The sequence below is a fragment of the Haemaphysalis longicornis genome, unplaced genomic scaffold (genome assembly GCF_048455015.1).
Source record: "Haemaphysalis longicornis isolate Haplotype H1 unplaced genomic scaffold, Haemaphysalis longicornis Haplotype H1 scaffold_5, whole genome shotgun sequence".
Taxonomy (NCBI): Eukaryota; Metazoa; Arthropoda; class Arachnida; order Ixodida; family Ixodidae; genus Haemaphysalis; species Haemaphysalis longicornis.
Genome location: NW_027526385.1, coordinates 95,509,742 through 95,581,830, shown reverse-complemented (window position 1 = coordinate 95,581,830; position 72,089 = coordinate 95,509,742). Strand labels below are relative to the sequence as shown.

At 46.5% G+C, this 72,089-nt stretch overlaps 1 protein-coding gene across 1 annotated transcript; it reads right to left on the bottom strand.

Annotated features, from left to right (window-relative positions):
- Positions 1 to 12,562: 12,562 nt before the first annotated feature.
- Positions 12,563 to 38,432, bottom strand: LOC144139825 (uncharacterized). The gene is made up of 3 exons (XM_077672075.1): positions 37,003 to 38,432; positions 23,105 to 23,402; positions 12,563 to 12,566 (listed from the first exon to the last, which is right to left on the bottom strand). The coding sequence occupies exons 1-3, from the start codon at positions 38,183 to 38,185 to the stop codon at positions 12,563 to 12,565; spliced, it is 1,485 nt and encodes a 494-aa protein (XP_077528201.1). The 5' UTR covers positions 38,186 to 38,432.
- Between the last annotated feature and the right edge of the window lie 33,657 nt (positions 38,433 to 72,089).

Below are 72,089 nucleotides of genomic sequence, written 5' to 3'. Positions count from 1 at the left end.
ATGTTGTTTGTTTCGCCCCAGGCCACAGCACACCATCGAGTCTGGACCGCCTCTGTCATGAACACGAACATTGATCATACATCAAATGTGCGGTATCGATAATATATGTACAATTGCTCCAGGTAGCGCTCATCATCATGGCCAACAGGTGTAGCTGTATTAACTCTGCCAATAAAAATACTTCAGACCTCACAGGGCTTGCGTTATCGTGTCGTACCGAATGCTAGAGTTTGAGCTCCAGAATTTGCCCCAGCAGTAATTTTACCACGTGTGGATTTTAAAACTCTGAATGCTAATAAAATCAGTCAATCGGAGCCCGATGAACTTCCCAGCGCGAGAGAGTTGTGACTTAAGTTAACTTCTGAAATTATTTCGAGTTTTCAGTCTATCTTGAGTTCTGAGTTCATTTTGAGTTTTGAGAACATTTTTAATTTTGAATTCATTTTTAGTTTGACTACAGTTTGACTTTGGAGTACATGTTGAGTTGGGGTACATTATAAGTACTGAGTGCATTTTGAGTCGGAGTGCATTTTGAATACAGACTACACTTTGAATTTGAGTGCATTATAAGTACTTAGTACATTTTGAATTTGATTACATTTTGAGTTTGCGTACGTTTGGAGTACTGAGTAAAATCTGGATTTCAGTACATTTTCAGTACTGAGTACATTAAGAGTTTGAGTGCATGTTGAGTTCTGAGTACAATTTCAGTTTGAGTACATTTTGAGTTTGAGTACATTTTCAATACTGCGCACAATTTGAGTTTTGAGTCCGAGGTAGTTCTGAGTTTGGCACTTAGTGTGAGTGTGAGTTTGAGTGAGTGCAGATGTGCTGCTCAGCAATGAGTCACAGTTTGAGTTACTGCGATTCGGAAATAAATTTGTGAGTGAGCTTGAGTGAGCAGCTCCAGATTTGCCGAGGTATGCGGCAAAGCAGTCGGCAAGCAGTGCTCCGACTGGCGCGCACACCTCTTTTCTCGTGCTGGGTAAAAATTAAGGACAATCTTTTTCCCAACACTGTCATGTATTGGTGACGCGAAAAAACTATCCGGTGGTTCGTTTGTGAGATTTATTTTACAACCGACACCAACGATGAGTCAGTGGCGGTACTTTCTTTATTTGCTTATAAAAAGAACGCCATCCCGCTAACCGCTCTACAAAACAGGGAATCCACCATTATCAGCCGAAGACCGACGTGGAGTAGCTGGGTTGCGTGTTTCTTATGTATATCTGCAGAGTCTCCAGTCCAAAGAACGTCATCGGACTGCCCACTGTCTCCCCAGGAGTAGTTATTTGAAGATGCGCACTGTAAAGCGCCCTTCTTACAAAGAATTCAATCTTAATTTTAGTTTGTCTTTTGGTTGCCGCTGTGTACGCTGCAAGCATTTGCTTTGACCAAGGTCACTTGTCGCGTTTAAACATGCAAATAGCTACTCCCGCAGCAACTCCGGCAAGACAATAACGAAAGGAAGCACTGTCCTTAATGAACAAGATACTTACCAAACAGAATACGAGACACCAAACTCCTCATTAGGGTAAGTTTTGGGCCAATTCAAAAAATATTGCCAGTTGTTGGAGATGGTATGTCCAATACTTTGCTTAACAGATTTGTGGAGGGAGTCGAAGAAGGTGACGTCGCATAGGTTCACTGGGAACTTCAAGGCATTTAGGGAAGGCCCTTCGCCGTTCACTGTGCACAACATGGAGTCACGTGGTGCAGGCTTCGCCCCTGCGATTAAGAAAGCACAGTCAGTCTTTTTTCTCGCATCGCTTTGATCCTACTACTTTTCTGGAGTAGGGGTTGCCAATTGTGCACTTTATTGACCGCGTTGCCACATCCGATATCCAGCCTACAGTTTTCTTATAATTGAGGCTTCTTTCGCAGGTTCGATAAAAAATCAAAGCCCCTTCGTTTCACGAAAAAGATGTCTGAAACACAAAACTTTCTTTTGCCGCAAGATGATCAAACTCTATTCCTGTCAAGGAGTTGCTCATTGTAGTCTTAGTTTGAACTCCTTTGACTATAAAATACTTCTAGTACTGCCACGCACCCACTCGAGAGGATTAGCCGTGCATACAACTTTGACCGTGCGCGTGCATTTTATGTACCTTTGTGGAAACCCATTTTGCAAGTTGGCTTTCCTGCAAAGTGTTTTGGTCATGACGATACGGATGTTCGACTTTGAATTTGTTCTAAAAAAATTGGCTTTCGACGAGAGAATGGTTCTGATTTCAACCATGTTTTACTTCATGCACGATCATCATCGTAGGCAGAAAAAGTTTGCATCGCTGCGGAGTAGCCATCAGTAAGACAAAATGCTTAACTTTGAAATCTCAATATATTCATCCGTGTAGTATTGGAGCAATCGACCGGCGTAGGCTTACGAACGCGAGGAACCCAGGTGTATTTTAAACTACAGAAAGCGCTTGTTTTTTGAGGTAGTGTAAAGTTCGCTTTTTTGGTGCGTTTGCCTTGCGGCGGACGCTATTAGTGAGGAGTAGAGAGCTTCGTGCTAAAGTTACTCGTTTCTGATGTGACCATTGCAATAGAAATTCTGGGATGCCGTGACAAGGAAGGCGTTCCGGGAAGCGATGGCGCTGCGTTCTTTCATGACTCAGCAAGTCAAACCTCGTTCAATCGAACTGTGAGGGGATATTTATTCTGTTCGAATTGGACGGAGTTCGAAATAGTCGGGGTCCATTTGATTGACGGTACAGCGCACATTACCAGTATTACATACGCGTGCTAGATAAAGTAGACAGTAATGGGCATCCTTCTGAGCAAAATTTCAATGATTTCGTGCTGCGATAGAAAAAAGGTGCAAAAAAAATGCAGCGCCCGCGGGAGAGAGGGAGAGAGGGCCAGTCGATTTCATAAGAAAATATGGAGACAGGAATGAAGAAATAGTTATCAGAGGAGCCATATTTCCAGAACTAGGGTGGCAAAGGCTCCGAGCTTGGCTCTCTATATCACCTCATGGTCTGTTTGAAAGGTCCTAGCAGGACAGTGCGTAATTCCAGGACTCTCTAGAGGTTTGGAAGGTGTTCTGTGCCATTCTGTGCCAAATAATAGGGCAGTTTTAGAGTATGTGGATTAAGTCTGGGGTTAATTTGCATGTGTGGTCATTTTCGTTTTAAATCTCTTGGAATATGAGAGACAGCCTGGATTTGTGCAGTAAAATATTGGTTAGTAGTTTTCTTGGGATGCTTGCTTCTTCGGATTCTAAGGTATGATGCGGTGTGGGCATATTGTTTCCCGCTTGCATTTAGGCAAACAGCCTTTATTAAGGGACATGAACCAAGTGTATAAAAGTGTTTACTTCCCTGTGGTTGCTGATGTGCATCACTAGGGAGTCGGCTCTCGAGTTTTCTTCAACGCCTTCGGATACAAACTGTTCTGCTTGCGTTTTGGCACGGCTCGCAGGGTATTTCTGGCTTCTGTCAGAATAATGCCGCACATTACATTTTTAAGCGTTCTTGTGGAGTCCGTGAAAATGAAGGTAATGATAATGATAATGATGATGATGATGATGATGATGATTTGGGTTTTCATTCTCCTCATCTGAGAGCGACTAGTATTCTTGTGGTCTCAGCTTCCTGAGGTGTTTGTTTTCTGCTCGTGAGAAATCGAGAAGTTTGTCCATGCATCCACAACAACGGCTGATGATATTCTGCGGTGGTTGGTGATGGCATCCGTCGAAGCTATATCTGGAATTTTCCCGTATGTACTTCTTATATAGTTATTTCTTGTTGCCTTTGCTGTAGAGATTGCTTATTTTCTCAGGAATGAATGGGAAAATTTAGTGGGCTTTGGGTTGTTCCAGTTTCAGTTCCGGCACCTGTTTCAGGTTCAAATTAGCGGGTGTCTCCCCATTAAAATACACGTCATTTTCCCGGGACCCATACACCAGGTCGTATTATTCGTTGGTTCGAAGTATGCGACTTTGAATAAACGCCGTTCCACCGTACGTGCTCCTTGTGGGATTGGCGTCACGCGAGATGTGCCATATTGACGTGCTCCTATTGACGTCAGACGAGACAGGGCGGTTTGGATGTCGTACTCATTGTCATGTTTTCCCGGGGGCGATCCTAAACTCTTCCCCATCACGAACTGCAGATAATGTCTGAGCCACGTTAGAACGCCTAATCGTTTTGCTAGTAACCGCTTATGATCATCATTGCTGCGAAGCGCAGGAGGAATAAATATTTTCATCAAGTAGTCGACCCTGGGGAAGAGTCCTCATTCTAGGACCGCTTGCGCTCGTCCGGCTTGTTGTGCTGTCTTCGAAAACGAAAGCTACGGCAGCTCGACAAAAAAGAGGACCGCCACTGCAATGAGCGGCTGTGCCAACGCTCATCGTCCTCTTATGGGTTGAGTACAATTCTTTCACAAGGCTCCAAGCCGGGCAAGGACACTACGCTCAAGTGGAGAGCTCTTGTCTCAGCACTAAACAATATTGAAGAGGGTGCCCGCAGCCTGACAGAAGCCGCAATGGAGGAGTAGAGGTTAAGGGACGAATATATGATCTAATCAAGAGGGGAAATGTGTCATTACACCGTGAGCTACGCTGGCCGAAGTTGAAAAGTTTCGCGTGGATCCTGAAGAGCCATGCTACACATGCGCGAGGAACCGAGACCTCTCACGGTGCACAGCTGGCGCGCCGGAGCCACCGCCACCGCATCTGGGTTGGATAGGATTGGATTGGAATGGATTGGATTAGATTGAAATGAATTGAATTTTATTCGATTCAACTCGATTCAATTGAATTCAAATAAATTGGGTTGGAGTGAATTGGAAATAGTGTTAGCCACAGTAAGCACGATTATCAGCTGTTCCTAGACAACCAGGAAACCCAAGAATAACCAGCCGAACCTTAGCTAACGCTACGTATATCCTGGCATAGCCGAGCTAAGCCACTGATGATAATTTCTGATGACTTGGAGATGACGTTCTTGTAGCTTAGTGAGGTGGTTTGCCTGGGGAGAGGAATTCTTTGTTGTGGACTGTAATGCTATGTGATTTTATGGACAGACAAAAGAGGACCGACCTGCACTGTTGCAATGAGTGAGCAGATAGTTTCGCCTTCGCGCTAGTGCATGAAGGGATGAACGAAAAATTTTCACGTTTTTGCAAATCACAGCGGAGACGGCCGTACCGCAAGCTGCATAACATAAGGTGATCAACGTTATTACGAAAAGAACTACTTGAATGAAGCTGAATGGCTTTACGGCTGAAGAAGGAAGTACGGGCGACCTAAGCATCCCTTGAGCGTTTTACGGCCTCTAGGTTCAGGCTCTAAATGCCATACCTAAAATATCGTTGGTGCGACAGGAAACTCTTTCCATAAGGTGAAACTATGAGATGCCCTATATGTGCACAATACGTCCATAATAAGCCCTCGCAACGTGCAATCGTTATGGCAGCCTACACGTTCAAGATGGGGCCATATGAAAAGAAATGAAATGAAATAAAATACATAAAAATACTCTCCGCCATACTAAGCCCTCCACCCGAATACTTGGGGCCTAATAGGGTCCACCCTTAAGTGATTTTCGCTATAGAAATGCATTATTCTCAGGTAATCAGGACTAATTTAAAGAGGCTAGGTGCGTACCCCATGATAGGTGCCCATGGAATATTTTCGAGGTATTTAATTAGGGACATCGTACATTTGTATTTTCACAGAAGAGTGCTAACATTGCCAATCGAAGATCTGTTCGCAGCAGTGCACTTGTCTTTGTCTTGATTTAAGGCGACTGTGAATGCACTAAGTGTATAGTATCAATTTTTATTTATTTATTTATTTGTTTATTTATTTATTTATTTTATTTGTTTTTCTTATTTCAATATAAATGCTCACCAAGAGCGCTGGGCCTTCCTAAGTGCACGGCTGTGTGCAGGACGAATATAAGACATACAGACCGCGTGCAAGTATTGGTAACAAGTGAAAAAAGAGGTAAAGATATGTGAGTAGTAACATACAGAACAGGGCCAATAACAAAAACAATACCAGTATTATGAATAACACAAGCTCTGATTTGGCGTAAAGAGTATCCTTGAGCCAACACATACAAGAAGAAGAGGGTGCGGCGTTTTGAGTAAGGGACGCAAGCGCTCCGAAAAAGTGCAGAAGTGACCACTGCACAACAGCCGTATTCAGGTTAGCGTAGGTTTCAATGAGTCCCTCAAACACAACCATGTGATAAGAAAAATGTCGTTATAGTGTAAAAGAGGCCGTAAACACGTTTGCAAAGGTTTCGGAGTGCCAGACTGAGTATTGTGTCTACATAAAGCAGCCATGTTTGCGCAGTGGTCTGCTTGGAAGTCACACATGAACTGAGCCCACAGGACAAGGGCAGTAAATCTTTGAATACAAAGTTGCAAATAAAATCAGGTAACGCCAAGAGCTCCTCACTGATGGCTAAACCAAATTCAGAAGCTTGAGAAACTCGCCACGCGTGTCATGGCTCAGTATTAAGTAACGACAAAATATTATTCAAAAAATGCTCTTCTGAATCCTTCCTTATGACAAAAGGCTTAAACAATTCCATATTTCTCCGATAAATGTCGAGTTCAGGTAGATAGGTGCGCGGCAGAATATGACGAAATATTATCGCTCGGTGAATTCACTTGCTGCCGGAGAATAACCTGCAAGTGTACGCACACTAGAATGGTCAGGTGGTTCGCACGCGAGTTGAAAAACAGTTTCCCGTTCGGAATTCCAATCAAATTACGAACTACGGTAGCGCTTTTCACAGGTTTGTAGGGCACAAAGCATGTAAAAATGATCAGCGAGAACTTGCGAGTATATAAACTAACGATTGTTTTGGAGAGATTTAGCATTCAATAGCTGCTGCCGCACCGAACCACAATTCTGTTCATGTCATTTTTCAGTAGGAGGGAATAAGCCGGTGAAAAAACCATGCGAAGAGCTTCTTGTTATTGGCATACTGCCAGCTGGACCTCATTACAAAAATGCTAAAAAGAGGTTGTCGAGTGTGGAGAATCGAGATGTCCCTGAAATCATCAAGGAAGGGAGGGAGTTAAAGTGTTCATAACAAACACAGTTATAACTGCCTTTAAATATTTACAAAAAAGCACAGGCGAAGCTTATGGGATAGCCCGCACGCGCACAATTTTCAAAGCACTAATTAGTGATTACCAGCATCACAGGCCTTGGGACGTTCGAAATATGCTGAGTCAACTTCTTTGCGGGACTGCAAAGAAGGTTCAATGTCGTTTTTATAACAGGCAAGGTGTCATTCTGCTGACCTTTCTTGGATAATCCCGTTTTGTTAAATGAAGAACTGCACTGATTGTTCGCAAAATGCATCCATGCATTATTTTTCTTAAAGAGTTGAGAAAAGGAAAGGAAAAGGGATATTGACCTGCAGATTCCCAGGATTGTGGCCCTTCTGGAATTGTGAAATGATGGGATGCACGGGGTCTGCTGTATTCTGAGAATGTATTCCAACTGATGCACTTGAATACAGTAGTAAAACGAATATAAATGAGCTAGGATTATACCTGAGTTGATCAAAGCAATATTATCTTAGTAGACAATGCCCGGCATTTCCGTACTAATATTTTTGCTATACTATTTTGGGTATTTCTAATTTTTCCGTTTCAGACTCTTTTTTTAATGTGATGAGTGCGTAGGAAAGACAGAAGACAGCGACATGGGATAATCACATCACCAATGCCTCCCTCAGCGATAATTTCTGCTCCGTCTACTGCAATTCCGTAAGAGTTTGGGTTGTGCGAGGAACACTATCCACAAAAAGCAAGCGCTTGGGACTGAAACCTTTGAATGGCCAGCCATCGAAGTCAGGATTAAGATGCCAGGGAATTCTCGTAAGCAATCACTCTGTGTACTGCCTTTATCAGTACTCTGGAAACGGCATTAGTAAAAAAACTCCCCGGAAACATGCGCATTCTTTTCTAGTTGTACAACGAAAAAGCGTAGATGTTCAGTTATACACCGCCGAGCCCACGCCCACCGAGCGGATAGCGGTCAGTACTTTATTTACCTTAATAAATACACATTTTATATACCGCCTTCATGTCACTTTACCCCGCCGTAATTTTCATTCTGCTAGAACTGCAAGAACACACACATGACCTCATGTGCTGTCGCATTAAAAACAAATAGAAAAATTTTGAATACGCTCGACAATTTGCAACAAAACCAGTTCTCTGGAAGAATTGGCTACCTTCGGTCGCTACAGTGGAAACACGCAATGTAAACGTAACAAGTCTCGGTCACCATGTCCAATGTGTATTCGCGGGCGAGAAGCACCACATGTCTTCGTGATTAGTGAAAACTTCAAGTATACTGGATGGCAGCAGCATTCACGTCTTTTTCCTCGACAGAGAGAGAGAGAGAGAGAGAGATAGAGAAAGGTAATATGTTCGCACCCTTGCCTAGTGTGCAGCTGACAAGGGTTCAGAAATTGACAGCAACTGCGCTTGGCTAAGTATACCAGCGCCATATTCTATCGCAGCTTCCTGTTAGCACAAACATTTGTGGTTTGCAAACGATGTCCACGGGGAAGCCATGCAGAAACATCCCCCTCGCGAACGGCCCGATCAAATGCAGAGCATTTCCGGGGGCGCACGACGTTAAGTAGTTTGCGTTACGTTAATGTTGTTGCACTTGTGGCAACTGCTGACGAGAGAGCGCGGCGATGAGTGCGTTCCAGCCTCGCCGACACCCGCCTTTATCACGCCACGATCGCGCCACGCGCGCGCGATGCTGACGTCACGATCACGCCACGGATGTTGTTGATCCCGCGACGAGCGCGCCCCAACCTGTTGGGCGCGAACCGACCGCGGAGAGAGCGCGCGATGCGAGCGGAGAGTAGGCGAGGAAGAGCGGGGCTGACGAGAGAGCCAGGCGACGAATGCGTTCTAGCCTGGACGACACCCGCCTTTATGACGCCATGATCGCGCCGAGAGGGCGCACCTGCGAGCGATGCGGACAACTACGGACGCGAAGAACGGGTGGCATCGTGAGTTAAAGAAATGCTCTGCATTTAAAAAAGAAAAGGCCCGGGCCATTTATTATCGCTACTTATCGTTCAATAGTTACAGAATCCCAATTTCCCTAACAGCTATCTTCCGCTGATAATCAGCTTGAATCATTTTTTTGTTCTTCTGTACGTCACTTCTGTACCTGTGCTACGAGGCCGTTTCAAAGGCCTTCCGAAGGCCGTTAAACCAATCATCTATCGAGAGTCCAATTGCAAATACAGAGTGTGCACTTCCAGGGGTGTGTTCAATTGTCAATTGAGAGTCGCCGTGTAGCACAGGAAATATTTGTCTCTGAGGTGAGGTGCACCGAGGACCCACGTTTAGTCTCATCGTTGGGGCTTTTCGTTGTTGCTTTCCCCGCCGTCACATCGCTCCCCCACGTTTTCGTACATGTGAGCACTACCACGGTTACTGGTGAGGTTTTCCTGCCGTCGTCGCTAGCTCCCCCGACTCTGGAGGAGATTGAAAGCAAGATATATACAAAGGCAAGTCAAACAGATATCCTGTCACAGGCTGAGCTACGCGAAATGCGATAGCAATATGTTTTGGACTTACCATTTTGCACTTTCCATGTCAGGGAAAGTGGACGGATTCCGATTGTTACTCGAAAACAAATGGTGTGTTGTCTAATGACACCAGGGATATGGACACTCTCTATTATCCTTTCATATATGTGTCCATGGAGTCAGTAATAACCATAGAAGTACAGCCCACATTCGAAGCCAAGTTGTCACAGAAAACTGAGGAACTTATTGATCAGCGCCGGAAAACGTTAATCCGCACTCCGGGAGACCAAATGGAAACGGTAGACCTCTCCAAAAGGCCTCAGTAACCCGTGTAATGGTTATAGGAGTGTAGGTGAATGATGGCTACCTTCGGAATCGAGAAGAGATGAATGACAACACAACAAGTAAGTCGCGCCACACTCAGCACTCGAATATATGGGGTCCTATCAGGTATTTAACACAATGCCCTTTGTCATTTTTATTGTGAGGGCTGATTGAGACGGGCGCCTGTTTCACTCAGAGGGAGGAAATAGTTTGAGGACTGATTGAGACAGACGGCTGCCTCGCCTGGAGGGAAAATCGCCTCACAAGGGCGTATTTCTATGCATCACCTGTAAATCCCCATCTTTACGCAGTGGCCTCTGCCACTTCCTCATGCTGCAGATTATTATCATCATCGTGTGATTTTGGTGTTCTGCGGCCCCGATCGCCTGACTAAAAGGCTTCCTCGAATCTTCGCCTTTCATCAATTTAAATGAGACTGCCCATAATGCACTCAAAAGATGTCTTTCTAGAAGAAATATGTATATGGATGAGACTCCACGCCAGTATAGACGCCACTATAGAGGAGGGCATGTGTCTATTTGAGATGAGTAGGCTGTAGATCATGGTGATGGTGGTGATGTTAGTTGTGCATATAGTATTGTAGAGGTCTTTATTGAAGATCCTTTCTGGTTGATATTTTCACAGAAGAAATTATTTCATTGCCGGCAAAAATTTCTTCCCAACAATGCACCTGTGAAAGCCTCTAAACACGCGGATACGCTTGGTCCTAAAAGAGTATTGCACAAATTTTCCTCTTACGTTTGGTTCCCTGCTTTGAGTGCCTACGAGCAGACTCCGCACAGAATGGCAGATTATACGGTCGATCGACGCGTAAACCTATATTACAGCTTCACTAATTCGTGTCAGTATTGGGTTCTGCAAAAGGAACACTTACCAGACGGCTCTCGTGACGTCACCGTTCTTGCGAGGGCGCGCGCACCCAGATTAACAGTGGTATTCGTCTTGACGTGCGGGGTAGCGTAATGTCATTTCCAAAACCATGACCTAATACCACGGCGGTACAGCGCTATCCTACCGCGCCAGGCCGTTCGCCTCGTCATGTGAGCAAGGAGATCAGCAATTTGAAACCAGGAGAAGATGTCGTTGTGCTATTGCCAACATTAAACGGTGTAAGTACTGAACTTTCTTGTGAGCGCAAAGAATAAGGTAGATTTCAATCACGTTATACAAAACGGTCGTTGTTGAAACAACCCGAGAATTATCTCTGTATTTAAAGGCATTCTTTCACTGTAATCTCAGTTTTCCTTGCAGTGTCTGTATAATGTCTTCAGACCGATGCATTTCTGTATAGTTGTAAGCAGACATTGAGGGCCTGAGAGGCTCGAACTCCAACAAACGTGTCTCGCTTTGTCAGCTTGCTTATTTCGCCCTACCGTACGTTTTGCTCTAATGACCAGTCTTTACTAGTCCCCAAGCGATTTCTCAAGTTACCGGCTACCTGTACATACCAGTTTCGACCACCATGGATTAGAGACTGAACAATGTTAATGGTTTTTGTGGATCGCCGCCGCTAAGCCATCGTGCATGGGCGCGGCCTCAGTGCTCGAGTTACCTTCTCCGCCGTGCTCGCGGGTGATTTCGCTCATGGCGTTCCTTTCGCAGCAGGGCTCATGTCACACACCGGCTATATTCTCCGAAGTCTATTTCTTCCATTCGGCACCAAACAACCCTCGATGAATGAGCCATAAGTGGGAACCCAGAGCACAAATGAATACATCCAAGAAGACGGCTTTTCCAACCAAATGGACCATGAAGAAGCTGATAACTATCCAGCCGGCGGCTGAAAAACCTGTACACGTGCCAAGCCAAACAAGAACACGCCAATCATGTGACTGTATCCGGTACGTAGGCCCCGCTCTATTGGTCTTGGCAAGACCGCTCTCGAAAATACGCGTTAAAGATATTCCCAAAAAACGCACTACCAATACTTATCGGCACATCAGCCCCCTCATGGGAACTAGCTGAGCTTGCAGCTCATCGATACGATGTAGCAGGTAACACCATCTGACTGTTTCGATCCTCCACATGCCTCCAAGCTAACGGCTACCACTCATGTCGGCTTTTTGCATTACTCACAAAGAGATCATCGTCCCAGTTGAAATCAACGCGTCTCCAAATCAGCTCAATACATTCCGAGGGTTTATAACAGTTGAAGCAGGTGACTCAAATGAAACAATCCTTCAAGGGCTTCGCTGCGAGCAGGCGGACATCTTGGCTGCCCAGCGCATTGGAAAGAGCAATCTAGAAGTCCTCATCTTCGATTCACCTACGCTCCTTCGAGTTGTCAAATATTACATCGCCATCGTACGGGTTAGTCTATCTGCCTCTAGGCGAATGGTCTGCTTCAACTGCCATAACACACTACCCCAACCAACCAGTCTGTAGAAACTGCAGCCGCACTCACAACCAGGACGAGCCTTGTGAAAGTACGCTCTTCCGTGTGGCTTGTAGAAAAGATGACCACCTGGCCCTGGACCCGCAGTGTACCAGAAGGAAGGAAACCCCACCACAGCGCGTTCAGGACGGAGTTCTTGGGCGGACCGTGTACGTGGCCAATCGAAATCCGTTCCAGAAAGCGGGATGCATTTCGAAACTCTGAAGTCACATGGGACCTCATGGGCGACCTCTATCAATAAGGCTATTTTAGCACAGCTGGAGAGCTTGCGTTCTGAAATCCGTCAGCTGCGAGAGGAGAACACGTAACTCAAGAAGGAGATTGCCAGGCTCCGTCAATGCCCTCCTCCCCAGTGGCAGCTACAACGAAAGACTGGTTCAGCCAATCTGCCTATGAAATCAGCCCAACTTATGCGCCCGAACACTAGGATGACCCGTCGCAGCTGTCGCAGTGCTAGCAACGAACGCACAGCGACATCTCAACAGCATCCAAACGACAGTTCGGATTTTATATAAATGCTAAAGGTCATTCCGTGGAGCTTCAACAGGACAGCCGTAAACGCCAAAGAGATATAGAAAGGCTGCGTACTCTTTCCGACAGTTACGCCTCGGAAACAAAGGCCATGCTCTAACTAATAAACAGTGAACTCCCGGGGCTGCCAAACGAGGTTGGATCGCCCCCTAGAAAGATTTTACCAAAAAACGCGCTGACTGAATGAAGCAGTCCCTGAAAATCTACGTTAATAGATACATTTCAGTTTCGGCACTGCCCATTCCAAAGCAGCCGCGACTCGTACACTAGGCGCTGAGAGGGCGCTCCGGTCGTGAGTTGCGCTGTGTCGGCGGTTGAAGCGGTGGCTCCGGCTAACTGTACTAGAATAATTCTAGTAATGTTTGCTCCGGCGCCAGCGTTAACAGCTTTCGCGGGCTCTCCACTGGGCTCAAAGTTACTGTTGCGGTGTAGTTGCGTGTCTGCCCTACAAGTTTCTTCTTTTCGCTGCGTTTGTCTTCGCCCTTGTGTGAGAAACTTGCCTTTTTCGTGTAGTCGGTTTGGGGTGCTAATGAACAGTGCGGCCGCGGGTGAAAGAATTTCATGACTCCGTCAACATGCTGTGTTTTAATTCTTGCATGTTCCGGGCTTGGTGCAATGCTGACTAGCTTAACTCAAAGTCGGCTGTACGGGATTTTCTAGCCCACTTTAGCAGTGATGCTTGTGTGGAGGCTGGGCAGATTCATCGTGCATGAGGCACATGCTTATGCCATTTACAAAATGTACAACTGTGAAGAGAAGGACGGAGTGTAGCATCATGCTAAAAGAATTATTAAAACAAAACAGACAAATGAACAAATACGAAAAATTTCTAATGGTAACACAATATATCTAGAAAACATGCAATGTAAATATCAAAGCAAATCTTCCTAATTTTTCCGGGATTTCTGGTTAGCTTTACCCACGGACCAATTGTTTTCTTTGAAACTACGAAGGATACGCGGATATCTTTCATAAAGAAGAATGCCATTGCTGCGCATGGTTATCAGGAAGTATCATTCGTGCTTCAGCCAACTTGCGCGGTTGGCATCTTAAACGAAATCGCGTGCGCACTTGGCAGCTACTGCTACGCGAAAATTGATTTAAAATGCTGTCGTTCTTAGTATTTGAGCCCCCGCTAAAAATTGCTGGGCGTATGTACATCTGCTTGCATATTCGAACCGTTTTAAATAAATCGCGAACAGGAATAGCGCGGCAACAAAATGATGAGCAACTTCCGAGAACCGTTGTTTCTTATCGAGTACGCCGCCAGATCACAACCCGACATGCCGGGATAGAAAGCTACGGGAGGGCTGGCATTTGCGTGACGGCGAAGGAGTCCAAGAGCGCAAAATAATCACGTGACCAACGTAACCTATTATGCCACGTGGTTTTTTTTTTCTGCGGGTTGTGTTATATTTCGTGCCAATATTTATTTTTCTCACGCGCGCGCTACGCTTGCACCGCGTTGCACGCACTCTCCGGCTAATCGACGTTCTCATGTGATGCCGATTATTCTTCTCTGTGCCTGTTCGAAGTTCAAGCGCACAGAGCTTTTCTTGCGTGCGGACATTTCAGTGCTCACACGCTGTTTACGGTATGCTTTCCTTCCGACTGCAGCAGGAATGCGAAAAACACACAGTTAAGCGTTCCGCATGTTTGCTTTTCGTGCGTTGGTGGGCGCATAAATCGGGTAATTTTGTATATTATTTAAAGTTAACCGCTACAATAAACAGAAGACAACGAAAATTTTTGCCAATTGTGTGGTTCTTCCGAGTTCACTCTTGCAGAAGAGCATGCCTACACGCGTGCTACAAACGGCTGAGCTCAAAGTTTCGGCGTAGTTGCGTGTCTCTACAAGTTTCTTCCTCTCGCTTGCGTTTTTTTATCCCTGTGCGCGAACCTTGCCCTTTCAGTGCGTTCAGTTTGTGATGCTATTGAACAGTGCCGATTTCATCGAGGATTTTGTGACTCCGTCAAGACGCTGTGTTTTCTTTGATGAGCCTGGCTTACCGGCATGCCAACGTGCTCCGCCACCTGGCTGTACGGACAGATACCGAATGCAACACTCAGAAGTGTCACTTAGGCGAAAAGCAAAAACGCCCGTGTGTACGAGATTTCGGCGCACCTGAAAGATCTTCAGGTGGTCAAAATTAGTCCGGAGCTCTCCACTACGGCGAGCCTCATCGCCTGCGTTGCATCAGCCCGTTAAATATTACAATCAATCAGAAGTATCACTTTTTAGCGCCGTCATCGGATCTATAGCTTGTCACCTAATAGAAAAAAGCGATTCCCCGCGAGGACAACAGAAAAGCAGCACGCGCAAGGTATGTGGACTTCATTTTCTCTAAGAGGATATTACGATCATTAACGTAAAAACGTCGAGATCGCCTGGGCTTACTGGGCACTGAAGGAAGGTGCAGTTTTTGTTAACTTTCCCAACCTTCTCAGCAACTTGTTGAGGAAGCAGACTCGGCGGCGGTCTCCGAAAAAGAGAAAGGTAGCGTCTGCGCACGAGCTAGGTGATTGCAAAGGGAGATCACTTTCCCAATTGGAACTCTCCAAGGCGCCTGTTCCCCAGCAAGGCACCGATTTCGCACAGATAGTCGAGAATAGTGCGGCAATACGGCCCCAGCCAAGTGGAGAACAGCAGCACTCGAAGAAGAACCGTAGCCGCGTCAGCAAATTGATTTTTACTAGGACGGAAAGAAACGGGCGCCTATACAATCCTGAAAAGTGTTGTTGCCCGACACGATATCACCTATGTTGTATACGAAACGGGAAGCTGCTCCAACAGTCATGTGAGTAAACATAATTTGTTATGCAATACATTTGCTCAATTGGCATGGCACAAAAATTTGTGTGCATGCTTGACAGCCACTGCTACGCAAACGTTAATTGAAAACGCTGCCCTTCTTGGTATTTTAGCCACGGCGTTAAATCCGTGGGCGTACGTACACGGCTCCTTGTATAACACCGTCCATTTCAAATAGATCTCGAACTGTAACGGCCGCAGCAAAATGATGAGCGATGTCCGAGAACAGTTATTTCTTCTGCAGTACGCAGCCAGAAGCGGCGAGGACCGGAGATTCCGAGCGGAACGCTCCTCGCTAGCAGACGACGCTCGTTCCCCTGGCGCAACTCGCAACTGCAGCGCCGCGGTGGCGAGAGTGGCGGCCGGCCGCCTTCTTTCCATGGCCGCGGCGGGGAGATACCGAACTGGAAAAGTATCTATAAACGTTGCTGAAGATACTACAATGAAACTCCCATAGTTTTACCCAAACCAGCCTCATACGTTCCAACCACATTCTTCATCTTTCACCATTCCTAATTCTACTCCAGGATACCCGGGTCACTCCTCAAGTCTATGGCTTTAAGACTTTTACAGAACCTTCTATTGCGAGATTAGCCCCAGCCTATAGCACCTTGCTTGCCTCCGGCGGTCCTCATCAGATCAGACCTGGGTTACGAAATTTCCGTCCCTGGTCAAAAGTCCGAACATCACGGCGCTGTCATTGTTGACATTCGCCTCCCGGATGGCAAGCCACTGATTGCCGCCTTTGTTTATTAGAAACCATCCACTAGCTCTCAAAAATCAATTTCATACAACTTGCTTCGGCACCTGGTACCCAAATATTCAGGAAAAGCTATCATTATTGGCGGGGATTTTAATGCCAAAACTAACCCCTGGGTTTACGCTTGCCTTGGTGCCCGCTTTGAGAAAACCTCAGAACTGTAACCCCATTATCATGAAAGATGAAATGCAACTCACGCGCATTGGCCTACATCCCAAGCAACAAAAGTCCTCCCCAGACCTTACCTCAGCTTCACCTGGGATTTTCCCGGAATGGAGCCCCTTTACGACAACGTGTGGCAGCGAACATTATCCGATTCTCATCACTCTTAATGGAAAGCGCTTCCCAACACACCAGAGCCTACCCAGAATTGATTGGACAATCTACCGGCCCATGTCCTCTTTGTCAACGCCTCGATCCCTCGAACAGATCATGACTACTCTCCATAAAGCCAGAGATCTCTGTGGTGAATATATTGACTGTGACAACACCCCGGTTGTACACGCCCACATGGCAAACCTATGAAAGAAAGCTCAAACTCTAACCACCCGGTACCTTGCTAGCCGTAAACGTCACCGTGATATCCTCAAGATGAGAGAACACTACAAGCTAATAAAGAAATATCAACACTCGCTCGCCAACGAACACTGGCATAGCCTCTGCAGAGGACTCGGCAAGGAATGCGGCCTCTCCAAGTTATGGCTGGTGTATCGAAGGATATCTGGCAAGCGCAAGCATAAGTCGACGCTGTTCTCCACACTCAGTCTAAAGGACACCCCTGAAGCTGTGGAACAGCAGCTCATAACTACTTTTTGCCCACGCTTCTCTCACTTCTCATCCCCCGCTACAGAACATACCAATATCGGAGGATGTTGAGGAGCTAGATCTTCCCTTCATCTTAGCGGAGCTCCAGGCTGCCCTCCACCAAGGCAAATACGTTCGGTTCCGGGTCATGATGGGCTCACGTGGCAGCACCTTGGAAACCTGGACGAAGCTACCCACCTAGCGCTTCTAGAAACATCAATGACCTTTGAGCTACAGGTACTATTCTGGACAACCTCAAGCTCACTCTCATCTGTCCCTTCCCAAAACTTAACAAAGACCCTTCCAACCTGTCTAATGTTCGGCCCATTTCCTTGACACCAACAATCTGCAAACTCATCGATCGTCCCATAAATATTCGCATGACACACGGTATGGAATACGTCCGGTGATGGCTCCACCCATCATAAACTGGTTTCCGGCCACACCTAGGTACGCACGACTGTTTATGGCTGCTGCGACGGGTAATAAATCGGACTCCCGCAGTAGGCACACCCGACTTTATCGTTGCCATCGAAATGAATAAACGTTTGATAACTTGAGCCAAACTGCGATCTTTGCAGGAAAGAAACAGCATTCTCAAGCCAGCGAGCCCAAAACTGAATGCGGTTGTTACTAGACAACCGCAACACACATCTAAGCGCCACGCACGCGTGAGAGAGCGTGGCGCTTAGACCTACTATGTGGACAGAGGCGCAGACCTAAAGAGGCGCAGACTATGAAGACCTACTATATAGACAGAGGCATGCCTCAAGGCTCTATTCCTGGACCTGTGCTTTCAATTTGGCAATGGCCCGTGTTGCACAGTAACTAGAAAAGAATTCTGCTGCACGTTTCGCCATCTACGCAAATGACCATACTGTATGGACCGAAGCTGTACACTACATGTCAACTGAAACCATAACTGAGTTGCAGGCCACAGCCCACAGCCTTACGTCGAGCCTTCCGACGTTAGCGCTAGACCTGGCTCCGAAAAAAAAACAGAGTTCTTGGTGGTTCACGAACGGCAAAAGATAGCTCCTGATATGCACAATACCACCTATCTATCTCACACACCAATTAGGTCTATGTGAGAAAAAATAAATTTCTGGGTCTCCTACTGGCCAGTCCCAATACCGTACAGTGGTGGATAAAGCAACTTCGAAATACGTGGAAGCCAATGCTTCGTATAATTTCTAAAATGTCAAATAAGTAGGGAGGTGCCCAATAAGGGGCTTGCATTACCCTAGCACGAGCAATGGCTCCAATCCAATGGCTCCAATCCATACAATGGCTCCAATGGAGCAATGGCTCCAATGGCTCCAATGTATGGTGCCCCGGTATATACTTTCTCAAAAAGTTACAAGAAGCAATTATCAGTACTGCACAGGGCCAAACTCTGAACAATAACAGGATTGCCGCGACATACACGCACCGACGCCCTCGAAAAGACGGCTAGACGGCTCCTCTGCCTCCTATGGCAGCCCTGCTTTCTGAACCTGTCCTTCAACATGAACAATGATGATCTCTTACGTCTGAGTGAGCGGCTCTTACTGCGCGGGATGCTCGAACCATGTTGCCACCACCGGTGCCAGTCAGGCACCGCCTGCCCCCTTGGAAAGGCCAATCCTGACATCGCCACATCAGCGACCTGGAATTTCCAGAGCAAGGTAGTGTCCCCGCCTAAAAGCCCTTTGTCGCATCCTGGAACAGAAGCTCTCAGATGAAATTGTCATCTTTACTGATGCCAGCCTGGACCAACACCGAATGGGCCTCGCGTGGCATTCCCCAGAACGTCCCGAATTTACATTACAAAACATATACTTTATCCACCTCCCACTGAAGCCGAACTGCATGGAATTCCCTACTCACTGGATGATTTTGCGTAGAACATCTATGCTCCACTACCTTCCCCGCATTCGCAACCTTGCCGACTCCAAAACTGCTATTGAGGAGTTAAACAAGGCTTTTTCTTATCATCCTACTGTTCACCATTGTCAAGCTGTGGTAAACATGCTCGCTAAGAACGGCACGAAAACTAACCTGGCATATATACTAGGATACATGATGCAGGAAGATGCCAACCAGAGGGCGCACTCCTCAAGGTAGGGTAAGCATCCTCATGCCCCTCTCCCAAATGACCAATCCCCTACTGCTGTCTCGCCCACCTCCTTTCGACTGCGACTGGGCCACGCTCGCCACGCGCACCGATACCGCCTAGCATCAACCACTCCGCTTGGCTACCTACACGGTCTCCCATCTCTTGCGCGCCCAGCAAAAATTTTCATCATAAGACTCTTTCCAATGCTGCTATCGCTCCCCACATCATAGCCAAATGGATTCACCCTGGGAGTCGTTGTCCGCACGGTTCAGCGACCTATATCAAGGACCTAAACCATTTACCCAGCATTCTGCTGCATTCTCCGACCACCGATATATTCTCGAACCCGCACTCCCAAATAGTTCTTTACAAGCTAATCGCCCATACCATGACCTCCAATTCCTCGCCGTACTGGCTCTGTTTTCCTTGAGAGCGCTCTGGCTCGAGTTGTGTCAGCCGGGCCTACAACTCACTCGAGTGTTCAAACTGGACAATTAGTACCTCACTTGAAATCTACCTGCACCACCCATGAAGATTCAAGAAATCCTACTCCCCCCTCCCTCATATTTTCATTTACCCCTCTGGCCAACTGGCCTTCCCTTCCCAATAAAGGACTTTACTACTACTACTACTACTACTGCTACTACTGCTACTACTACTACTACTGCTACTACTACTACTACTACTACTACTACTACTACTACTACTACTACTGCTACTACTACTACTACTACTACTACTACTACTACTATGAAGGACTGAGTGCGGGCGTACATCTGGGAAACATGATTTATTTATTGATTGATTGTGATTGATAACCCACCGAAAATACCCCTCGGGGGACACGTGGAGGCGCCGATAATGCCTCGTATAAATTTTGACCAACCGGGGATCGTTAATGTGCGCCGAAATCTCGAAAACACGGGTATTTTTGCTTTTCCTCCCCACCATAAAAGCGGCCGCCATGGTCGGCTATCAAACCCGCAATCTTGATCACAGCAGCACAGATCCATAGGCACTGAGCTAGCGCGGTGGGCCTCACAATTACTGTTTTTTTATTTGTTTGCTAATGTGCTTAGGAAATTTCAAATGTCTTTGCTTGAGTCTCTGCTTTTAAATGTAGGAGTTTGCAGGGGACAGAAGAAATTTCTTTTCAGTCATGTGCTGGTATTCCGCAAGTGTAGCAGGGGTGCAACAAAGAGTATTCACAAAGCAACATGAGTCGGCATCTGCAACGCTTCATGTCTCGAATGTTGGATTAGGATAAGCAACAAAATGCCGAGGAAGCCTACGTACAGCTTCTCAGTTGTGAGACCAAATAATCTAAGCACGTTTGTTGAGAGAAAAACGATTTACACCCGACGCTTTCTCCCTCGTAACCCGAGTCAAAGTCGAAGTGAATAATCAAGTTTGTTTCGTCCATGCCAGAAGGTAGCAAACGCGACGATGCTGGCTGCATATCGGCAGGAACCGATGCTCTATTCCAACCACGGGAAGCGTTTTTTAGGCACCCGATGTACCTCTGGTTATAATCACCAGCTTTTTCGGAACTCTATATGTAAAGTTGGCTTTTATGGAGTGTGTGTTACTAGAACGAACGACGCCATCAGCACGCAGAAATGCTTTGTTTTAAAATCCTTGAGGGTCAATTTTACACTGACGAGTGAGCTCCCGCCCAACGGGCGGTGGTTGGAACTTTAAAACACTGTGATCAATACAAGCTCTTTTATATCACATCGATGTTTACTGACCTCCCTGGGATTCTCATTTAGCTATATCTGCGTGCAGTTCGTCATACCCGAAAATCCTATCGCATTTTTTTCTCCACCAAATTTTATAGGTGCTTCTGTCAAATGATGAAGTAATATTTCGACCAATAAGCAATGGCTATTACAATGTACAAACTTGAAATACATAATTAGTGTCGATCAAGGAAAAAGAAGAAATCATAAATAAGATGCGCATCACCACAAAAAACTACTCCTGCATATTAAACAAGCAAAAGCTTTTTATACGCCAGTGGAAAATTGTTCGCATATTTACTTTGACTTGTTAAAACATTCATTACTTTTGCACCACACAGCTATATCAAACTCTCACCGTACACATTTTTCCAAACCGGAATGTTCAACTTTGGGTGTGAAAAAAACGCGCTTGGGAGTTTTATGAGAGTTCGGCATTTTTATTACAGATGATGTCCTGCATTTTGATCTACTCCTTTCAGATGCTGTAAGTGACTAAAGCCATGAAAACGGGGGCTGGGCCTGGGTACAACTTTAATTAGCATAATGGATTCATTTATTCGGTTAATTTAATGAAAATTAGGTTGCCTTGGTTTAAAAATTTCCAAATTTAGTATTTTAGGAATATTTGTGATGTTACAGTGGATGATGATTATGAAGGTAATAATAGGAATATTGATTCAGTAGGTGTCTTCTCAGATATTGCAGATGACGTTAGCATGCCACATCATCCTGATAACTACGGCCTGATCACTACGGCGCGGGCTACTCTGCCGTTATCTCACTACGTGTCGCCGTTGCCGGCGAGCGTGTTGTTAAAAATCGTGTCTGAAACTCCCGCGTAATTGTAACGTGGTTCAAATGACCCCCGCACAGTTGGAGTAGCCTTCGAAGGGGGAGGCAGTGGCGAGGCGACGCACTAGAAGCGCGTCCCGTCGTCTTCCTCCTCCCACCTTCACCACACGCTACGACGAGCATTTCGTTTGGGCTCAACATACTACCCTAACTTCACCCTTTCGCCACACTTTCCTCCGCTGTTTTCTTTCTGCCTTCGCTCGTTAAGTTACTGCGCTGTCACCATCGCTACCAAAGTGAATAAAAAATTGCAGGACATCTAAGCTGTTCCTATGGGCTACGAATGTGAAGGCCCAGTTGAACACGTTACTTCCGCCCGCGTTGTCGAAGGGCTTTGTATTTTGTCGCGCTGATCACTTTTCTTTACATGCTATGCAATGCTTTCCCGTGAGGCATTTGTCTGTTACGAACGAAAGATGCGCGAATCTTAGCTCAGTACTGCTTTCACAATAAAAATGCACTGCGTAGATCAACAAAATGCGGCACATGAGAGCGCAGTGCGGAGTACCTGTTCTTCCACGCTTCGTGCTCAACGCACGTGTCAAAGCGAGAGCGCGAGTGGCCCTGCAGCGCGCATCATGCCACTAATGCAGGCGATACTCTTGTCACCGCATTCGCCTATCACACTTATAAATAATAAGGAACATTGGTACTCGCGTTTTTTAAGGATGTGTCAGCTAATTCTTGTTCGCTCACGAGAGAGTTAATTCATACAACGACCAAATGGTGCGAGTGCCCATTCGCTGATTTTCGCACCGTGTAAATTTGTATTTAGTGTTGCCCCTTTCTTTTCTGTTTCGGCAACAAGCATTCTGTTTTATTCTCTATCACATCTCAGCATACTTGCATCATTTCTCTTGTGATGTGTCGCGGTTTAGTCAAGCACAATTACGATCCTTGACACGCTTGCGCACAATATTAACAACGCGGCTTTGTTTCAGTTTGCTGAAATGACTTCAACCGATTAACTGGTTAAAAACGTATTGCGCCTGAATCATTATTCGATTGATTGGGAGGATATTCGGTCAACTCCTTACCCCGGGGCGGATACATAAACAAACAAAACGCTTTGGGTTCAATAGTGATTCTCCTTGTTCAATACTTACAGAATCACAACTTCATCAATGTCTTTCGCTGAAAACCCGCTAGATTCATCGGGTTTTTTCTGTTGTTTACTCCTCTCATGTTACTTGTCACTCAAATGGTGTCGCAAAAGAACTTACGTTTTGTCCACTGTGCGGTCGTTGTCGTTTTCACCTGTGTGAACGTTGCCGTTGTAAGCTGTGCGGGCGTGGATGTTGTCACCTGTGTGGACGTGGTTGTTGTTGTCTGTGCGGGCGTAGCAGTAGTCACCTGGGCGGGCGTTGTTGTTGTCACCTGTGTGGACGTGGCTGTTGTTGTCTGTGCGGGCGTAGCCGTGATCACCTGGGCGGGTGTTGTCGTTGTTTTTTGTGCGGGCGTTGTTGTTGACATTTGTGCGGGCGTTGTCGTTGTCACTTGTGCGGGCGCTTTTGTTGTCACCTGTGCGGGCGTCCCCGTTGTGATTACCAGCGTTGTTACATTCCACACCTGAGGTGTGTTGTTTGGTAGCACCTCGATTATTCGAGGAACGGCTACGAAGGTTTGCCGTCCATCGCCCTTAGGGGTAGCTTCTGTCGTGGATGTGTCTCCCGAGTCTGGAGGGGAATTAGAATAACAATTATATTCGTTCTTAGACGTTACAAGGCCAATATTAAGGTAAACTATCACTGGCTCCAATAAAGTAAAATGTAACCCGAACGTATTTTGCAATTTGTAAAGACAAAGAACCGGATAATGGGCCAAACTACCCATTATTTTTCTTCATTCATTCGGAAAACCTGAGTCTACTGAACAGCCACCCATTGTCATCGCTCCTACAAGTGAATCTGAACATTTTGAGTGGGCACACACCAATCATTATTTAAACGACATTACTTTTACCCGTCACATCACAAAGAATGAAGGTACTTCTTTACTTGCGGCAATAATCTCGCGCCGCGCCGCAACCTTAGAAACGCCGCTGCTTTTAAAGGCGCACTACTTTGAGCGCGTGCGAGAAAAAGCGGCGACGGCAGCCGAGACAACCAGTGCTATGCCCTCTTCGACGAAGGAGGAGGTAAGGAACGGGTCTGCGCAACACCACATCGCAGCACACGTTAACCCGGCTCTCATTGGCTCATTGATTTTGGCGCAAAGAGCTTCGCCGCAAAACAAGGTCGCAGAGCTATCCTTGCACAGCAGAGGAATCCTGCCCTGTAATAGAGTTTTGCAGCGTGCATTTTCGCGCGCGGCGTCGCGAGTGAGGACGAAACTTTACGCCATAATTGCTGTGATAGTGAAATAAATAAAATGAAACAACACATTTCCTGTTTCGTTCTTGCAACCAATTAAGCCTAACATTCGCACTTTTTCATTTCGCCTTAGTCTCGTGGATTAGTATAATCACCAAAATGGGATACCATTGTTCGAACTTTTACATTTTGGCAAAAATTATATCCCTAACACGTCCTCAGCTATGGTTCTTTACGCATATGCACGAAAAGGCTGTTTTGAACCAATTGTATGGAGTGAGAAACCCCCACATTGCCAATACCCATACAAATAGGCGAACAAAAAGAATTAAATGCTCTCCTACTAGGTGAAGGTGAATTCGGTGAAATGGTTCGTGGTGTAGGCTCAGAGGGCAGAATAGATGAAACCTGGGCTGACGAATTCGGAGATGTGCAGTGAATAAAGGTTAAGACAGGGTGTCAGGGCGGAACTTCCATGTTTTACCTAAGCAATTGATAATGTGCCTCACTGATCTTACCCCCGAATCTTCCAGGCCACCGAGAAGGTAGGCTTCTGTTTTATCGCGTAAACATTGCGCCAGAAAGATCCTCCACAAGAGAACTGCGTACCTTTTTCTCAAATTTCGGGACTTAATTCATTAGGTTTAAATCATTTTGAGACACGTTTTGATGCCATGTGTTGCCCTTCAAACATACTTGATTCATCTCTTCATAACCAAATGCATGCTGCTTTGTTTTCCCCTCTGGAAGCTCATCACTTGATTCTGTTGTAACTAGCATTCATTTTTTTGTATTATTCTTAGTTACTGAAATGTGTTTATTAATATTTTAAATGAAAATGCCTTGTATCATTGCAGATAATGCTGTTTTACTTTTTTGCAGTTTATTTACCCTGTTTATCACTTTGTTTCACTTTATCGATGTAACAATCTATTTTTGATTTCTGTTACATGCACCACAGCTTGCTGTATACTCACCACACTGCACTTTTGGGGCCAGAGCTTGTGAAGCTGCGTATCAGCATCGTTCAAGATGTAGGTTTTCCAGTGCTTATCAGCTTTTTCTCCATGCCTCCTGCTTCTTGTGGATGAAATAATCTATATTGATATCTGACGAATGATTTACACAGCTTAAGTGGGGTGGGGGGCGACGTTTTTGTTGAGATCGCCAACGGGGCTATGACTGAGGAGGTCCGTGGCTCGTTGTTCGTTAAGAGTTCTTGCGTTGTCAGCTTTTTAGATGTGTAGGCTTTACAGGTGATGGCTTCGAGAAATGTACAAACTGCGAACCAACGAGTTTTTTGTTTCAACAAAATCAATTACCAAGAAAACAGAATAGCTATGAGGCTTAGGAAACGTCATGGTAGGCATTGGAGGAAACTATACCTCTAAGCAGCCCCTTTTGAGGAACCGATCTTGTTTAGAACGGGGGATTGTTTTTTCGATAAGAGATAAAATCAAATTGCTTAGCGTGTATGAGGTCCACTGAGGTCACGCTGATGCTATGCGTGGTCGCAGAAATACAAATCTGGGAGCCAACCAAAGGAGCCTGTCGGCATTACATTGGCTAAGGATCCAACAGCCACAATTCTTTTACTGATCCTTCACATTTAAACATGTCACCAGGCTTCGGCACAGCTCGTGCAGATGCAGCGAACACGGTGTCGCCACTAGCCGTCGTCAAGCTTGATCAAGGTAGCACCAAGAGCCTTGAGCGAGTTTCAACAGGCGAGTTCTTTCACATAAAAGAAGGATGTTGCCTTAGTGACCCCATTGGGGGCAATCCAGATATGGAAAGGTTGGGATCTTGAATTGGGATCTTGGATGAGGATCTTGAATAGTGTAGAATGCCGTTGCTTTGTGGCTCAAAAGGAATTCGCAGAAAAAAAATATGCATAATTTCTGCTACTTCCATAAATCTGAGAAACGTTTGCCATTGAAGTGACACGAACGGGATAAGACAGAGATAATTCGGGCCCCAATTCGTAGTGTTCGCCTATGGCCAAATGTCGGAGCTGTAATGTAAGTTAGCGGTGGCAATGCAAAAAGCCACGCCACAAACATGGAGCTCAAGTTCGTCATTGGCATACCAAGGACTGGATAAAAATTGCTCCTGGAATCTGCTCACCTCGCTGCGAACGTCATCGAATGACAACGGTCTTCTTCCGCCCTTTCCAGGCTACTGCCTCTGCCGTCTCATCCTCCCACCTGTTACACGCTTCCCCTCCTGTCTCTGTCCGCACATTTGATTTGTGCTGTTTTCAATTTTGCTTCTTCGCCCTAGTGCGCCATGTACTGCGAATACTGTGACACAGCGTTCAATGCACGAACGAGAGGCTCCGGCAATGCCCTAAATGCATTCCGTAGTAAAAACTGTTTTGAATGAGTTTTTCTTTATTTTCTCTCCCAAAAAATTGAGCACACATTACCATTATTTAAAAAGAAAAACGCGTCAAACACTTGTTATGAATTGCCCTACTTCTTGAAATTATCCTTATAATACATTTTTGCTGAACATGGCCTCAAATTATGTAGCATATTTCTCGATTTATTAGGTTGAATATGTTTTGATTTTTAAACGAATCACTTAAGAATTCATTTTTACTCGAGTCCGGGCCGCTGAAGTAAGGTAGGGAGGGAGGGATGGAAGGGGCGACGGACGGACGGACAGACACACAGACAGACAGACAGACATAAAGCTAAAAGACCGACGGACAGACAGACACATTTTCGCGTTTGAGTAGCCCAAGAAACATTGTCGTATTTTTCATTCTCTCAGTTTACGCCACTGAATGTTACGAGTGCTGCGGTTAACCGGCGTGGCAAGATGAGCAGATGTACACAGTGTCCTCACCTATCAAAAAGAGGCAGAAGGCGACAGCAGCGGCAACGAACAAGCCGATACACACGAGAATGGCCAGGACGATGACTCGGTTCCCGTCCTGTCGTCTGCAATTCAACGGTACACTTAATTGGCACAGAGATTTTCGGATATATAAAAAAGCGAATGGGCAGTGCTAAAGCAGTGGACAAGTGTCGCATTATGGCTTTGCAACCAAGCGTTATCTATGGGATGCAACCCCAATCCCGGTCGGAGCGTTGGCGGAGATTGGGCTACGCAAAATATATTTCAGGAAATGTGTCAGACTATTATGATGACAATGAAGGGCATGTGCGCGGATTTGAAAAAAAACACCCGGCCGTCCAAAGCCCCTCCTTTTTCCCGCTGGAGCTTACAGGAATACTGAGCGCCAAAGTTGTTCTTCATTTTTGCCTGAAACGTATCTGTGCGGTACCATGCGCGGGTTTTGGCATGCATTTTAAAGCGAAAGCTTTTTAATTAGGAAAAATAGCATCCTGTAAAAAGCTTAAAGTATTTTTTATATAGTGGTATGTTGAACTTGAATCTGATATCCCTGGGCCCATGGCGCCGGCGTATATCCGTCTTTCTTTGTGTCAAAATGGTTACCTCAAAACCTTGAAAAGGAACCGTAGGAGATAATAAAATATTCGCATCCAACATGAAGCAGGAACAAAAAGGTATACTGCATTTATTGCACAACAACGCGTGGGTGTACGTTTAGGCTGTCCGTAGACGCGTTAACTTATTTTGCAAAAACCTTCGCATGGGTTTCTTTTTTTTCATTACAAAATACGTGTGTGAAGATTCGACAATCAATTGGATGTAAAGCATCCCGAATGTTTAATATTATAGCGGTAGCGACGACCGTTCTCTATGCCAGCGCCTTAACACGGTGTTCACCGGAAAAATAGGCGAGGGTACGCGCACGCCCATTGAACACTGTTGTCGGAGCGTCGTCGGCTCAGCTGTTCTTCTCAGGGCAAACGCAACCCCTGTTTTTCTTATCTTGCAGGGCCATTTGGCTTCCTCCAAAGGTAGCTAAGCAGCGTATGGCACAAGGTCATTCAGGTGCAGTGGCCGGGGATATACCACTCTCAAAGCAACAGGGTAGCAGACGACCCTCGCACTGAAGATTGACCTAAGTGCGTGCGCGTACTCTCGGATATTTCGCTGCTGAACACTGTGATAAGTCGCTAACATGGCGTTCGGTTATCGTTCCCGCTATATTATAAACATTTGGGTGGCGGTACTTCTAGGGAACGTTGAATGGGCACTTTCCATGGGTTTTGGCGCACTCATTCCTCAGCATTGATATCAGAAAATCTTCTCGCTTCTGTCAGGTTCTTTTAGGAAGGGAATTCAAGGTTTATTTGAATCAATGCTTTCATATTTCTTTTTCGAACTCAATCTGCCTTGTTCAGATTATTCGGCATTGCGGAGTGGGGAAAGAAGCCATTCGCATTAGTGCGGCAAGCATATATGAGGGAGACAGATATAAAAACACTTTATTTTAAAGACATATATGTCCGAGTCTTGAAGCGAATCCTCAAGTAAGAAAGATTCAGCCGTAGTACCTAGTCAGCGGACTTGAGGAATGGGAGACTAGTGCGTGGCAGACCCGAAGCCAGACCGGGGCCCACCTCCCACCCTGGAAATGTTCCCTAAAGGCGCGCGTAAGCGAGAGCTACTGTTTCCTTCTGCAAAACTATTCCCTCTGCTTTGGGTTCCGCTTTCTGGTCGAAAAACAAATGAGCGGATGTAGGTTTTGGGTGCCTAGTATCCTCTACAGTGGCTCAGAACGCGGCACATGTTTTCTCTGTTTTTTTATCAATGTAGTGTACCAGGGAACCCGGAAGGATCACAGCTTTCTGTTTCCCCAGCAAGAGAGACGCTGGTTTCACCTTAGCCTTCCGCCTAAGAACACGAGAATACTTCATGGAGAACGGCAAGCGCCTCCGGAGTATAGAGGGGCGACCCAACTGCGATTACACTATCTTCCTCAGGAGGTGCTGCACCCGGAGCTGTACCAGTATTGGGTCTGCATCAGCCCCCCCCCCCCCCCCCCGAAAAGCAAAAAAAAGACGGTGGAAGAAATGTATCCGTGGTTAAGCGGCCTTTCTTTCCCTCCCCCACCCTTCACTGTTTCTCTGCCTGCTGAGATCCATCTGGAGCCACCCCCATTTGTAGAAGTCTCGATCAACGAAAAGGCAACCGCTTTTGGCCGTAGCAGTGTAAACAGGGTGAAAAATGGTAACACAGCAGGAAACCGGCGTTGCACATCGGCGAGATCTCGAGTCCTCACTGACTGTCCTGTTCTCGCAGAGGTGTCCCCCTAACAATAGATGTGCTTCAGGCGGGTCAGTCTCTGACGCCTTTAGTTCAAGAAATTTCTGGAATACCGCTGTTTACAAGGGGTGCGGTTCCCAGATTCATACAGCGTGAGGCATCCACGCAAGGCAAATTCTAAACAAACTTGCTACTTTCCGTAAAGCGCTGAAATTACTGTGCTCTGCAGGAAAGTTAGTAAGGAAAGTTTGCTGATTTAGTAGCGCAGTGAAGCGAAGTTCGCTGGGGCCATCTCCAAGTTCTCGTCTGAAGTAGACTAAGTGCAGAGGACACGAGTGAGGTAACTGTGATGGGTGGCGTAACTTTTTTTATTCTATCTTATGCGCCATGTTGTGGAAAAACTATGCTTCGTTACCTAAGACTTATGATCTCAAAGACTGGGGAGCTACGTAGAAATATCTTTGTCATCGATGTATTCCCGTCATACTCCTTCACTCCCCAGCCACAACTGGGCCAAGCCTGCGGTTTATTTGTTGGCTATATTTATTATTGGCTTGAGTATTCAGAATATTTGACACGTACGAAAATATTGTGCGTGGTTTGCTCATGGCTGCTCTGACACAGGTGGAGAACAACGCCTGAGCTTCGCATGGAGGCTTCTCAACTAACAAGAAAGTCAGGATACAATCAAATGCCATCATTTTTGCAGATATGCGTTTAGGGTAGCATTGCAGTTGAGAGGTTTTCCTTTTATTCTGGAGGCTTTTTCTATGCAAACCTACTAGAATCAAAGCAAAGTCACTTTAAAACCTACATACAAAGAAATGAAGAAGTTTCCTTTTTAGGGGAAAAAGCGAGAACGCCCCAATATCCGTAATTCTGGTAAAAGAGCATCTCAGTTGGTTAGAATAGTTCCCTAGCCCGTGACCAACTACTCTGTGCATTTTTTAGCTTCCATGCACAATGCCCCAACCTCTGAAGCTAAATGAGTGAAATGCTTAGAACGGCACAGCATTCGTATTAGATCATGTGGCCTCAATACTCGCCGGAACATGTGTGCCGAAATGAGAGCACTTCCTTCAGTCCCATGGCCGCCACTGGGGTAAGCACTTACTTGCGTGGCAATAAAAGCAGTTTTTGTAATCATCGCGCGTCCCTTTTTAGCTGTTTTACATTTTAGCACTTTTTAACAGAAAGTGTTTTATGCCGGGATACACCAATACTTCAATGACGTCTTACCGCCACGAAAATGACGCCACTACACTTTTACCGAAACGACCCGCCAGCAGGACGTCGCTTGCCAAGCACACGGACAAGAAAGCTGCTGACCAACTAGTCATGCTAAGCTGCAGATTTCGCTCCACAGTTCGCATTTGTGTTTTACCGGTTCCTATGACAGAGAAATCAACTAGTTTTTACTTTGATCACATATGCTCAGACGAATTCCTTCTACAAAATATATCCCAGTATTGAAATATTATATTAAACTGGCGAAAAGTGTGTTCACCAACTTTTACCGGAAATACTGAGTGAAATTGGGCTCCTTTAGCAGATAACTTCATCATCATCACCAGCCTATCTACGTCCACTGCAGGGCAAAGGCCTCTACTATTAGTCTCCAATTACCCCGGTTCTGGGCTAACTACGACCAATTTATCCACGCAATCTTCTTTATCTCATCTGCCCATATAACGTTCTGCTGCCCCCTGCAGCGCTTGCCTTCTCTAGGGATCCATTCTGTTTTCCGTCATGAGCAATGGGTATCTTGCATTCGCCTTACATGCCCTGCCCACCTCAATTTCTTCTTCTTAATTTCTACTAATACGTCCTTAATACGCGTTTGTTCACGTACCCACACCGCTCTCTTCTTGTCCCTTATTGTTACAGCTATCATCTTCCGCTCCATTGACCGCTGAGTCGTCCTCAATTTAAGCTGAGCCCTCTTAGCGAGCCTCCAAGTTTCTGACCCGTGTGGGCAGAATGGGGCTTGGGGTGCGGCCTGACCCCGGCAACCATTGTCGGTAACGCACTCCCTCACCAGCGCAGGATTGGGCAGCCTGATGTAGTAAAGGCCACAACCTATCATGAAAACGCCCATTAACCCACGGCCTTAAGCCTCTGCTAAACATTTGGCTTTTTCCAAAGGCCACTTCAACACCCAGAAAAAAATTCCTATGGGATATCGTGAAGGTAGCGCTTTTAAACACGGTCACAAGCGAAAGAAACAACAAACTCCAGCGCAAACTCACAATAGATTTTTATTGAACAGACACACAGTTTAATACTACAACATAAACCCATGTGACCACATATCATACATACGTCACATTCCAGCGAATCATTTCCAAAACATGGCAGGCATAAAACAAACTGTGTGGAAGAAGGCGCGTGTTTAATTTCCATTACAGAGCGATTTAAAAATTCAAACTCACTCTCATGTAAATGAATCGACGGCACCCTAAAGCACCATATCCCTTTTTTTCTTATATTTTAAGCCTCAATAATCTCGCGTGTCAACTTGTCCCTGCGCACAGATATCACCGTTTCCTGGAACAGAGGCTCGCATTTGCACTTCGATACGTGTTGAGCCACGTGCGAGTAGGTGTCCCCTCCTAAAGACCTTTTATGCTCTAGCAACCTGACATTGATAAATCGATTTGTCTGACCAATGTACAAATAACACCGAGAGAACGGTATAAGGTAGACTGCAGACTTTTTGCCTGAGGAGACACATACTTCACTCCTTAACCCTTTCCGGTGCCTGCAGCGCACCATTTCTGCAGCACACCGCGAAGCGCCAGGGCCGAGAAGTGGTCAAAATCGCCGACAGCCCGCACATGCGCACTGCCCAAACGAGACGGGAGCTGCAACGTGTTGTCTGCTGCAGCACGTTGCCGGGCCGCTAAAGTTCCGTGAGGTCGGTAATCTCGTACGCGAATGAAGGAATTAAAGGAAAAAACAGAATGCATTTCTGGTTCTCTTTGCAAAAATAAGCGCCCACTTTCAGTCTGTGTTCCCAAATACAAGGGTCGGCGACCCGCGGCCTGCGGGGCAGTAATTTGCAGCCTAGCTCAGACTGCTTCACCACCCCTTGTCCCTACCAATGCAAAGGTCGACATGGAAGTATTCCCTTCAAATCGGTTGAAGGCTTGTGACATTTATGCTAAATATTGTCACTCGGTCAAAGATGACACAGTCGTCTTCCAAAGAAAGCCTGTTTATTGGAGCGAACTTGTGCTCCCCTAAGAACTCAAAAAGTACACAGGCGGCGAAGCAGCAGTCAAAAAGTGACGCACGTTAGCGAGCGTCGGCGATTCGGAATGCCGCGGCGTCTGATCTGCAGGCTTTTTATCTTACGGCGCGCGTGGTTCTCGAACCATCTATTTACATCCCGAACATTGTAGTTCAAGGAAGACTATTCTATGCTAGTGACGCTAGGGCGAGACAGTCACCTTATCTGAATGAGATAGCCCATGCGGCATAAAAATAAAAAATGGAACACACGCTCGTCAATGTCAGGAGCAGCATCTTCACTGTAGACGACGATAATCCATCTTGCGCGAGGTGGCAGGGTGACTTGATCGTCGGCGATCCTTACAGCAGCACTGTGTTCGGGGTTCAGTTGCGGTTTTGGGGAGTGATCGCAAGCAAAAGTTATGGATTTAGTCTGCAGATCAATTATTGCACCGTTGTCCATCAACAAGTCCATTCCGAGAATTACGTGTGTTGTGTTGTGTTGTGTTTTATGGCGCATAAGCAACTAAGGCTATCATGCGCCAAACAAAAGGTTTTGTGTTTTTTGTGGATAATAACCGATTGCTTTATCTTGTTATAGCTTGTTTAGAAGTGTAGCTTCTTTTAAAAAACTAAAGACAGAGGGAAGTTTGACAACAGCATTCTCTCCTAGAAGTAGGCTGGGGTGAAATGGAATTTGCTCGCTGTAGAACAGCCTAAAATGTTTTTTCCTCAAGGCCTCGAATTTCGTACATGAGAATAAGATGTGATTTACTGTAAGTTCCTGGTCACAATCTTCACATCTCGGTTTGTCTTGTTTCATAAGAAGAAAGTTATGTGTAAGATGTGTGTGTCCAATGCGGAGACGGCATAAAATCACTTCTTTGAGGCGTTCGTCATGTCTGCTTGATTCCCACTCTTCTATCGTGGGTTTAACCAGGTGGAGTTTGTTGTCGATTTCTTTATCCCATGAGGACTGCCAAGTTTCCCTCAGTTTGCTCTGTATAAATTTCATGCAGTCGCTGTGAGGAATCTGTACTGTCTCTATTGTTCCGTTACCCGCCTGTGCGGCACATACGTCGGCTCTCTCATTTCCTTTGATTCCCACATGGCTAGGGACCCAGCACAACTTAATTTCCTGTGCTTGTGTTGTGATTGTTACCAAATTGTGTATTATTTCTCCTACTAGAGGTTGAGCTGCATTTTTGTATTGCACTGCTGTGATTGCGCTGAGAGAGTCTGTATATATAATACTGCGTTGAATTTTATTCCTCATTATCATTTCTACCGCCACAGCAATGGCATAACATTCAGCTGTGTAAACCGAAGCGCACTGGGGTAGCCTGATCACCTTTTCCCATTTCCCTTGCACTACTGCACTCCCAACATAGCATGATGTTTTGGAACCGTCTGTGTAAAATGAGGTGTAGTCTTTGTATTTTTCGTTTAGTGCCAAAAATTCCTGCAAAATATGTTCTTGCGGTGTCTGCTTTTTTTGAAGGCGTGTTAGTGTGAAGTCACATGTTGTAGGAAAACTATACCAAGGGGGTAGTTGGTTCTGTCTATGGGAAATTTGAGGTAATGTGTGCAGCGTAGTGAATTCTTGGCATCTCTCTTCAAACCGAAGAAGCAATGGTCTGATAGCTTGGGGTTTATTATTGAACAGTGTTCTAGATGGGCATTTTGTAACTATGGGGTAACACAGATGTTTCGGCAGTGAACGGATCTTTAGTACGTATGAGCATGTGAGCATTGTTCTTCTATATGTGAGTGGTGGTTCATTTGTTTCTACGTAGAGGCTGTTTATTGGGGATGTCCTATACGCCCCAGACGAGAAACGTAAACCTAAATTGTGAACGGGATCCAATCGTTTCAAGTAGGACTGTCTCGCGGAGCCATAAACAATGCTACCATAGTCTAGGCAGGAGCGAACAACGGAGCGATAAACTTGTAGAAGGCATGATCTGTCGGAACCCCAGTGTTTCCGTGACAGAACCTTAAGTATATTTACAGCTCGCGAAGCTTTCTTTTTAAGCATATTGATGTGGGGCAGGAAAGTGAGTTTTTTGTCGAACATTATGCCTAGAAATTTGTGTTCGTTTTGTATGGGTAAGTCGGTTTCCTTGAGGTGTAGGGTCGGATTGGTCTGTAAGCCTCTTTTGAGAGAGAAGAGAATAGCCACTGTTTTGCGTGCTGAAAACTGGAAACCATTTCTGTCTGCCCATGTTGTCAGTTTGTTTATAGTCAACTGTACTTGTCTCTCGCATGTTGCTACACTGGAAGATGTACAAGCAATTTGAAGATCATCAACATAGACAGAGTACATAATCGACTTTGGAATTATTTTGCATATGGAGTTCATTTTTACAACGAACAGTGTTGTGCTTAGAATACACCCTTGAGGGACCCCGTTCTCCTGTACAAATGTTCTCGAGAGGGTTGAGCCCAGGCGTACTTGAAATGAACGGTTTGCCATGAAGTCATTCAGGCAATTCAACATTCTTCCACGGATGCCTAACTCTACTAAATCCCGCATTATTCCAAACCTCCACGTAGTGTCATAAGCCTTCTCCAGATCAAAATACAGCAAGACAGTGTTGTTTGGGTATGAATGCTTCTCGTACGGTATTTTCGAGGCGGACAAGATGATCAGTTGTTGAGCACGCCTTTTTAAACCCGCACTGGTGAATGTCAAGAAGTTCGTTTGATTGTAGTACAAAACTTAGCCTGGTATTCACGACAAGTTCAAACGTTTTGGCTAGACAGCTCGTGAGGGCTATTGGTCTATAACTGCTTGGGGAGGTTGGCGGCTTTCCGGGTTTGAGTAAAGCTACAATGAATGCTTTTTTCCAGGCTACCGGCATCCTTCCCAATACCCAAACTTTATTAAAAAACTTCAGAAGTACTTCTACAGAAGGACCCGAAAGATGTGCGAGCATTTCATAATGTATATCATCTGGGCCGGGTGCAGTCTGCTTACCGGCCGATAGAGCTCTCTTCAATTCTTGGAGCGTTATTAAACTATTATAAGGTTCGTTTATACCACCGTGTGTTGGAAGTTTTTGTTTCTCTACAGTGTGTTTGTATTTTAAAAATGCTTCTGCATAATGCACAGAACTGGAGACGCTGGAGAAATGTTCACCCAGTATATCCGCCTGCTCTTCTAGGCTACTTTGTACACCAGGTGCTGTTAGAAGAGGAACTGTAAAAGGGGAGTACGTGCCATTGAGTTTCCGAACTTGCTCCCACATTTTTTTTTATGTGACTGAGCTGTTTATAGACGAGACGTAATTTTTCCATGAATCTTTCTCGGCATTCCGCCGAATGTATCGGGCTTTAGCTCGTTTCCTTTTAAACTCTAATAAATTTTCTTGCGTTGGATATCTTCGCAAGACTCCCCATGCTTTGTTTTGCTGTTTTTTGGCTTCCTTACACTCTTGTGTCCACCATACTTTGTTGTTTTGTCTCACCATTCCCGAGGACTGTGGAATAGCTAAGCGTGCAGCCTTAAGAATGCAAGATGTAAACCTTTCATTCAATTCGTCGATGCTCAGTGTGTCCGAAAAAACTTGGTCTAAAGTAGCTTCGGAAGTAAAAAGACCCCAGTCGGCAAACTGAAGTTTCCACCTGCGTGGTTTTGTCGGGATAATGGTTGGTGATGATGATGTTACACTAATGATTACAGGTAGATGATCGCTCCCGTATGGGTTATCAATGACATCCCACTTAATATCGCTAAAAACACTCGGTGAACTAAAGGATAAATCTATGCAGCTCATTTTCCCTGAGCTTGGAGAGCAGTATGTAGGTTTTCCGGTGTTTAAAAGACAAACATTATTGGATAAAATAAAATCCTCTAAAATCTGCCCCCTTGCGTCAGTTTTTTCGCTCCCCCAAAAAGAAGAGTGGGCATTAAAATCGCCAACTATTAAAAAAGGCTCCGGTAGTTGGTTTACCAAGTCTTCAAAATCTTGCAGTGTTACTGTGAGGTGTGGTTCAATGTACACGCAGCACACTGTAATTGTTTTAAATGCAAGCAGGGTGACCGCCACTGCTTCTAGCCTAGTTTTAAGTTTGTCTTCACGAGTTGCTATGCCATTTCGGACAATTATTGCCACTCCGCCCGAGAGCCTACTCGCCTGCTCTCGGTCGCAGCGAAAGACCTGGTAACCTTTGAGTATATTATGGTGTTTAGGACCTAAGTTTGTTTCCTGAACACAAACGGCTACAGGAGAGTGTGTGGCGAAGATGTCTTTGATGTCATTTAAATTATTTAAAAGTCCTCTGCAATTCCAGTGGACAATGAATGCCATGCTGCTTTTTTTGGTGGGGTGAAAACTAGGTTTTCGGTCCTGTGATTCGGGGCTTGTTTCTCTTTATGTTTTCTAAGGAGTTCCGCCGCCCATCCGACGTAGAGGGCGCAGAACCTCCTTCAGTTGTGTCCATCGTCTCTTCGGAGACGCTGGAGGTTCGTGCAGAACGCACGTGTGTCGAACTGTTTGACCTCACCGTGTGGGGTGAGGCCTTGGAGACTGCCGAACCAGGGGTCCGTGCAGCCCGCTTTGGAGGTGGTGGCGCAGCGCTAGCTGCTTCCACCGGGGGCGCGGGGTGCCTTGCTGGAACCTCACTCTGTGTGGCTTCAGCAAGCGCCGAAGACCGCTGTGATGCTGCGCCCTGTTGCACCACAACGGAGTAGGGTCGCGTATGCGCCGAGGAGAGTCGCCTCCGTGCTTCGCGAAATGTCAGGTTCTCTGTTACTTTGAGTGTTATTATCTCTTTTTCTTTTTTCCATGCAGGGCAAACACGTGAGTACGCTGCGTGGTTGCCCTCACAGTTAACACAAAGATATGTTTGGGCTTGACAGTTTTCAGGAGGGTGTTCATGAGAGGCACATTTCGCACATGTCTGTTGGCCCCGGCAGTTCAATGAGCCGTGGCTATAGCGTTGGCATTTGTAGCATCGCCGTGGGTTGGGGATGTAGGGTCGAAGTTTCATTTTGGTATAGCCCACCTCCACAGATTCTGGGAGGATGCTTGATGCAAAGGTGAGGACGATATGCCTTGTCTGAATTTCTTTGTTTTCTCTTTTGATTTTGATACGGTAGACATTTGTCACATTTTGTTCCTTCAGACCTTCTAGAAGCTCTTCCTCGGACACATACTTTAGGTCGTCATCTGAGATGACTCCGCGGACTGTATTTAGTGATCGGTGCTCACTGACAGTTACAGAAATTTCTCCGAAAGAAGTTAACGCTGAGAGCTTGTCGAGCTGATGTTTGTAAAGTACTTCGAGTAGAAGGTCTCCATTTCCAAGCTTCTTGATCTTATAGCCTTCCCCAATGGTGGCAGTTAGGGTCTTTGCGACTAGAAATGGCGATACAAGTCGGGCAGTCTTCTCTTCGTCACTGCTGTGTATTACGTGGAAGCGTGGAAAGTTGGCAACGTTCTTCGTGAAAAACTGGGCGGTTGCATCGGTGCCTCCTCTTTTACGAGAGGGATCAGATGGGCGAAAAAAGGAAGCCATAAATTGAAAAAACTGTTCGGCCATGGTGCCAGCCACCCACCATGGAGCCCAACAAGGGGACGGGACATGAACTCGTGACCAAGTCATGCCTACGCCAGCTGTACACCGCGACTATAACCAAATATGGCTGAACACAGGGTTGTCCGCCACACAAGGTTAACCCTAGCCGCCAGGAAAAAAGGAAACTGAGAAAGAACGAGACGACAGGAAAGTTGTTAGAGAGAAGATAGGAAAGTGAAAGGTTGAAGGGGAGGACAGGAAAAGGCGACTGCCGATTCCCCCCGGGCGGGTCAGACCGGAGGTGCCGTCTACGAGAAGCGGAGGCCAAAGTGGTGTGTTGCCTTCGCCAAGAGGCCTTAAAGGTCCAAGCACTCGGCGTCGGCTCAACCACCAGGACCCTCTTTTCCCCGGTCACGGCGCTGCCACGTACGGCTAGACGTGGGTGCTCGGGGTCCGTGGTGTCGCACAGTACACGCAAACATCTGCTTTAGCAGATGCCCCCTGCGGGGATTCCGAGAATTACGTCGCGGGATGAGTTAGCAAAATGATGAGCGCAGCAGGGTACGTGGTGCCGTTCATGGTGACGCGAGATGTGCACGTTCCACTTGGAATTACGAGATGGCCTCCTGCTGTGCATATATGCGGACCGTCCCACCTTATCGTAACTTTCTTCAAGTTAGACGCGCATGACCCGCTCATCACCGAGTAGTCGGCTCCTGTGTCGATGAGGGCGACTACGTCAAAGCCATCGACCGACAACTGGACGTCGGACGCTGCCTTCCTTGAGTTCCGGGTGCGTCGGGGCGTCGCATCTCGGCTTCTGCGTGTTGATGGTCGGGCACTGTGCGTCGTCGTTGTCGTCGTCTCAGCGGCAGGTTCGGTCATGTCGGGAATGTGTCGCGCCGTGCGGCTGTCGTCGTGTTCAGGCGTCACGTCCGGGTTACATCGGGGCGTCGGGCTGAGGGCATGTCGAGAATCATCGTCTTCCGCGAGTTGTTGCGTCATCGGAGGATTTTCATTTTTCCGCTTTATTGCAACTTTATCTCCAGAAGTTGCTGCTTTCAGTTTCCTCCGCGTGGGCTGGGGGACCTTCCACGTGCGAAATCAGCATTGCTACGGCGGTTGGGCGACTGGTATCGGTAGGCAGACGGTGATCGGTTGAAACTGGCTGGTGCACGGCTTGTGTTTGACATGTATACTTCGATCTCCGATGGGCGTTGGCCCGGTCGGGGGCGGGGTGCCTCGACCGAGAACCCTTGCAAACCGAGCCTCTTGTAGGGGCAGCGACGGTAGATGTGATCGGCCTCTCCGCAGCGGTAGCACAGCAGACGATTATCTGGCGTTCGCCACATGTCGGCCTTACTCGGGGCGGGGGTTTGCATTACACGTCGGGCCGGCGACAGGGGACGACAGTATGGAGTCTCGTGACAATAGGGTGCATGTGGGCGAGGTCGACGGGCAGCAGCCGCGTAGGACATGGCTTGCGGCTCGCGGGGTGCTTCTGGCGTCGTTCATGTTCACGGGGGCTTGCTGAGCTTCTTCCCTAATGACGTCAGTAAGGGAAGCGACTTGGGGTTGCAGCGGGGTTGTGAGAAATTTCCGCAGCTCCTCCCTCACTACAGCGCGGATAGTCTCGCGTAAGCTGTCTGCCGAAATCCGCATGCTGTCAACGTAGGTCGCATTGGTTGCGCCAACAAAGTTGTGGTCATACTGCTTAGCACGGATTTCGAGGGCCGTCTCAATTGTGCTAGCTTCGGTCGTGAATTCGGCGATGGTTTTGGGCGTGTTGCGGGCAAGTTCAGCAAACAGTTCCTCCTTCACACCGCGCATCAGCAAGCGTAACTTCTTTTCTTCTGCCATACAAGGGTCAGCACGCCTGAAAAGCCTGTTCATCTCCTCGACGAACACAACAATGCTTTCATTAGGGTGTTGTGTCCGCGTTTGCAGCAATACTTCGGCCACCTCTTTTCGCACAACCGTGGTGAACGTCGCTAAAAATTGCTTTCTGAAATCGTTCCAAGGCTCAAGGGAGCTCTCATGGTTTTCAAACAACATCCGTGCTGAATCTTCAAGGTAGAACAACACTTGCCTCAGTGTCTCCGCTTCGTCCCATCGGTTAAACAGCCTGACCCGTTCGAATTGATCCAACCAGTCTTCGTGATCCTCAGAAAGTGACGCATGGAATGTTGGGGGCTCCCTGGGTTGCTGAAGGACGAGGGCAGGATTGGTAGCACTGGTCATTGTGCCTATAGCTGCGTTGATCTTGTTGGTGGTCACGACGTCTTTTTTCTTCACTTTATCAGGAAGCAGTCCAAACTCTGGCTGAAGGCGTTGCTGTCGGCGGCTGACACGAGTTGGGCTTTTTTGTTGGCTTGACGATGGTTTAGGGTTCGTGTGCCCAGCACGTATACCAGATGTCACAAAGTCAAAGATGACACACTCGTCTTCCAAAGAAAATAAGTTTATTGGAGCGAACTTGTGCTCCCCTAACAACTGAAAAAGTACAAAAGCGGCGAAGCAGCAGTCAACAAATTGACGCACGTTAGCGAGCGTCAGCGATTCGGATTGCCGCGGCATCTGCTCTGCAGGTTTTTTATCTTTCGGCACGCGTGGTTCTCGAACCGTCGATTCACATCCCGAACATTGCAGATCAAGGAAGACTATTCTACGCTAGTGACGCTAGGGCGAAAAAGTCTCCTTATCTGAATGAGATAGCCCGTGCGGCCTCAAAATAAAAAAATGGAACACGTGCTTCTCATGGGACCCAGATAACAGAGCCGGGTGTGGCCGGGCGTTAAAAACAAACAATAAACAAACAAACCCGTGATCGGTTCACGGCAATATAAACTTGGATGTGATTTTCATTCCTGTTTTGTAGATTATTTTTATGTTTGGAAAAGTTTATGTTTGCGGCTCAGCTTTCCGATTCACACGGTTTCCGAACGCTGTTTCAATACAGTATACTGAAGTAGCTTTGCTTGAGTCAAATTATTCAGACCCCGTTTCACTGTTGGCGCGCCATACACAGGACTCCTTCGCCACTCTATGACTGGCAGAAACACAGACAGGTGTGCTAGTACCGCGCGCGAGGCAGGTTTGTGTTTTAGGTTGAAAAAACGTTTCATGGGGTAATTTTATGGGCCATCACAAAAATCAAGCAAAAATTTGTTTTCACAAACAATGGCACTGCGAATACTAATTATCTCCTTATGTTTTAATCAAATATATCAAATATTTTTTCTGCTCAACGATGTTGACATGTATGGACTTTTCCAGTAGGTTTAGGAGTTTGGAAATCCTTTGCTAATATATACATATGGACGTCTCCTTCAAGAATTCTTGTATGTTTTGGCAAGGAAGCTGATTCGAGGGACAGACAGACAGAAATTCATACAGAGAGGCCAAAATGTTTCCGTTTACGAAGCGAAAGAAAAACAATCGTTCGTTAAAATCAACCTAAGCAAGGAAATTAGGAATCTTTTGAAGCTGACTGCTCCTCAAAAAAATAAGAGGGCTGAGAAAAGGGGGGGGGTCTATTGCGTGTTCGGGGTGCGCGAAATGCCGTTGTCTTTTTAGCTTCCAGCTGCATTATGAGCCGATGGAGCGCAGCAAGACCTCCGCTCAGCACCTGGGCCAAGTTGGCCATGGTGTTCCATGCAGAAGGTGTCCACGGATGCTCCTTGTGTGCTCCATCCGTAAAACAAAATTGCTCATTGTGAAGATATGTGTTGTCTTGCTTTTATTTGCCTGCTTATGGTTGGTTTAATCAAATGGTTTCTGCTTTGTTTGCGTATCGAAGAACTTCTGTTACAGAAAGCGAGATCTTTCCACGACTGGTTTGAGGTCCAGGGCCGGATAAATAGAGGAGGGGCTACGAGGGCTGTAGCCCCGGGCTCCCATCTGTAAGGGGGCCGGGGGGCTCTTTAATATGAAAAAAATTATCTTGAGTGTGCGCCGTGCCCGCATTGAAAGTTGAACGTAGGAACTTTAACATCACCTTCACACGTGACTGGTGGGGAAGAGTGGGGGGCATGTTAGGGTTGACAACATTCGATTCCATTTCAATTTTTTAGTTACTCCTACTCCTCTTCTTTGTTTTCCTGAGGTTTATGAGAAGACGTCTTAGACCAAAAGTCGCGGGTACACAGCTTCACCGTGCCTAAGAAGCCTCATAAAAAGGCCCCGAGCTCGGCTCCGGTGTTTTCGGCACAGGTCATTTCTTTACTCTTTTCGATACACAGGCATATATGTACGGGTACGTTTTGGCGCGCGCACGTTTTAGTATAAGAAAGGGTTAGGCATGCGAATAATGAAATAATATCTGAAGAACATCGTAAATTGTTTAAGCCTTAGGGACGTTATATTTAAATATTGACAATTTATGGGCTCTACATAGTTTCTGCTAGAAATTTGAATGTATAGCACTTGGCAAGGAAGTTAATTACGATGACGACCCGTTCAATAAAGCTAGTGAATTAGTTTAATTTCATAAGCGTGATTGATAACGACTCAATATTTCTCGTTGAATGATCAGCATATATATGGTTACTTCAATGTTGAAAGGTTGTGTAGGCCTATCGCTGGGTCGTTTGCCTTCAGCCCGTGCCTCTGTGGTGTAGCATCTGCAGGGTGGCTGAGCAACAAGTGCTGCGGAAGCTAGATGTTTGCGCGACTCCATGGGTAGCGTCATTCTCTAGGCTCTACTCCGTGTAGACGCAGGGACCGCCGTGACAGCCAGACCTTAGCGGCTCTCTTCGAGCTGTGTTATCAGCAGGCATTGGGGGTGTGAAGAGCTCAGGCGTGGACACCAAACAAAGCAACAACAACGTCTGTTTCCTTTCCGAATGAGGAAAGCTGTGTCCGCACAAAAACGCATCCTGCGTGCGGCCCCTTTGATGTCGTCTTGATAACAGACGTCCGCCGCGACTCGAGGATTGTAAGCTGTTTGTCCCCGTGGGCGAGTTTCGCTTTTGAATGAGCCGGCACACGGCGCGGACCAAAGGGCGCCCGGCCCGCTGATCTGGTCCCGCTTAAGCACGGCGGCAGGAGAGAAGGAACCCCTGAAGGAGCGCGGGAAAACAGTGGACGCGGCCGACGTGTTGAAGACTCGAAAATGAGAGGTCCACCCATACTCTCCTTCGTTGTATACCCTTAATATAGACGAGGATATTTAGCGTGTTTCCACTGCCAGTTAGGACTGAACAACGACCGATCGATAACGAACTACTCACTGCTGGAACTGTTGCGCGGCACCGACGGGAGCAGCAAGGCGGGGGTGAGCCGAGACAGTCTATCCCTATTAAACTGTTGTCTGATGCCATCTCTCGTGTTCACGTGTCGCTCTCCAACTCAAAGGGGACCCGTTATTGTGTAACGGCTTGCAGACCAGCAACAGCATTGCAGCAGCGCAACAGGTGTTCATTGCCGCTGAAAGTTCGACGGCCATGCACAAACCCACGCATGAACGGACCGCTCCCCAGTCCAAAAAAAGTACGTTTTCTGCTTATCGACTTTGTGCTAATCGTGCTGTGATACGAAGGTTGCGTTGCGGGGCACGTCTGAGCCCTCCCCAACCTCTTCCAAAGGGGGCGCGTGTTCTAACTGCCGCGTGGTGCCTTATCTGCGCTGGTAACCTAATAGGATTTTGGCCCATAAAATGTGGCGGCTACCTGTTTGGCAGAAGTCCGTGAGTGACAGCTGCCTGCGCGGAATTTGAGCCGTTCCATATATGCAGAAACAGAACTTTACAATAAAACTGAAACCTTACAGGCCTAATATTCTTCTTGCAAGAAAATACTCTTCTGTGCCATGGCCTGTGCAGGCCGACATGGCGCTTCGATTAATTGTGAATCTGTGATTGACGAGCAATCAAACCATACTAACGTTTACGCCTGATAAATTCGGTTATATAATACTAGACATCAATCCAATAAATAGAATTCATGAAGGAGAACTATTATGTATAAGTCATCACTGATCAGTGAGCATAACTTGAGCTTGAAAAATTTTTGCATAATAAATTAAAGCGGAATCGTCATCATCATCATGGTAATCATAATATTATTCATCATTACTAGGGCTCCAAGAACGCAGTAGCCCTGGGCACCAGCGTTTCTTAATCCGGCACTGTTGAGGTCCGAGCAATGACCTGATAAAATCACACATTATCACACGTGGCGGCAGCCGCTTCTCCATGAGCAAGCTGATGCCCTATTTTGAAATGGACAGGAACCAAGGCGACTGTGATTTAGAGGCCTATAAAGTACACTAGAGATCTCAGAGTGCTGTATGCTCACGTGATAAAGTGTTTAAAAGCGAAGTGAACACAGAATTGTTAACAGTACATGCGTGAGCCAGAGCTGTCAGTACACCAACGCCATTTGTGCACATAGCAGAGTGAAGTTTTTGCAGCATACTTTGCGTCCTTCGCCCATCGCAATAACATTAGCTTCGCCTGTAAAAATGCTCGTGCAGTGGTAGAGTGTTTGTGGAAAAGTGATATTAGGTCCCTTAACAAAATATTAAACCGCATAGCTTGTAAAGGTGGCGTTTTGTAATATTTTGTTGAGTGATACTTTTGTAGAATACCTAAACATTATTAGAAATTGGGGAACCAGTTTTAATTGCTTAAAATAACTAATGACATGTCGCATGGCAAGGTACCGTTTTTCGCGGCCTCATACCGTCCCCAAAGTGTTGATATATCTTAGAATAAATTTGCATGTTAAACGTTAGTGGTTAGGGATATTGCACAAGGCTTCAGAAGCAAAGACTATTTAGGGGCGTGCGTAGGATGAATTTGTCATATATCATTTCTTTCGGTGGGTGCATTAATATCTATATTGTTTTTATGGCATTTAACCAGGCTGCGTATGCCAACTCACTTTTGCAGTCAAACCCAAAACTAATTTGTTACAGCGCTTACGAAGGTTATGCTTACTCGTCTTCCCTGGATCCTGAAAGGACGTAACGAAAGCAAGGTTACTATTTACACATTCAAGCGAAATGTCAGAATGGTTAGACTGGGTTTGTACAAAACAGTTTTACACAAAATGTAAGTTGTTCAGTTCGTGTCATGCATCAATTTCGAATTCTAGCAATTATTTTTTCATAGCGATAGCATTTATGAGCAGTCGCGGTTAGACAATGAAATTCGTTGCCGTTTTGTTCGTGCTTGTACTTTTACAAACTGTGCTTAAGCACTGCGGTTCCGACTGATAGGATTCAGCCGCCCTAAATGCGAAATGTTTCAGAAGCTTTAGAAGACCAGCGGAATGCTGAAGAGGCGCTTGACTCCGTTTGGTAGAAGTAAACCCGGTTGAATTTATTGGCATCGTCGGTAAGGCGGCATCAGTTGCTGTAGTGTTAATTATAGCTGCCAAAACCCCTCGGGCTTGTGGTTGAAGAAAACTCGAAAGCGCATCACATATCAGAGGAAGATTTGGCAGAGGGACCTTCTGTTTACCTTTCCAGCAATGCACGCGCGTTCCGCAGAGCAGCCGCCTAAATGTGGCTTGAAGTGTGAAGTCCAACTTATACATTTAATCGAACATTGATACTCCAGTGCTTCTAAAATTCGTTCGTTTATTTTTATATAATAATGTGTTCAACTATTTGTTTATTTTCGTAATAATGCATTTTAGCACGAAGGTGTTTTATGCCGGGATCCACCAAGACCTCACTAACGTCATATCCATCACCCAAATGACATCGCCAAAACAACATGGCTGCGCCAGGATTCCAGCGGGGGGCTCTCTCACCGCTAGCAGAGGTACTAGGCGCTTTACCGACTCCGCTACGAAATGAAGAGTAGACAGCCGTATGAAAGCGCCATACATCTTTCTTATTACCTCCTCAATTTTCATGGTGCTGCCGTCTAAGCGAGGTACAGCGGAGTAGCGCATCACGATGCTAATGAGCGCCGACTTGTTGCACCAGCTGAGCTCCTCGGAACGCAATCGTGTGCGTACACACCACGGGGCAGGCACGCAGTTGTCGCACAGTTGCGAAAGGGACGCGCCAGCATGTTGGCGCTCGCCAAGCACACGCACAAGAAAGCTCCGCATGCCATGCTATTTTGCTGTAGCGGACCGTCAGTTGGCCAAACGCTTCGCTGGACCCAGTTCGGATCTGTCGGCACGGTTTGCGAGGGCGTGTGGTTTCATTCGGGTTTAGGTAGTGCTCTGGCGTGTGCAATCCGGTGTCTAATGTTGATAAGTCTGACGATGCCGTACTGTCATACTTATTAACAAGTTCATAACGATGTGCAAGTACATATCAATATAGAATAAACATATAACTTATCCTGTGAAGGCACATCTCACTTTCGTGTTTTACCAATTCTTATGAAAGAGGGATCAACTACATTTTTATTTGTCTGTCTGTCTGTCTGTCTGTCTGTGTTCTGTCTGTGTAGTCCTCTTTCATTTCTTGAGTCAATTTCATCGAGTATTCCGCAAGTAAGGGGCACGACATGAGGGGACGGGATACAAATAATCCATTAACGCAAAGGACCGTGTACAAAAAAGAGTGAAAGCAATAAATGGAAGAAAAAATTGAAAGCACATGAAACAAGCACGGATGAACACATGAAGGATGGCGTTGAAGTCGTCATACCTTGGCAATACAAAAAATGGGGATACGCTCACAATTCACGAAAATGAGGAGCAGAGGTAATTACGCCTTAGGTAATCGGGTCCGTTGCCAATTGGGAGTTTCAATTTGACAATCAATATCAGTTCTGGTTATTTGCTCCAATTACCTAAAGTTCAAGCACATAAGGTGTATACGTACTTACCAGGAGACTCGGAGACATAAAAGCCGGATGTCCCTATGAACAGAAGGTGAGTTATTTGAAGGACTCATATGGGCTACAAATATACGTCGTATCACGTGAAAAGGCGATTCAATAGGCACTGAATGTTACCACTCCTTTCCCTAACTCCTTGTAGCCGACGACGCTAAAACCCATTATTGAATTCTGCTTCTCGCATAACAACATCCTCCTATTAAGTCAGGCCGCTCCGCTCTCCGGGCAACGCTCCGCAGTTGGAGGACCCAGAGTTCTAACAGTAAAAGGGTAACAAAATTTCGCCTATTCTGGATGAGAAAAATGCGCGGTTATTTTAAAACAGTTTTTCTACTAATACTGTCTATGCTGATTACTTTTTTGAATGTGAGCTTGAAAGGAGCCATTAGGCAACATTAAGAATTTTAGCGGAGTAAGGCTTAGAAACCACCTTTGTAATATGCGGCAGGTACTTGAAGTGCCGCTGTTAAGAGAGCTTGTAAAAGGCCACTTTCTCACGCGTAACGTCGAATTCTTGTCACTGAATAGCGCACCCTGTTAGAGCACATATAGCACTAGGCTCGCATCAAATTACGACTCCTGACCACACTGCCTACTTATTTTTTACAGCGAAGCTGTCATCCTCTCCCTGATGTCGTCTGTATTACTCCCAAAAGGCACTGCAGGAAAGCCGGCCTTCAGTGACGATGATGACGCTCGTGAGGGAAGTGAGGAACAATTAAAACGCTGCCGGTAATTAGAATCGAACCTAGGTCCCTCGCGGTATGAAGCCGACGTCTACCCCGTTGAGCCATTCAAGCCCGGTCGAAGAAGTTCGCATCTAAACAGAGGTTCATGGACCTGATAAATTATGCAGAACGATGACGATGGTGAATGCCGGGGAAAGCCACTTCAATATTTAGGAAATAACTAATGCATGTAGTGAGGTGGTTTAATGTGAGACCGCTGGCATCTGGGTTGATTCGTTTGGCGCTGGAGTTAATTTACCAAACCTTCGCAATCACCCTTCGTTTGGCAGTTGAACCGAGGGGTAGTGATTCTTTGAAGCGTCTTCATGTGGTAAGCTTCCGCCCCTGAAAACAGGGAAGAAAGTACGGGGGGTTCTGCGACTGTTTGTACATTATTTTTCGTGTGAGCTTCTTGGTCTCCTTCAAAGGGGATACAAAAATTTTTGCAATCGCCCACAGTCGTCCCATGCGTTGTTGGGCTATATTATTAGTCCCGCTTCAGGAAGAAGGGTACAAACTGCCCGAATGTGGCAGGGTACCGGTGGACCTACTGTGAAAAAGTCAAACCACCGAGCGAAATACTTAACAGCAGAGCTGTTTAGGCCGAGCTTTGCTCGTCAGTCGCACCAACCTCGACGCCTCTAGAAACAAATGGGGGTAGGGAGGTCCCAGGAATCGAGCCCGCAGCCTTTCAGCCGTGAAACTGGCAACACAACCATTGGGCCACCCCAAAGCCCTGAGGGGTACGTATTTGGAAAAAAAGTGCTTCCCGTGGTCAGTATCGAAACACCGTCGCCCGCGGTATGAAACCGGCGTGTGGCCGATTGGGCTACTATAGCATTCCTGGAGCGCAGTAATTCCTTCGGGTTCGTAGCGCGGGCATTGGCTTTAGTCTTGGCCGCGGGTTCTTGCGCGTGCTAACTCAGGCGGCACAGAAAGTGTGCCCAAAGACCGGCCCGTCTATGGCCGCTTTCTGGCATGTCCGGCCAGCATCCAGGTTCTGGCACCCACTGATCATGCGTTGAACGGCCAACATTCAGCAACCAGCGCTTCGGCATTTTTCCGTCCGCCCATGTCCGGACGCACAACGGCAACTAACCGGCTGCAGATATTCAGTTCTCTTACGGCTGCCGATGTTGAGAAAGAGAACGGCCGAAGTACGGCCTTAGGGCATGCATTTTTTCTTCGGGAAGCGGTAATCGCCCGAATAACGGCAAGCGACCGGCCACAGAATATGCGTATTCTTGCGGCAGTTGGTGTTCGAAAGGTGACCGGCTGGAGCGCGGCTGCCGTGCATTCGTTGTTTCAACGGTGAACCGCGCGTCCAGGGGTAGAATATTTTTTTTCTTCGGGCAACCAGTGTTATGTTATGAAGGATACCAGCCGACGTACGGCCCCAGAATATACGTTTTTCATTCGGTTAGCTGTCCTCCGCCGAATTATGGCAAGCGAATGGTCACAGAAAATTTGGCAACCGGTGTTCAAGGGGAGACCGGCCTACATAAGATATCTGGTTATACGTCCATTTTTTGGCAAACGGCCTGCAGCTGAAGAAAGGCTCGCGCATGGGCCCCGAGAATTAATGCACAGACGTGTTTTGAAGGAGACCGACTGGTTCGTTCCTGGGAGGAGAAAAAGCCGTGAGGCAGTCGAACGACGGGAAGGCGTTTTTCATCCGCTCCGTGTTTCTACGTTTTAAATGAACGAACATCGTTTGTCAAACAGTAATGAGTGTTCTCGGTGAACGGCCAAGGTGCAAGGATTCACTCGACATTAGCAGGGAACCTTTGCAGCCAACGAAATGTCATTTATTGTCACAAGAAGACTGTGCCACACCGACGGATGAGCTGAGCCTCGCCAGTCATCGCCGCTACCACGCCTCTGCCGCCGGCTTCGTCGACGCATCAGCTCGAGCCTATTCGCCCCCTCAAGAAATGGAGAGCATTGGAGACATCGACCCGGCCGATATGTTCAATCAGAGATGGAGATGGTTCACCAAAATAACTGGCCTTCAAGGGCGTCGAGCAAGCGGCCACCACGCAGGAGCTAAACCGCCACCATGTCAAGGACTCCCCATCAAAGAAAGGCAAGTGCGAGCAAAAGCGCAAGTTATTCTGCTTACAATTAAACTGCGACAAGCAATGTTGCACTATGTTGTTGGTGATAAACGTAGAAGAGACTCGCTCGTGCATTGGTAGGATCAACTTGATGCCCTGCACTATGTTACTTCATGGGATTTTACGACTGCCTATTTAGAAAAAAAAATTATTTTAAATTTGCGATAACAATAGAGCATTGTCACTGACGAAGCCTAGCTGTTAATTTAGTTCTGATGTTTGAAGCTGAGCTTCGCTACTCTTGGGATATGACTCATTTGGGTAAACATAATCGCCAGCATCCGAGCAAACACGGATTTTGTGAGGATTTTCTTGCTAAACGCAGATTTTTGCGTTCACGCACGATTTGGCTCTTGCAATAGATAAGCCTAAAGTGGTTGACATTATATTTTTGGACTGCAAAAAAGCAAATGATGGTGTTCCATATCACCTTCTGCGTAGTACATTTCATCCTATGAACTGAATGAATCGGTTTTTGCATTCTTATTACTATTGGCCCTATAGCTTCGTTCAAAAGTACTGTGTAGTTTACCGGACTATAGCGAATGAATGTGATTCCGCATACCTGCAGCTTTATTCGAGTTTAATAACATCCTGGTGTGCTGATTCAGAAAAGTTTTGGGATGTTAAACAGTGTGTTAACGGTACCTTTACAAGAAAACCTTCATTCCAATTGAATACGTATACCGTAAAATGTGCTGCTGTGACAACGGCCGAGGAATATAAATACCTAGGAGTTTATTTAGGGACTGGTTAGAGGTTAGAGGGGCACAACACCGCTGCCAACATGCGCTCACAACTGCTGTTGTTTCAGGCCACATTGCTATGGGCCGCCCATTCCTGGTTTCCTGGATTTCTTCTGCACTACGAAGACCAACCACCGGTTAGTCCGGTCCTGCTGCGATACCCGCTGTGTTTGGAAGCAACTGCTCTGAACGCTTGGCAACCCGGATTCGGCACGTGTACGGACGACGCATGCGGAGAAAAGCATAAATTGAATCCAGCCGCCAGCATCGTCGGGCACAACACCGCTGCAAACATGCGCTCACAACTGCTGTTGTTTCAGGTCAGTTACTTAAACCGTGCCACATGTGTCAAAACCAGCAACTACTGTCTTTTTGCGGTGTCGTGCCCATTAGAGCTGTCTAGCGTTAAGCAACAGATATTCTCATGTTCGTTGAGTGCATCATCTTTCCTCCCCAACTTGCTTCTCGTGTTATCAGGAGATATAAAATCGAACCCTGCCCCCACGAGTAAGGCAGAGGCCGATGCTTTTGCATCGGCTCTAAAAATAATTGAAAAATTCTAAAGTGGACTGAATTCTGCTTTGGTTGACTTCAACGGTATCAAGGAACAGCAAGCTGCTACTAATGAAGAAATTAAGGAGCTCATAGCGCGAGTGACTGCACTTGAAGCTAGTGCAACCGAGGGTACTTCCTCTGAAGCGGCTCCTCCTCAGAACACTCTACAAGATATCTCGAGTCAGCTACAACAAATTACGCACAGATGTGACGACGCTGAAAATGGGCTAAGACGTTCGAACTTGTTATTTTTCGGGTTAGATGATAATGAGAAAGAAGATTGGGCAGCGTCTGAGGAAAAGATCATAAAATTTTGCGAAGAAAAACTTGAACTTCCCACAAGAACTACTCCATATGAGCGTGTACACCGCATCGGCAAATTTTCTAGTGAAAAAAAACAGGCCCATAATCGACAAACTGTCTTCATTTAGGGACAAACAAAGTATCCTGTCGGCAGCACGTAAGCTAAAGGGTGCAACATTTTCCATTGGTGAAGACTTTGCGCCATCAACACGTGCAGTTCGAAGAAAGCTGGTAGCTTTTGCCAAACCTTTAGACATGCCATTTAGGTTGGCACTCGACAAGCTTTATGTAGATAAAAAGGTTTATGTTTACGATAGCGACAAAGACTCAGTAGTATTATCTACCAAATAGCTAACTGCGAGTTCTGGCTTGCATAAGCTGCCCTTCGCGCCGCAAGCCGCTCCGTCACTCTCTGTGGTGTACACTAACATCCGAAGTTTGCTACCTAAACGAGACACACTTGGTTCATTTCTAGATGATAGTGTTATAGTACTAACAGAGACATGGCTGCATTCAGATATTCGCGATCATGAAATACTACCAAACATAAGTATTTACGATATCTATACAAAGGACCGCATAGATAGGCGTGGCGGTGGCGTACGTATTGCCATTAAAAAAACACTCCAGTCTTATTGTATTGATTCCATGTCTTCTCTTGAGATTGCCTGGGCTGCTTTTCCTATGCAAGTGCGGTACTTATTGGCGCATGTTACCTGGCGCCAGATTCCGACAATTGCTTTGTGAATTGCTTGCGGGAAAGCGTTTCTAAAGCCCTCAATCTAAGTCCTGCCACCCATGTTTATCTTCTTGGTGTTTCAACTATCCGTTTATTGATTGGGAACATATGTCATCTTCATATGTCATCTTCATGTCACGCGTCCGAGGAACTAATCAATTTAACGTTATATTTCAACCTCTTCCAAATCATTAAATTACCCACCCGTACTTCCAATATCTTAGACTTGGTTTTCACGAACGCTCCTGACACAGTAATATCACTTTCAAATGTGGACGGCTTTAGTGACCATAACCTTCTTCAATTAACTCTTGGCATCCCAAAACCTGTGCCTGGCACAACAACAAAACAAATTCGCAATTACAATAGAGCCAATTACGATGAGATTAACTCTCAACTTGAACAATTTTTCCACCAAGTGTTACTACCCTCGTTTAACTTTCGATCCGTGCACGCCAACTGGGTACTTTACCGGGACAAATTATCACAGCTAGTAGACAGGTACGTTCCGCTAGTGTCTATAACTAACGATAATTCCAACCCATGGTTCACACAGTCCCTTCGTAAACTAAGAAACAAAAAGAAGCGTTCGTACAAAAGGGCTAAACGCGTGTGCACTTCCGAGGCGTGGAAGGCATACAAGGATTCTTTGAAAAGCTATTGCTCCGCAATATCTTTAGCAAAAAATAAATACTGCTCACAAGACCTACCATCCCTGCCAAATTCTAACCCCCAAAATTTTGGCGAACCATACCTCCGGCCAGAGAAGCTAACACAATAACTTTACACGGAACAGATAACATACCCATCCCTAGCACCGATTGCCCCACAGTGTTCAACGCGTTTTTTTTTCATCTGTTTACACTCAGGAGGACTATCCCAATGTTCCAACCTTTTCCGAACTTGACGCCGCATATATGGAACCCATTACTATCACTGTTGAAGGCACTCAATCACTCATTATGAACCTAAAAATATCTACATCAGCCGGTATCGATAATATCAATTGAAAGATATTGAAAAACACCCTCGCTGTATCAAGCCAGATCTCATGCCATATATTTCAGCAATCCCTATCATCTGGAATGTTACCTGCCGACTGGTTAGTAGGAAAAATAATACCAATTCACAAAACTGGAGATATTTACTCGCCTGACAACTATCGACCCATATCATTACCCTGCATATGCTCCAAAATGCTGGAGCACATTATCAGTTCTAACGTGTACAATCACCTCGAGGCACCTAATTTCTTTTTTACTAATTCATACGGATTTAGGAAAGTAATTTCCTGTGACACACAATTGTTCGAACTAACGACTGACTTGCACTCTAACATGAACCGCAACCTTCAAACTGTCTATCTTTTTTTTACTTTTCCAAAGCATTTGACCGCGTGCCCCACTGTCGCCTAATCTCTAAATTATCTGCTCTACGACTTGGCTCCTTAACATTATCCTGGATTCCAAACTCCCTTTTTTTTCGGCAACAATTCACAGTTGTTAACAATTTTTCTTCCCCACTTTCTTCTGTTAGTTCCGGTGTGCCTCAAGGCAGCGTCCTTGGGCCCTTACTCTTCTTAATGTACATTAACTACTTACCGACCCAAATAACTTCCTGCATGGGACTTTTTGCAGATGACTGTAATATTTACCGTCCCAATTATTCTACTGATGATCACTTAGCACTCCAAGAAGATCTTAACCTTTTTTGTAATTGGTGCTCCAAATGGCTCATGATATTAAACTTTACCAAGTGCATGGTAATGTGCTTCAGCCCTAAACATGTAAATTCGGAATTTTCTGATCACCTAAACAACACTGTGCGTTCCCATACCTCGTCGTACAAGTACCTTGGTATTCTTCTTTCAGCCGATCTTTCATGGGTCCCTCATATCACGTATTTATGCGAAAAAGCATCACGTTCGCTGGGTTATTTACGTCGCAACTTGCGAACTTCACCTACTAACATTGGTAAACTCGCGTTCCAAACATTCATCCTGCCACAATTAGAATTCGCCTCGCCAATCTGGTCGCATCACCAGAATTACGTAATAAATATGATAGAAATGGTACAGAATAGAGCAGCCCGGTTCATATCACGTAACTACACTATCAATTCCAGCGTAACACAAATAAAACTAGACCTGCAACTTCCTCCATTAGACAGTCGCCGTAATATTGCTGCTTTGTGCCTTTTCCGCAAATATATTTTCACCCATAAATGAACCCGGCTACCACTTCAAATACATCATTGTTTTTCCCGCAGATTGCATAATCAGTCCAGTTTCATGCGCATATACGGTAAAACCTATGCATTTAGTTCATCCGCACTGCCTAGTGTCATCCGCCTTTGGAATGATCTGCCTGATAACATTGCCACCATATCTAACCCCGAAACATTTCGCCGTCAGCTACTCCTGCATTACACAATTTAATGGTGTTAAAATATTTTTGTGTAACACCCATTACCAGGATTTTACTCTATGTTGTGTATGTGTGTGTTTTTTTTCTCTCACAAATTGTAGGCCACAAGTGTTCATGTACGGTGGAAAAGTGATCGCCTTGTTCTTGCAAAATATGTATAATGCATTTACATTTTGTTGTTACGATGTTCCTGTCTTCAATTTATGCTTTGTATTGTTATTACGTTTTCACACACCCCCCTTACTCCATGCCCTCTAGTAGGGCGTGTAAGGCTTCTATGAATAAATAAATAAATAAATAGGCAGGTTCACACCATAAAAGTTACGGCTGCATACGTGGTTGGCTTTCTGAGACGAAATTTCAGTGAACCTTCATCTAACTGGAAAGAACAACCGTATTTCACTCATGTGCGCTCATCTTTGAGTACGCATGAGTTTTCGTGGATCCCTACACCAAAGAGCTGGTTGATACGCTCGAAAACACACAGAATATGTCAGTGCGATTCGTATTGGGTAATTGGCACGCTCGACTTAGCATGAGAGAAAGTAAAAGTAAACTGAAATGGCAGGAGGTGAAAGATCACAGACGAAACCACAAGTTGAACTTTTTTCGTAATATCTATCATTCGAAACTGGAGTAGAAGGGGAGAAGTATGTCCAAGCGCCATTCTACATATTCCAAAGTGGGACCGCTAGCCTAAAGCAAATTATTACTTTCCTTTAAAGGTGACGCCTTCCGCGATTCACTTCATTTTACATCAATACTGCAGTGTAATTATCTTCCACGTATGATTGCATTACCTGTTTATATTGACGATTTTCAGCGCGCTTTGTAGAGTTATTTTGTTATTTTGTCTCATATTTAATGCTTAGTGTTATGTATCTCCCTTCTGTAATGCATGCAAAGGCAAGCAGGCATCAAAAAAATAAATAAACAAATAAAACAATAAATAAATAAATAAATAAATAAAAAATAAATAAATAAATAAATAAATAAATAAATAAATAAATAAATAAATAAATAAATAAATAAATAAATAAATAAATAAATAAATAAATAAATACACTTACAAAGGCGGAAGTTTGCCTCCGACGGGTTGAGAACCCTGCGCATTCAACCTTCACCAATAAAATATTTATTGCCCTATTCGTTGCAGCATGCAAGGTTTTTTGTATGCATGCTACCATTGCTATGTTATGGGTTTGAAACAAATTATGTAACTCTAATTTTACGCCTTTCCTTGCGGGAACACAAAGGAATACAACTGCAGCCACCTGAAGCAGGGCGTCATTCGCAGCGCGTCTAGAACTTTTTGAACGTAGTATGACATTAGAAGAAAATTAAGTTCTTTTAGTCTATTAAGTAGTGTGGACGTATATCCATAAAAACAACATTAAAATAGTTTGAAAATGAAAGTACCTGTTCGTTTCTTCCCTGCGCAAGATCATCAGAAAAGTTTATCGAGTAGAAAATGTCTTTGCAAGAAAAATGGGCAAAAACTGGACATACTTTTTTGTGAAGGAGTTATATTAAATGCTCCTGAGTGTTTTGTTGAGAACTAAAACGCTTCGTAAAGGTATTCAAGCGGGTTTTATATACATCAAAATTGGTCAAGCAACTCTTATAAAAATAGTTTATGTAGTCATAGCATGAAAGTGTTCCGGAATATTGCTCTAATAGAAATTGGCTAAAAGGGGCGCCATTTATCTCTCTGAAATTCAACCCCCTAAGTATGCGCCTTCCGCCGCCGGCACCCCTCCTCTTTCCCCGTTTATTACAGGTAAGCCGCCCCACAGGGGATATCAGTACCTCGACAATACACCTATTCAAGCTCTACAAAGAACTGAATATTTTCTGTGTTCGACAGTAAATGAGGCACAGCAATTAAAGGAACGACAATTTGTGAGCACTGTTTAATAAATAAATTTTGCTGTCAACTGAGGCTGGTAATAGAGCAAGGCTGCGCTGAAAGCTTGACGGCTGGTGGCTGCGCGCGAGCTCACTCTGATTTGGCTGCATTGAACCCAAAATGCTGGGTTTGTGCTGCTTCTGCACTGCGCGAATGAGTCATCTGCTTGCGCTACATGCAGTGACCGGCCTCAGTACAGTTAACGTAGTGTGGCTGAACTCCAATGCCCGTAGCACGGCCGTATTTCTGGTAGCTGTAGTTCGGCTGGAGACCGACGACCGCATCTCGGCTGTCCTCCGGCGGCCATACTTCGGCCGTACACGGGTGGCTTCGGAATGGCCGGAGCCCTACGGCTGGAATCTGGCCGTATGACCATAAGCAGGTCAACTGGCCGATGGACAGTGGCCGATGGACAGCCATGGGAGTACGGCCGCATACGACCAAAAGGCCCACATTTGGACACGGGCCGAACATGGCTGCCGGAAAACGGCCGGACAGAAAATCACCGGCCAACGTACACCGGCCTGTTTTATGCCGAACAGTCCTGTGCTGCCTGGGAACTGTTCCGCTTTGGGAGAGACGTGAAAGGCCGTAGACGAAAGGATCAGGGCCTACCAGTCATTGAGAACTTTTAGCGCCATGTTCAGAAACAACTGTGAGTTGCAACAGCTTGGTCTCAGACGAATGGACAGGCGCCGCCAGCTGTGCCGTTTGTCCAGCGTCACACCAATAATGCAAGTTGCGCCAATTTTTTTACTCTTTGTGGCTGTTCTGTCGGGGCTCTGTCTTGCCGGTATTATTCCAGGATACCAGAGTGTCACGCAGAGTGAAGGCCAGTCCCCTTGGAATTTATTTGGTGGAGAATGTACGCGTCGTAAGCCTCCTTTCGTGTGGTGAACTGCTCAAAATGAAGTTTAAATGTCACGACCTGCTCTTCCAGGATTCGGGAGGGAAAGCGAGAAATTGATGCCAAATTTGTTTCATCACGGTTGATCGGTTCTCGGTACATACGTAGATTTTTTTGAAAAGGAGATGCATCAGTTTTTTAGCGTGATAGCCTTTGGAGCTAGGGCCTCAGGGGTACTTTTTCACGGGCGGCAGCCATCCGCAGCAGACAGTCCCACTGGCTTTATCAAGCGGTTTCGAAAAGCGAAACAGCAGCCAGCGGCGAACGTCCGTGTGAAGCTGGAGCAGGGTACAGCGAAATCAGGTGAGTTAATAGGAGGAGGCATGCCTATAAACATTTGTTCTGCATCTCCTCTGATTGTGACTGCCTAAGGCGGTATGCTGCTGAGAACAAGGCCGGGGGTTCGATTCCCGGCCGCGGCAGCCAGTTTTCTGGTAGAGGCGAAAAGCAAAAATGCCCGCGTGTACAAGATTTGGGCTTACACTGAAAATCCCCAGGTGGTCCAACTTATTACAGAGCCCTCCACTGCTGCGCACCTCATCGCCTGCGTTGCGTCGGCACGTTACACCCAACAGTCAATCAATCGTATCATCTGATAACCGATGCGGTGGCCTTGCCGGCGCCAACATGAAGCGACCTCGCATTTTAGGCCGCTGACAAAGCGCTCAGTCATGAGGCGGTCAATCCCCGGTATTAAAAACATGCAAGAAAAGATCACCCTTTGCTCAAGAAGATAAAGAAAGAGTAATTGAACTGAGATTTAATGATGCACCAAGCAATACATAGACAAAAACCCGACGTTTCGAAGCCAGCTCAGCTTCTTCTTCAGGGGTGACTGGGGCCACGCTCCAGCTGCGTCTTATAGTTTCCTTTTGCTGGCCTCGCACAAAGCCCCTCGCCGCGGCACGTAATCCGTGCGTGTACACCAAAGGGAGAGTACCAAGCCAGCGATTAACATTGCCAGGAGCGCGTTGAGTATGCCACGATTCGAGGAAAAGCCGCTTCCTCCAGTTCGCTTCCCTTTCGAGGAAGGCCATTCCGGAGAAGACAATGTTGTGGTCGGCCACTTCACACTGTTCGGCTACTGCGCTGCGTACTCTATTCTGTTTACGGACGTCGTTTTTGTGTTGCCTTATCCTCTCCGGAAGGTTTTTGGTTTCACAGAAGCACGAGGTGTTGCACTCCGCACACGAAATCCGGCAAATGACTCCGGGTGCTTCCTCTATTGTCGGCCGGTGTTTGGGGCGGGGGATTAGGCGGCCTATAGTTGTCGAAGGCTTGTGGGCGATGCGCACTCCTACCCCTCTGAAAATGCCGGCCAAGGCCTCGCTCGTCCCTGGGATATACGGCACCTGAACGCGTTTCAGGGGTCCGACGGTTGATGTCCTTGGAGAGTTTGTCGCCCTCTTCTGGTCTTTGCGGCGATTACGGAGTGAATGAACTTTTTCGGGTAGCCGTTTTTTTTGAGGTCCACAAATACACGGCTTACTGCTTTGTTACGTTCGGATTCAGACGCGCAAATTGCATCAGCTCTGTTCATTAAAGAGGACACAACAGAGGCATTGTGGTTAGCGGGGTGGGCCTAAATAAAATGAAGGTAGCGCCGGTGTACGTCGGCTTTCAGTGAACAGAGAACATCAGGCCCCTGCCTCGCCTTGTCACTTGGGCATCATGAAAGGGAATGGAGCCATCTCGTTCACACTCAACCATGAACTGGATTGCGGGGTGAATGGAATTCAGGCGTTTTTTCAGGCTGTCAACTGCGGAGGTCTTCACTATGCAGAAGCAGTCGTCTACATACCTAAGAAAAAGTTTATGTTGCGGCCGGAAGGAGCTTAAAGCCTTCGCTTTTACGTGTTCCATCGTCAAGTTAGCCATTTTTACAGAGGTGGCGGCCCCCATTGTGGTTTGTTTGTATTTGAAAATTTTCCCATTCTGTGAAAAATATGTGCTGGCCCAGCAGAACTCCAGTAGGCGGCATACCTTCTTTAGCAGTGAGAGGCGTCCTTTCTTTCACGGTTGCGTCCTTCTCGAGGGAAGTTCGGGCCTCGGATACAGCGAACGGTACAGGAACACCAGTGACCAATGACACGACATCGAACGAGACCAGGCTCTCATCTTCGTCAATGCACACCTGTGACGCAAGTTGCACGAAGTGGCTGGAGTTGCGTACATGAGTCGCCGTCTTCCCGGCGATGGGGGCGAGAATGCGGTGCAGGAAATTTGGAAGGGCTCGGCACGGAGATGATGTGAAGTCAACGATAGGGGGAAGGGGGACGCCAGGTTTGTGGATCTTGGGTAATCCGTACAAACTACGCGCTGAGCCATTTCGGCAGATCAAGCGAATGTATAGAATGTTTTTCGCGTAGTAGTTCTTAAGAATTGCCGTGACTAGCTTGTTCTGCTGCGTCTGCGTTTGGTTTGTAGGATCTCTCTTTGACTTCGTATACGCGTTTCCATTCAAGAGAGCCGAAACCTTCCGGAAGTATTCCTGGCGGTATAACACCACTGTCGAGTTGCCCTTGTCGGCAGGTAGGATGACAATGCTTTCGTCTTTTCAAAGTGTTTGGAGTGCTCGGTTTTCCTCTGCAACTCAACAGTGGTGTTCGACGGCCAGGACTATGACCGGAAGGTTTCGGCTCTCTTGGATGAAAACGCGGATACATAGTTAAAGAGGGATCCTACATACCAAACGCAGAAGCCGCAGAACAAGTTACTCGCGCCGATTTTTAAGAACCACCCGGAATAAAAAATTCGATACCTTCGCTTGATCTGCGGAAACGGCTCCGCACCTAGTTTCTACGCATTACCGAAGATCCACAAATCTGGCGTCCCCCTTCGCCCGATTGTTGACTTCACATCATCCCCTTGCCGAGCCCATTCAAATTTCCTACACCGCATGCTCGCCTCCCTCGTCGGGAAGACGGCGCCTCATTTACGCAACTCCAGCCATTTCATTGCAACTTGCGTCACAGGTGTGCGTTGACGAAGACGAGAGCCTGGTCTCGTTCGACGTCGTGTCATTGTTCAATAGTGTTCCTGTACCGTTGGCTGTACCCGCGGCCCGAACTGCCCTTGAGAATGACGCAACCCTAAAAGAAAGGACGCCGCTCACTGCTGACGAGATATGCCACCTACTGGAGTCCTGCTTGGCCAGCACATATTTTTCGCACATTGGGCAATTTTCAAACAAGAAACTGAACCCGCAATGGGGGCCGCCATCTCTGTAACAATGGCTAACTTGACAATGGAACACGTAGAAGGGAAGGCTTGGAGCTCCTTCCGGCCGCAACCTAAACTTTTTCTTCGGTATGTAGACGACTGCTTCTGCCTAGTGAAGACCTCCGCAGTTCACAGCCTGGAAAACCGCCTAATTTCCCTTCACCCTGCCATCCAGTTCATGGTTGAATGTGAACGAGACGGCTCCATTCCCTTTCCGGTATACCGACAGAACAGCACGCGACGAAACGGCACGCGACAGAATAGCACCGACATAACAGCGCGGCGTCAAAAGGGCACGCGTCAAAACAGCACGCGTCAAAACAGCACAGCGACAAGTGCGCACAGCGACAAAACCGCACACGACAGAAGAGCACGGCGCCAAAACAGCACGGCGTCAAAACAGCACGCGACAGAAGAGCACGGCGACAAAACAGCACGGCGACGAAACAGCACGCGACAAAACAGCACACTGCAAGAGATGAGCATTGTAAAAGTTGGGTGCGGTGGCGTTGCAAGGTAGTATGGCATAGTGCACTCGCCGGAACGGAATCCAAACTCTGTGGCAAGTAAGGAATAGAAAAGCACATTCATTTGAACTTATTTTTACAAGACTTATCTGTGCAGGAACATATCAGTACATGAACATTTAGGCACCCGCATATTCCAGTGGAGGGCGATTTCGGTACAGGAAGAGATTTAGGTGTGCCTGTGATAGGCTGAAGCAACACAACATAGTGAGCCGTTGATATCAATTACAGATTTTATTTGTTCATATTACTTTCTTTTTCACGCATGGTTATATGTGCAATTATTTCTATGAAACGACTACTCCAGTAATTGCCTATTAAGGGTGGTTCCTCGATCCCGTTGTATTGATTGGTTTTTGGTCATGAATTCAGGGATCTATTTTTATGAAGACGGCATCTGTGCCCTTTTCGTGGTAATTTAACGCAGAGCCATGAATCTGCATATTTCGTGAACACTTTTTTCTGTGTTAATTTACTGAGGATTCTTCCTGGATCCTCTATTATTTAATTACTTTTCTTATAAATGTGGTTTGAATTATTCATTTGCTCATTGACGCCATTCTTTTGAAAACTTCGATGTATAGTGACGGTCTTTTTCACTAAAGTGAAGAATGTGAGCTGCCGGGCCACCAATGAGCCACGATCCACAGTAGCTCATATTCGCGGACGCTGCTTTGACACGCAATATTGTTGCGGAAATATTTCTAACCCACTAAGAGCTCCTCTGTGCTGTTAAACAAATTAAACCCCCGTATATAAATAAAAATTAAGTGGTGTAGGACTTCAGTAAGAAGCAAATTATCCGTCAGAATAGTAGCGCTTAAGGATTACACTTCGGCTTTTTCGCTTCCATCATATTCCAGGTGATTTGGGTTGCAGCGGCTCATGATAACCTGAGGCATGCCTATTGCAACTGGCACTTGTTCTTTTTTTACACTTTCGATAAAACAGCCGAAAAAGAAAACAGCAGCAAGAGAAGATCTTCTTGTGGGAGCCGAAAGATCACGGCCGCTGCAAAGCATGCCTCGGTACCGGGTTAAGGTCTTTGCTTGCCTTGATGCCGTTTTTTTTTGTATTCGTAGTGCGGACTCAATAAAAGCACACAAAAGCTTTCATTTCTTTCAGCTTTTTTAGGCTTCACAACCAGAACGCTAAATTTGGAATATGGGATGCTCCGCAGTGAGGGACTTCACACTTCTTCGCGTGCATTTAAACGGCGACACTCCGGCGTGTTCGCACTTCTCCTTCATTTTAAATGCAACCACCATTGCGGGCATCTAACTCGCTATCTTCGGGTCGGCGGCCCAACGCTATCCGCTCTTTCCAGCCCCTACAGGTGGCGCTGCGGAAAACGGCAATAGGAGAAGCGAGTTTAAAACCGGTAGGCGGAGGGCTAACCCGTTAGGGTAATAAAGGGTAGGTTTAATGAGTAGAATAAGACAGGCAAGTTGGTTGGTGGCAACGGACGTCCCGATACAGATGGAGGACTTCTAATCATCATCATCATAATCATAATCTGAATCATCATGGCGTACCAGACTGTGATCCGGCCTTCATACCAACATGCGCGCCAGCATCAATAGAGGCCCAAAAGCCCGTAGCTCTACTAGAAACAATTACTTTATTAAAGATAGGCATATGTTGCTAAATGCGAGAGAACGTTAAATTTGTTTCAGGGTGCCTGGTGCGGCGTAAAAAGAGCCGCGTTATACGCAATCCGCTGTGCATGGCTCCGGCCGCACGGAAGTGGTTCGCGAACACCCGCCTTATTGCGAAAAAAACTGCTATAGCATGTGCAACGCTAATCTCGTGGGGTGTTTGCAGTGTACGTCATCGCAGTGTACGTTAAACTTGAGGCGTGTTTGTTTTTTTCCTGTGTAACTGCTAAGCAGAAGACCATACACACGATGTGCGGGCGATATGGTCCCGGCACAAATGGTCCCGGAGCTACTGGCCCCGGAACTGATAGTTCCGGAACAAATGGTGCCGGAAAACATGTCCCAACTTCAAAGTAGGAAAGAAATGTCCCACCACTACTGCACCTATGCATGAGCGCCTGTATGAGGGAAGGAGGAAGGGGGTCAGTGTATTTGTCTTTACATGTTTGTATTTGTGCACAATGTATTTGCATCGGTCCGTACATAATATATTTGCTAAGGCTGAAATTATTTGAAATAAATGCTGCATGCGAATTTGTCGTCGTACGAGTATGTTCTCCCGTGCTTCCATTGCTTGTATCCTTTCGTTTATTAACGCTTGAGAAGCGACTATCACGATTCAGGCTGTGCAGTGAGCGCTTTTACAGGCACAATATTATTTAGGTTACATGATGTATCGAAAATGGGAGTGGGCCGGCACCACTGAATATCAGACAACATAAAGCTGTACTAGCGATCACGCTCGCCGATTTCTCGCTATTTAAAAAAAAACGAACTTTACCCGATGAATGGTTTATTGCGTTACCTAAGCTGCGATACTGTGCTCTTCATCTGAAATGCTTCGATATCTGCAGTTAGAATCAAGCGAAGCGGCACTAAGGTTTTGGACCTTGATACTTTTGCAGCTTGCAGCTTCGATACTTTTGATTTCCCCCGAAAATATGACATATAGCTATTATCTATGACGCCTATTATCTTGCTGCAAGGCTTAGAAGACTGCTGGCTAACATGCTTTGTTCAATTTGCCGGCGTGTTGCGGGAGCCTAACAATTGCTGACGGCAGCAGGTGAGCTCATAAAAACAGGTCACCCACCATAAACAACAAACTCTGTTGTTGGGAACCGCATTTGTGCAGAAACATATGCAGTTCATTCGCTAAAATACATAAACATGTTCGTGTGAATCTTTCTGACGGCTTTACTTTCCAGAAATTGCAAGAATCAAAGGCTGTCACTTGTCATGGTACAATGAAAAGCCAACAATTGATGCAACGATTGATGCAAGAACGGGTGGACCACGAAACAACCCGAACGCGTTTGGCCTGTTTCCAAGTCCCGCTCTCAAAATAAACTGGCTCGTGTTCGAAATCCCTCCACTGAATGCGCATGTTAGCAACTGCCCCCTCTCGTTTCCCCTCGACCTCCTCCCTCTCCGGAGCGAAAACGAGGGTTGGGTCGGCTTTTGTTGCCGCCAAGACGAACAAAGGGGCAGTGGCTGCTGTGGAACGCAGAGCGTACAATGCGCACACGGAGACGTACAATGAATTGCTCCCCTGCTATACACCATTCTCCATAAGCAGCCGGGAAAGGAGGAAAATACTCTCAAACCAGTTCTCTCGGCGGCCGACCAGCGTTGCCTGAGCGCGCTGGGCTGCTAACATCGCTCGGCGTGGTGTGCTCCACTGCGTAGTTCAGGAGTATTTCGCACCGCGTGCTTAGTTTTTGCGGAACTTTCAACTGTTTTAGCCAATGCTGCGATGCCGTTCAAGGCGCAAACGTCGCCTGGTCAGCACTGCGTGGTGGTGGGTTATTGAACAACCAGAGAAAGCGAGAAACAGTCGCTGACAGCACGCATGTGCACGACACTGCCTGGAGAAAATGCAGTGCGGTTGCGGCGTGTTTTTGCGGCATCGCTTCCCAACGCACACAGAGTTGAGATATCAGTGGATTCCGTTGATAAATCGCAACGACTTTGTACCAACGACCAACTCCAGGGTTTGTTGGGTGCACTTGGACGGCAAGCAGACGGATCAAAATCCATTTATCACACGCAAAGCTGCGACAGGGAAGGGAACCCCCTGAAATGTTAGAAGCAACTTTATCCTTTACAATACAGCATTGATTGGTTGGTTGATTGATTGATTGATTGATTCATTGATTCATTATGGTGTTTAACGCCCCGACGCTTCATGGGTGATGAGGCGCGCAGTAGTGGAGGGCTGCGGGTTAATTTTGACCACTTGGGGATCTTTCACGAGCGCCGATACAATACAACACTACAATAACTTCTGGTTCCTTGTAGTAAATTTAAAATACCATATATTGTTTGGTCATTACAGCCGATTGGCATTAAACCATCCCCTTTTCATCTAATCTAACCTTTAAAATCACGGCGTTTTGTTTACTTTTTTTTAGGCCAACGCATTACACTGCCAAACGATTTGAAAAGATAACTTTCTCCATCGCACACTGCTGGTCGATAGCAGGATAAGCAGGCAGCCAAATGTGGAAACGCAGCTCGAGGTACGCGTGAACGCTGCATTTAGAAAATAGCTCAACCTGTTCACAACGCGGTCAAAGGAAAAGCTTTTAATCCTTTTGCGTTGCCACGGAATCTAAAGTATTACAATTAAAAAACAGTTACTGCTGGTCGCGTAAAGCATTTGTGGTGAAAGCAGCGGTTGCATAAAGGTGGGCTCCGAGCGACAGGCCACATGCGCTGCGCAGAGTTAGGTCAATCATGATCACGATCATGATCAACCAATATTAACTCGCCCGAACGTCAACCCTTTTGCTCAACCTTCGAATAGTAATTTGACTGGTTGTGCGGTCGCGTTGTTTTTCCGCCCGGGTAATTTCGTTTCGTCAGTAACCGTCATAAGTGTAGTTAAGAAAGATTATATCGCATTGCAATGCCAACAGCGTAGCAATCGCCTCGTCGAAAGTCCATCGCGAGCACGGATCACCGTGACCCACATATGCTATGCCCGCTCCGCATTCGACGTCCGCGCTTCCGTAAACATGATTAATCGGTGAACATAACAAGCACGGTGGCATTGAAAACACGTATTTACTCCCCGATATCGATTTCTATGTCAGTCGGTGCCATACCGGTACGTTTTCATCGCGGAACTGCGGAGCACCACCGGCACCATCACCACACTGCTACTGCTGCTGGTCTCAACAGCCGGGGTCGGAATTTCCCGCTCTGGCAGCAAATCAGGACCTAAAATCCGTCCGCAGATGATGAAAACAAAACAGAACACACACACACAAGCACTGCAACCGCTAACTTAACGCTAAACCACTACGGTTCACTCGGTAATGCACGGATTCCGAGCAGACGCACGCAAAGAATAGCGCACTTAACAGCCCAGCGCGGAGGTTTCGGCGGTCGCTTCATTGACGGCGCTAAAATAAAAAGCTCGTATCAAAAAATTGCAAAATGTTTCTGCGGCGCAAAGCAGACATACCAAGACTACCCTGCGGTTTTTATTACCGATTTTGCTCTGATCGCATTCCGGGCGAACAGTATTTCCTTTGGGTTCGTAGCGCAGGCGTTGACTTTAGACTCGGTCACCGGTTGTAGCGCGTGCTAACGCGGTCCACTTTGGGAGAGATGTGAAAGCCTGCGGACGAAATGATCCGGGCCTACCAGTCTTGGAGAACTGTCAGCGGCAAATTCGGAAATAAATTCTTCTTCTTCTTCTTCTTCTTCTTCTTCTTCTTCTTCTTCTTATTAATATTATTATTATTATTGTTATTATCATAAAAATTGTAGGGCTACCTAAAAAGGAACAAAGGTTTTACCAAATGTCGTCCCTGGCTTTTGCTTCTTTCATTTCAGATATCCCACATGCTGTAATAATTAAAGCTATAGTATTTTTCCCGAGAAAGAGCTACTACACGTGAAGAGAACTTCAGAGAGAGCAGTTTGCGCCCACTAAAGTGTTTTTATCCATGTTAAAATCAAAATATTTGCCCATTTAGGCGTTCCATAAAATCGTGTCGTTCTGTCGCTGTGCTGTTTTGACGCTGTGCTGTTTTGTCAACGTGCTGTTCCGTCGCGTGCGCTTTTGACGCCGTGCTGTTTTGTCGCGTGCTATTTTGTCGGGTGCCCTTTTGACGCCGTGCTGTTATGTCGGTGCTCTTCTGTCACGTGCCCTTTCGTCGTGTGCTGTTTTGACAGCGCCCCCCCCTTTCCTGACGCCCAAGTGACAAGAGGAGGCAGGGGCCTGGTGTTCTCCGTTCACAGGAAGCCGACACACACCGGCTGCTACCTTCATTTCAATTCGGCCCACCCCGCTAACCACAAAGCCTCTTTAATTACCAGAGATGATAGAATTTGCTCGTCCGAATCCGAACGTAAGAAAGAAGTAAACGCGTATTTGCGGACCTCAAGAGAAACGGCTACCCTGAAAAAGTTCATTCACTCCGTAACCCGCCGCAAAGAGCAGAAGAGGGTGACAAACTCTCCAACGACATCAACCGTCGGTCCCCTGAAACGCGTGCCGGTGCCGTATATCCCAGGAATGAGCGAGGCCTTGGCCCGCATTTTCAGAGGGGTAGGAGTGCGCATCGCCCACAAGCCTTCGACAACTATAGGCCGCCTAATCCCCCGCCCCAAAGACCGGCCGACAATAGAGAAAGCACCCGGGGTCGTTTACCTCCTTCCGTGTCCGTAGTGCCACGCCTCGTGCATCGGTGAAACCAAAAACCTACCGCAGAGGATTAGGCAACACAAACACGACGTCCGGAAACAGAATAGAGTACGCAGCGTAGTTGCCGAACACTCTGAAGTGGCCGACCACAAAATTGTCTTCTCTGGAATGGCCATCCTCAAAAGGGAAGCGAACTAGAGGAAGCGGCTTTTCCTCGAATAGTGGCATACTGAACGCGCACCTGGGAATGGTAATCGCTCACCTGGTACTCTCCCTTCGGTGTACACACACGGATTACGTGCCGCGGCGAGGGGCTCTGCGCGAGGCCAGCAAAAGTGAAACTTTAAGACGCAGCTGCAGCGTGGCTCCCGTCACCCCTGAAGGTAGAAGCCGAGCTGGTTTCGAAACGTCTGGTTTTTGTCTATGTATTGGTTGGAGCATAAATAAATTTCAGTTCAGTAACTTCCCAACCAGACAGAAGTCTGTCGAAATGTTCACCTTCAAGAAAAGGTAATTTCGATGTGCGTGCTTCGCGGCCGCTTCATCAAGAGTAACAACGGTCGAAAGAACCGCTTACTGGTTTTTGATGTCGTGGATGTGTATTTTTGTAGAAGCCACGTAAACGACAACCTCGTATCGATAGGGCTTAGAAATGTATGCCGAATTCACCAGATCCATTCTAGTACTCCCCTTTCACGAATAAATTAAAACTGTCGCGTCTCGCATCACCATATGCATAGGGTGAATGCAAATCATATTTTAGGACAAATTTTATGTTTCGAGGCTGTACCAACTTATGCATTTAACAGGGAATTTCTACTGTGGTGTTTCTCAAATTCGTTCATTGATTTTTACGTCATAAAGTGTTTAATTATTTATTTATTTTGTAAGTATTTATTTTAACAGGAAAGTGTTTGATGGCAGGATTCACCACGACCTGATTGAAGTTATATCCATCATGAACAAAAGATCGCCAAAAAACTCGGCTGCGCCAGGATTCCATCCTGGTGCTCGGTCGCCGCAACGGGAGGTGCCAGGCGCTTTACTGGCTCCGCTACGATCTGTAGCGCGGACAGCCGTATGAACGCACCACATACCTTCCCTAAAACCTCCTCTATTTTGACGGTGCTGCTGTTTAACCAAAGTAAAGTAGAGTAGCGCATCACAATGTTAATGAGAGCCGACAGTTGGTGCCAGATGAGCTAGTCGCAACGCAACCGTCTGCCGTACACTCCAAAGGCACTGGCCGGCGACTTTGGCTAGTTTCGGTTTCCGAAATTGTGGCGATCCTAGCGGCACGGTGCTTCGGCTTGGCCTTTCCCTTTCCCTCAGCGTTTCCTTCTTTCCACAGCGTCAACCTCCTCACGCCTCCTCACGCATGCGCAACAGCTCACAGGCGCCAATATTTTTTCTTACTCTCGGCGCGCACGGCGGGCCAGTTCGGTACGTGCGTGAGCGAGCCAGCGTGGGAAGGGTTGCGCGGGTTGCCTAAACGCCTCCACGGGCTGAAAGTTTCGCTGCATTATAAAATACATTCGAATGTATACTAAACATACATGGGGCAGCGTAGGAAGGAGGATTACCACTCGTGCGGAGCTCTGTGGTGCAGCAACACAGGGCGGTACAGTTCGGCCAGTTTCTCGCCTTCTCCAAACACGTCAGGAAAGGAAATTAGCTTTGTAAAAGTTGTGTGAATTCCTTAAAAGACGACCGATTGCACTCTTCTGTTTTCTAAATATTTCGCGCATATAACGTGAAGTAATGAGACATGTCACTCGTATTGGAGTGGAAACTAATGTGCAAATATATCCCAGCTGTCCAGGTACGCATAGTTTTATTAGACGTGAACGCGTCTTTGGCACGCACACTCTTGCGCACAAGATCAATTTGTGGTGGCATTGCCGTGTTTTGATTGGCTTAGTAACTGCTGGTACATCGATTCATTATACTTATCAAGGGATTTTTTGTTGTTTCGTGCAGCCGGTATGAGTCTAGGTTTGGGGCCCAAGTCGACGACGGTTTGTGACTTCATTGGACGTTTCCTCCGGGGACTCTCCTCAATCCATCCAATGTCATCACGACGCTCCTGCTCACAAAGAAGGCAAGCTCCACTGTACGCGCTTCTTGCCTTTCACGGCGTACCTACTACTACAGCGATTGGTGGCCTGGAGGTTCTGCGCCCTAAGCATTTTTTCCTCCGCCGTCTCGCTCCAAAACGTACATTTGCGGCGGAACTACTGCCAAGCGCTGCTTCAGAGCTCCGAAAAATCTGACGTAACACCGCGGTGCTCAATGCAAGTCAATTTTCACATGAAGCAGTGACAGGCCATACCGAAATGCATGCGTTGTCTGCAGCCGCCATTGCAAGCTTTTCGCTCATTAAAAAAAAAAAAAAAACAAGTAGCATTGCGGGCTTTGCTATTCAATCTAAACTGCGCACACGCGTCTTGTCGTCTTATCGCGAGTGGGTTTGGTGTTCCATAGTTCTGAAGTTAGAATGGTCATGCCATATCGGACAAGATGAGATAAGAGGCGCTATCCTGATACGAGCTAGATGGTAGCTTGTAACACCCTGGCCAATATCTGCGGCTTACAATACAGGAAAGATTTGTTTCTTTGTGTATTCTCCCCACCCCGCGTTCCCTCCCACCCCCGTTAAGCAAACTGTTAATTCACGCGTCATTAGAAGAAAAGACGGGTGTGTTCGGTTTGTGTTCTACAAAGTGCACATGGTTGCGTTTTTTTAAGGTAAATATAATCCAGCAATGAGTGTCTACAGGGCGGTCATTGTGTCGCAACAGTTTTTTATGGCTGCATTTTGTTGGTGTGAACATGATTTCTCGGAAGTGTATGCAGGTTAATGGGCGGGTCAACGCTTTATTTCGGAGTTTGCATTAACTCGCCCGAAAGGCAGGGCTTGAAGCATAAGTGTGCGTGCCTTCATTTAACATATAGGTTCCCAATTATTGTGTCTTTGAACTGAACGGTTTTTTTAGTGTCTAAAGAACATTCTTGTCTCGAGGTGAGCCCAAGAAATAAGTATACATTGAGTGGAACTTTCAAGTTATTTTCTTCTTCCGCCGAGGGGTGCGCGAAAAAAAAAATCTGTGTAGAGACTACAACTTTCGAAGTCTTTAGTAATCAAGTATTATGTAGCTAAATGTGTACTCATGGCTGTAACGTTAGTGCAACTTTAGACGGAGACAGATACAAAAAGGACACGAATACCTGTGTCTGTCTTCGTCTAAAGCTGCGCAAAAGTTACAGACATAAATTCAGAATACAAACTAGCCCGACTAACCGTGCTATTGTAAATGTGTATGTAGCAAGTTTTTTTTCTTATTGTAGAATATTAAATGCAGAGCATTTCAGTAACTTACGATGTCACCCGCGTTGGCGTCCGTAGTCCGCGTCCGCATCGCTCCCTCAACACTATATAAATACTTGCCGGCGCCAGGTTTCGATCCTACGACTCTGCGGGCGGAACGCAAGGTGCACGGTACTCTACTAACTGAGCCACAAAGCCGACACAGAACGGAAGGTTACGAACGTGCCTTATATCCTTGACTCATTCAACCGTCGGCCAGAGGTGCGCCCTCTCCCCCGCGTCCTCCTCGCCTTCTCTCCGCTCGCAACGCCCTCTCTCACCGCGTTCGGTTCGTGCGCACAACAGGTGGGGACGTGCGCAACACCCTCTCTAGCCGCGTTAGGTTCGCGCGCAAGAACCGGTGGGGCGCTCGCATCGCGCTCTCTCGCCGCGGTCCGTTCGCGCTTACACCACATATGTCGTTCGCGCGTGCTGCGGTCGCTAACATCTGTGGCGTGATCGTGACGTCAGCATCACGCGTTCGCGTGGTGGCGATTTCGGCGCTATAACACTCTCTCGCGAGGGGCATTGGATTGGATTCGATTGGATTGGCTTGGATTGGCTTGGATTTGGATTGGATTGGGTCAAAGTGGATTGTGTTGGATTGTGTTGCGTCATAGCCGCGCCACGTTGCGTCATAGCCGCTCCACGTTGTGTCATAGCCGCGGCAGGGGGTTCACGGCACGTTTCACCATCGACTTCATCGACAATGTCTACGCTGGAAGACAACAATTACAACAACAACAACCAATACGTAATCCATACGACTTGCAGGCGCCCCCCCCCCGCAGAAATGCTCTGCATTTGATCGTGCCCCTCGCGAGGGGGATGTTTTTTCACAGCCCCTATGTTGCTTGCCCTGGCCCTGTTCTCATGCCATCTGCTGATCGCCCTGATTGGCCTGTGAACCCGAGTCACGCAGCTCATCAGTTGTACACTTGTCGCAAAAGAGCATTCTTACCTTATCACCGGAAGCACGTGAATCGCTGGTTACCGGAGTGCGAAATTCGAGATGACAGTTGATGTCCGGTCGTGACATTTTATCGGCGATCATGAGATCGATCGATACCCGAGGAAGCTTGTTATTACCCGCGGAGCTCTCACTACGCTTCGGCACGGCGGCTCATTTTACACCTAAACCTTGCGGCGGCGGTCGATGTCCGCCCGACTCAGCATCCGGTCGACTTTTGTAGCGTGAGCTACACTGGCCGAGGTTGAGCAGTTTCGCGTGGCTCCAGGAGAGCCGTGCTGCGGAGGCACGAGGAGCAGCGACGTCTCACGGCGCATAGCTAAAGCGCCGGAACCGCCACCGCCATGA

Excerpts from the sequence above, each read along its gene's own strand:
- LOC144139825 (XM_077672075.1), bottom strand. The coding sequence starts at position 38,185 with ATGACTTGGTCACGAGTTCATGTCCCGTCCCCTTGTTGGGCTCCATGG. Across the intron at positions 23,403-37,002 it reads GATGGACACAACTGAAGGAG|GTGACAACAAAAGCGCCCGC; the intron begins GTTCTGCGCCCT and ends ACGCCCGCACAG.